This window comes from Bos mutus, chromosome 16 (assembly GCF_027580195.1).
Source record: "Bos mutus isolate GX-2022 chromosome 16, NWIPB_WYAK_1.1, whole genome shotgun sequence".
Lineage (NCBI taxonomy): Eukaryota > Metazoa > Chordata > Mammalia > Artiodactyla > Bovidae > Bos > Bos mutus.
The window spans coordinates 41,639,887-41,708,041 of NC_091632.1; the positions used below are offsets into that span (position 1 = coordinate 41,639,887).

At 47.4% G+C, this 68,155-nt stretch overlaps 1 protein-coding gene across 1 annotated transcript; it reads right to left on the bottom strand.

The window, feature by feature from the left end:
• Positions 1–32,887: 32,887 nt before the first annotated feature.
• Positions 32,888–60,238, bottom strand: LOC102266649 (solute carrier family 2, facilitated glucose transporter member 5). Its single transcript, XM_005892702.3, has 12 exons — positions 60,038–60,238; positions 51,648–51,746; positions 50,850–51,010; positions 43,741–43,865; positions 39,182–39,334; positions 35,934–36,059; positions 35,634–35,821; positions 35,407–35,517; positions 34,676–34,777; positions 34,314–34,389; positions 33,721–33,848; positions 32,888–33,629 (listed from the first exon to the last, which is right to left on the bottom strand). The coding sequence occupies exons 1-12, from the start codon at positions 60,068–60,070 to the stop codon at positions 33,426–33,428; spliced, it is 1,506 nt and encodes a 501-aa protein (XP_005892764.1). The 5' UTR covers positions 60,071–60,238; the 3' UTR covers positions 32,888–33,425.
• Between the last annotated feature and the right edge of the window lie 7,917 nt (positions 60,239–68,155).

The following is a 68,155-nucleotide window of genomic DNA, read 5'->3' on the forward strand; positions in this document are numbered from 1 at the left end:
CATTTCCTTCTCCAGTGGTAAAGTGCAAAGTGAGTGAAGTGAAGTCGCTCAGTCGTGTCTGACTCTTTGCGACCCCATGGACTGTAGCCTACCAGGCTCCTCTGTCCATGGGATTTTCTAGGCAAGAGTACTGGAGTGGTTTGCCATTTCCTTCTCCAGGATTTGGCTGAGTTAAGCTTAAAAAACCTGACTTCCCTGGTGTATCAGACCAGGGAAGAATTCACCTGCTACACAGGAGAACCGGGTTCAATCCCCGGTTGGGAAGATCCCCTGGAGAAGGGCATGGCAACCCACTCCAGTGTTCTTGAAACTAAAAAAATAAACCCAACAACAACAAAAGCCAAAAACACCCAAGGAAAAAAGTAAAATGGTTTCAGGTGATATTAATTTGGGCTAATGTTATTTCTCTAGATTGTCATTGCGAACATTTTAAAAACTATCTGCATTGGCATGGAGCCTTTACCACTACACCACCTGGGAAGCCTTTTTAAACTAAGTTGCTGTCTATTTTGTGATCCAAAAGTTTTGTCCTGGGAGGGAGCTGGGAGGACAGAGGGCACATTGCATCCTAGTGACAGCAGAAAGTGTGGTTCTTTAAAAAGCCACAAAAACAACCTCCTGCTGTCAGTGAGAAGAAAGCCACCTGGCCAACCACCCCCTTCAGGGGCAAGCCTGGGTCCCCCAGGAGCGGAAGCTGGGAGGACCCCCTTTGCAGGCTCTGCAATTTCAGAATTCCAAAACTGGTTTCCATGAGTTCGTGGTTCTCGAGAGAAGTTTTGAAAAACAAAATATCCCTTAGAAACAGCCCCTTAGTTGTTCCATGGTGCTCTCAGTGGACGTTTCTCTTCAAGAGTGCCGGAAATTTCCCCAAAGGCCTTCTGCTCTGGTGCCATTTTGTGAAGGACTAACTAAAGCAAAGGTTTTTGTGAAGGACAGATTAGAGAGGTGCGTGGACTGGCTGTGTTTGAAGGGAAGCTGCTGCCCTCCAGTGGCCACTGTGAGATTGGCGGGGCCTGTGCCCAGGGGACCTTGGCAAGCCCCTCCACACCTCCCATCTTTTCTGTTGGTAACCTGGGGCCCAAAGACCTCTAAGGATTCTTCTGTAAGTTACAGGCATATCAGGGACGAACATTACAGTGCAAGTCCCTGGACTTCATCCTTTTTCACACAATGAAAGACGTGGAGTTGCACTCACTGGGCTCTCGTCCCTCTTATTTCCATGTCCTGCTTTTAGAATTTCAAAGCATCATTACTCTTGGATGATAGATACCCAGCCCTTCCCAACTACCCTCTTGTCACCTGGGGGCCGCCTCCCCGACCCCTGCTGAATGGACGGCTGACAACTCAGATGCCCCTTCTCAGGCCTGAGCTGGCAACTTGAACCCAGCTGACATGAGGCCCGGCTGACGTCCAACCGAAGCCATGCAGAGGGGCCCAGGACAGCACCTGGCAACACTGAACCTCACACAGGGGGAGCAGATGCCATGCCCTCCCAGGGACAGCTGCTGTCCAGAGAGAAGTTGCTGGAGAGAAGCACAGAAGGATCTCCGGTCTCAGAGAGGTAGTTCAGTGTGGCTGAGAGTGGCAGGTGGTGAATGCTGGACTGGGCTGTACTTCCTGCCATTGGAAGTCCCCTGGCCACAGGCCTCGACTGAGCAAGTTATGATTGCATTTTTGCTCTCCACAAACACACAATCTCCAACTAAGACATAATACATCTCTTATTTTGTTGGAGCCTCAGAAGCAAACAGCTGGAGGACCTGGTTTGATTATCTCCAGTTGAGATAATCAATTAACTGGGACCAGATAGTGTGCTCTGACACACAGCATCTTAGTGGGGAAGCAGGAACTCAATGGATGTGAGAGTTGGATCACAAAGAAGGATGAGCCCCAAAGAATTGATGCTTTCCAATTGTGGTGTTGGAGAAGACTCTTGAGAGTCCCTTGGACAACAAGGAGATCAAACCAGTCCATCCTAAAGGAAATCAACCCTGAATATTCATTGGAAGGACTGATGCTGAAGCCTCAATGCTTTGACCACCTGATGCAAAGAGCCAACTCATTGGAAAAGACCCTGATGCTGGGAAAAATCAAAGGCAAAAGGAGAAGGGGTTGGCAGAGGATGAAGAGGATGGTAGATAGCAGCACAGACTCAATGGACATGAATCTGAGTAAACTCTGGGAGAGTTGGACGGGACTTAGCAACTGAACAACATCAAGGAACACAACTGCAAGTCCTGTGCTATAACCACGTTCTTGGTGACCCTTTGGAACACTGGAATTGGCCTAGGGAACAAGTCAGGAAGAGGCAGGGGGTTATTTTCAGGATTTCAATTCAGTGGCCTCAGCTCCACCAAGGAAGATCCCTGGGGTGAGTTTTAGGGTGTCAGTACCCCAGAATCTTCCAGATGCATGGTAAATGCCTCATTGGCCCCTGCTCCAGAGCTCCCCACCCCACCCCTGACAGCATAACAGGCTGCTGGGGGTGGAAGCTGAGAGAGAGAGGCCCCCGATGGCTCCACGGTGGAAGTTCAAACACTGGTCCCTCTGTGGGGAGTCACAGGAAAGCCTGCTGATGTACATCTTGCTTAGAGGTAGATGGTGGGCAAACAGAGCCATCACTAGGCCCAGGGTCAAAATGCCACCACGTGGGACAACTAGCCTTTGCCAAGAATGAGAGGATCCAAGGAGGGCGTTAGAGGCACTGCTCGCTCTGTCACCCCCTCCCCACCTGGTGAGCTCGTGTCATCTTTCAGGGTCAGTATTCTTGCCTACAAGATTGCCCACCGATATGATGCTGGGACCCTGATGCTGGGAGAGGTTGAGGACAAGAGGAGAAAGGGGTGACAGAGGAGGAGATGGGTGGATGGCATCACTGACTCAATGGACATGAGTCTGAGCAAACTCAGGGAAATAGTGAAGGACAGGGAAGCCTGGCGTGTTCAGTTCATGGAGTCGCAAAGAGTTGGACACGACTGAGCGACTAAACTACAACAACGATACACATTTAAGAGGAAAGACCAGAGATGAGGAGGTTAAGCAACTTGCTCCAGGTGCTTCAGGTACCAAATGGGAGAGCAAGATATAGAACCAGGTCTCCGGTTTCTTAGGTTAGTTATCTTTCTACTAATTTCTCGTTTAAGGACTTCCCTGGTGGCTCAGAAGGTAAAAGCGTCTGCCTACAGCGACTTCACTTTCACTTTTCACTTTCATGCATTGGAGAAGGAAATGGCAACCCACTCCAGTGTTCTTGCCTGGAGAATCCCAGGGACGGGGGAGCCTGGTGCGCTGCCGTCTATGGGGTCGCACAGAGTCGGACACGACTGAAGCGACTTAGCAGCAGCAGCAGCAGCACAGTGCAGGAGACCCGGGTTCAATCCCTGGGTGGGGAAGATCCCCTGGAGAAGGAAATGGCAACCCACTCCAGTAGTCTTGCTTGGAGAATCCCATGGATGGAAGAGCCTGGTAGGCTACAATCCATGGGGTCGCAAAGAGTCGGACGCTACTGAGCGACTTAATTTTCACTTTCTCGTTTGAGGAGAACCATAGGGCTCCTGTCAGAAGTTTATATCATCAGAGATTTAAAATCCTTTATGGTCAACAAGCTTCTATTTGAAAATGAAAACACTATGGGGAGAATTCATAGATTAGGCTGTTACCAGTTATTTCAGTCTCAGTATGAATTAAATGCATAGTTCAAGCCCAGTAAATATTTTTAGGATGAAGGACTGTGATACATTTCCTTTGGGTTTAGAATGGTGCTTTTGATGAGGAAGACTTAGGAGTAATCTGGTTTACCACAGGTTGCTCCAGGGGGGCTAGGATTGATGGATGAGAGCCTGAGGTTGTTGACTTGAGGGTTCATGGATATGGTGATGAAAGAAGGTCTAGAAGGTGAGAAAGTGCTGTAAACGGTTTCCTCTGTGGTGGCCATGGTCTATCAGCTGAGCCAAGAGTTCAGAGGACTTCAGAACAGAGCTGGAGGGACTGCCACATGCAGCTAGTGGGCTCTGAGGCCAACATACTAAGTCTCACCTCCTCACCAGGCTCTGGATCTGACTCCAGGAGCCTCTGGGACACAGGAGAAGGTTTGCTAGGGCTGTTCCTGGAAGTGGGGGGCAGGTAGGGGAGGCACAAAGTGAAATGAGTGTGAGGACACAGCTGAGGTCAGGAAGCTCAGAGATCAGGCTCCGGGCCAAGGCAGGGCTGTCTGAGGCTGAGGGGGCCTGGCCTGGGGCCTCTGTGTGCCCTGAGTGCATGGATCAACCTGTGGGTCCCACCCTCTGTCACAGGGAGAAGGAACCACACCTGAGAGTGGTTTTGAGCAGCTGCCTGGGCCTCAGGGGCTCTGTGGGCACTGTTAGTAAAATAAAAATAGTATGTAAGGCTTCAAATTGTGGATGTAAAAATGAAGCACAGTAGGGACTTCCTTGGCCGTCTAGTGGTTATGACTCCGAGCTTCCATTTCGAGGTGTGAAGTTTCCATCCTTGGTCAGGGAACTAAGATCCCGAATGCCCTGTGGTGTGGCCAAAAAAAAGGAGGAGGAGATATTTGTATACATATTGTTGTTCAGACACTCAGTCACGTCCGACTCTGTGATCCCATGGACTGCAGTGTGCCAGGCTTTCCGGTCCTTCACTGTCTCTCAGAGTTTGATCATTCATGTCTATTGGGTCAGTGATACCATCCAACCATTTCATCCTCTGTCATCTCCTTCTTCTCCTGCCTTCAATCTTTCCCAGCATCAGGGTCTTTTCCAATGAGTCAGCTCTTTGCATCAGGTGGCCAAAGTATTGGAGCTTCAAGTGCATATCAGTCCTTCCAATGAATATTCAGGGTTGATTTCCCTTAGGAGTGACTGGTTTGATCTCCTTGCTGTCCAAGGGACTCATATAGCTGATTCAACTTTTTGTACAGTAGAAACTAATACAACATTGTAAAGCAACTATATTCTAATAAAAAATAAAATAGTAAAAGAAAAAAGAAAAAGGAATTAAGAAATTAAGCAAAGTTAATTAGCATAGGGAGAGATTGGAAACTGAAAAAAAAAAATAGCAAGAACGTATAAGAAGCAAACCATAAAATAAGATGCCAAAGATTGCAACAAGTATAAATGGATTAACCTCTGATATTTGAGGGCTGACTCTCAGATTAGATCAAAGGAAAAAAAAATCCTGAGCATGTCTAAAACATAAGACACAGAGAGGTTAAAAATATAGGGGTGAGTAGATACATACTGGAGAAGGCAATGGCACCCCACTGCAGTACTCTTGCCTGGAAAATCCCATGGACGGAGGGGCCTGGTGGGCTGCAGTCCATGGGGTCGCTAGGAGTCGGACACAAGTGAGCTTTTGACTTCACTTTCACTTTTCACTTTCATGCATTGGAGAAGGAAATGGCAACCCACTCCAGTGTTCTTGCCTGGAGAATCCCAGGGATGGGGGAGCCTGGTGTGCTGCCGTCTATGGGGTTGCACAGAGTCAGAAGCGACTTAGCAGTAGCAGCAGCAGATACATACTAAGCAAATACAAAAAAAAAAAAAACAAGTTTTGATGGCAATATCAATATTCATGTAGAATTCAAGACTAAAAGTATTAAATCTATTAATAAGTTGAAACAGTAGCTGTATATATATTTGAGATGCTGAGGTGTGATCAAGTTGGTACTTCAATAGCACTGGCTGAGGGCACCAGGAATCCTGAGCCAGACACCCTTTCCTTAGAGGTCTTGTGAGAATAGAGCAGTTAACTCTATTCTTCCTCCCCAATACTCAGTCCATGGGGTGGTCAGTCAGCATGCTCCATCCATCCTTCTGGCCATAAGAATTGCTTCCAAGTAGCCCATTCAGAGCCAATCCCAGAATCTGGGGGAACTCAAGCCCAACACAGACAAAACTAAATTCATGATTTTCCTCCATAAAACCCAGTATTCTCTTTGTGACCCCAAACTCTAAATGGTACCACCAGCCATCCAATGAAGGATGTAAAAAAAAGAAACAGTAAACATTTTAATGTCTCCATTTTCTTTGCCCACCATCCCTTTGATCTTATCTCCTAAATATCTCTTAACTCTCTCTGATTACCTCTCAAGTCCATGGTCTCTTTCCTGCTGCTGCTGCTAAGTCACTTCAGTCATGTCTGACTCTTTGCGACCCCATGGACTGCAGCCCACCAGGCTCCTCTGTCCATGGGATTTTCCAGGCAAGAGGTCTGGAGTGGGTTGCCATTCCCTTTTCCGGTCTCTTCCCTAGCCTCCTCTTTAGTCTCCTTACTTCCACACTTGATAGCTTGATTCCAATCCAGCTGCAGAACAACCTTTCTAAGATGGAACTCTGACTGAGTCCTAGGGTGAGATTTGAGTGAAGTCCTGGGGTTAGGTTAGCCTTGTTGAAACACAGATTCCTGGGCTCTGCTCCAGAGTTTCTGATTCAGCCAGTCTGGGAGTAGAGGGGATAGAATCTGTATTTCCAACAAGCTCCCAGGTCATGCTGACCGACACTGCAGTCGAGAATCGCTGGCACTGCTTACGTAGTTTACCAGAAGTCTGCACTGGGGTGTGGGTCTAAACCTCCAGCCAACTGTGAAGAGTTTCTCTGACTTTCTTTGTTCCTTAAGAACAAAAGAACCTATTTCACTCAAGACTTGTTTTCAGAGGCAGAAAACCCAAATCAAGCAGGTTTCAGCAACAAAGGAAATCCATTGGCTCACTGAACTGAAAAATTCAGGTGAAGCACAAAAAAAGACATTCAGGTGAAGCACAAAAGAAATTCAGGCTCAGTGAGATCCCAGCTCACATGGTATCATCAGAACTGAGTTCATCCTCCCTTTGGCCTTGATCTCACAGCCAAAGTGGTCCCTCATGGTGGGTTGCAGAAGCTCCAGGATTCGGTCCTCTGGGCTTAGCAACCAAGGCAGAGAACTGGAATGGGGACCCCGTATCTACAGTGGGACCCTGGGGAAAATACCTTCAGCAAAAGGGAGAGAGGGATGAAGTCCACCCAATAAAGGGAAATGGTGTCCAGGTCTCAGATAGAGGTGGAGGGTGAGAAGGTGGGCCTTGAGCAAATATTCATAAGCACCAGCTGGCCCTTCCCTGACTTTAGTGTTCATATTCACATTATCTATATGTTAAAAGGAGACATAAATGAAGACAATAGGGAAAAAAACCCACAGCTAAACCAAAAAAGAAACTAAAAACTCAATGATGACTCCTGCTGCCTGATGGGAGCAAACCCAGAAGTATTTTGGGGGCCACTGCAGATGTTTGAAAATGGCAAAAATATTAGATGATATGAAGGAATTATTTAAAATTTTTGTATTTAAAATAGAAGAATTTAATAAAGGGACTCCCTAGCAGCCCAGTGATTACGACCCTGCTCTTCCAATGCAGAGGATGCAGGTTCAATCCCTGGTTGGGGAACTAAGATCCCACATTTTATGAGGCATGGTCAGAGATGAAAAAAAGATAAGAAAGTATTTAATAAAAATACAGCTTTTCTAAAAAGCCTTAAAAATATTTAGGGATGAAATGGCATGATGTCTGTAATTTAAAATATTTCCACAAAGAAAATGGAGGAGAGGAAATACGGCAAGTTTATTTTAAAAATATCATTACTGGAATGTGTCTTAGAGTTTGAGGAGACTGGAGACTTTCAGGACCTAAGAATGAGGTGTAGGGACTGTAACAGGCTGCGAGGGGAATAAAGACTAAAGCCTGGGGCTCTCTTTGTTGTTGTTCAATCACTAAGTCATGTCTGACTCTTTGTGACCCCATGGACTTCAGCATGTCAGGCCTCCCTGACCCTGCCGGAGTTTGCCCAAGTTCATGTCCATTGAGTTAGTGACCATCAAACCATCTCATCCTTTGTCGCCCCCTTCTCCTCCTACCCTCAATCTTTCCCAGCATCAGAGTCTTTTCCAGTGTATCAGCTCTTCGCATCATGTGGCCCAAGTAAGTGGGTTTTCCAGTTTTCCAGTGGTCACCTGGCCACTGAGTTTCTCTCCCTGGTTTTCAGCAGAGCTCAAACCTTGCTAGCGGTGCAATCTGCCAGCAGTTTCTGATGACCAGGAGCCGTGTTTGCCCCAGGTAAGCTCTGATCCCACTGGAATGAGGTTCACTCCATCCTGTTCCTTCTGGGCTTGGGATTCTCACCTGAGAATGATGGAGGAGATGGGACCAATCTGTTTCCTCCACCGACAACGATCTATGACTCTGGGTTCAGACAAGGAAGAGAAGGGCAAGCTTCCAAAACAGTTCAGTCAATCCTGGTTTAGTTGAGAACGGCATAGTCTGAATTACAAAAAAAAAAAAACAACCCTGGATTATGGCATAATCGCATAATTGTATTATGGCACCACCAACTCAGTGGACACGAGTTTGAGCAAACTCCAGGAAATAGTGAAGGACAGGGAAGCTTGGCATGCTGCAGGCCATGGGGTCACAGAGTCAGACACAACTGGGCGATGGAACAACAACAGTGGCATAACTGCAATATGGTGAATGTTTCCTTCATTCAGGCATACGGCAAATGGCGAATTAGTTGTTAATCAAGCATGAACAAGAAGAGGTTCTGGGAATTCCCTGGTGGTCCAGTGACTTCCACCACGTTGGGGGTGCAGGTTAGACCCTTGGTTGGTGAACTAAGATCCTGCATGCTGCACGCTGCAACAACAAAAGACAGTCCTATGAGTCCTGCTTTAATAAAGAGTTTTCAATTACCAATGTGTTTTCTTTTATGCATGAAAACTGAACTAGAATGGTTCTTTAAAGTGGAAGCAGTGGCAGATTGTGGTTTCCTGGGCTCCAGAATCACTATGGATGGTGACTATAGCCATGAAATTAAAAGACACTTGCTCCCTGGGAGGAAAGTTGCGACAAAACTAGACAGTGTATAAAAAGCAGAGATGTCACTTTGCTGACAAAGGTCCATAAAGTCAAATCTATGGTTTTCCAGTAGTCATGCACGGGTGTGAGAGTTGGACCATAAAGAAGGCTGAGCTCCGAATAACTGATGCTTTCAAACTGTGGTGCTAGAGAAGGCAGATTCTCGAGAGTCCCTGGGACAGCAAGGAAATCAAACCAGTCAGTCCTAAAGGAAATCAGTACTGAATATTCAGTGAGCCAACTCACTGGAAAAGACCCTGATGCTGGAAAAGATTGAAGGCAGGAGGAGAAGGGGCCAGAGGATGTGATGGTTGGATGGCATCACCAACTCAACGGACATGAGTTTGAGCAAACTCAAGGAGAAGGTGGAGGACAGGGAAGCCTGGCATGCTGCAGTCCATGGGGTCACAAACAGTTGGACATGAGTCAACAACTAAACAACAATGGTTCTTTAAGACCTAGTTTTCTTTAGAGGACTTTCCATTCTTCCCTAAAAACTGACAACCATGGCACATCAAGTCCAAGTGTAAATGTGAACTCCAAGGAGAGACCCAGCCAAATGGAATTCCTCGGGGCCTCACCAAGACCTTGGCTCACTCCCTTCCTGGGACCTTGACCTAGGCATCCCTCCTTATCTGCAGAGTCACGTCTTTGCAGCAACTGGGCTTAGGAGTAAAGATCAGTGAGTCCCTGTAAACTAAGCAAAGTACAAGTATTATGCTTAATTCTCAAATAAGACATGAGTCAAGGGCATGAAGAGTTACCTAGTGTGAGCCCCACTCCTCAGAGCAACATGATTGAGGCTGCAAAGGGAGAGGCTGCAGCTGTTATAACTTGGAGCCATGGGTCACCTGACCTTGAATTAAACCACCTATAAAATAATTGGAAGTGTTATTTGCTCAGTCATGTCCAACTCCTTGTGACCCCATGGACTGTAGCCTGCCAGGCTCCTCTGTGCATGGAATTCTCCAGGCCAGAATACTGGAGTGGTTTGCCATTCCCTTCTCCAGGGGATCTTCCCAACCCAGGGACTGAACCCAGGTCTCCTGCATTGCAGAATGATTGTTTACCATCTGAGCCATATATATCAGGATGTATTATTATTATAACACATTATTGTATTCTATTTTTGAAAATTTAAAAATGATTTTTGTATCTGTTTATGAGGGTATCAGTCTGTAGTTTTCTGTCTCTAGTTTGGTTTTGGTATCAGAGAAATGATGGTTTCTAAAATGAGTAATGTATTCCTTTCTCTTAATTTTCTGGAAAAATTAATGTCAAATTGGTATTATTTCTTCCTAAAATATTTAGTAGAATTCACCAGTAAGTCCATTTGGACCTTGAGTTTCCTTTGTGAGAAGGTGTTTTTTTGTTTTTAATTTTATTTATTTATTTTTTGCTGTGCTGGGTCTTCACTACTTCATGCGGGCTATTCTCTAGTTGCAGCAAGCGGGAGCTACTCTCCATTGTGAAGCTTGGGCTTCACATTGCAATGGCTTCTCTTGTTGTGGAGCACAGGCTCTAGGATGCTCAGGCATCAGTAGTTGCAACACGCAGGCTCAGTAACTGTGGCTCACAGGCTCTAGAGTGAGGGCTCAGCAGTTGTGGTGCAGAGATTTAGTTGTCCATAGCATGTTGAATCTTCGGGGACCAAGAATCGAACCCATGTCCCTGGAACAGGGATCGAATCTACATGCATTGGCAAGTGGATTCTTATCCACTACACCACCAGAAATGTCCTGAGGGAAGGATTTTAACTACAAGTTCAATTTCTTTAGTTGATGGAGATACAGATAATCTATTTCAGATTGAGAAACCTTTAGTACTTAGTATCTTTTAAGGTGCCTATTTCATCTAGTTCAGTTCCATTCAGTCACTCAGTTGTGTCTGACTCTTTGCGAACCCATGGACTGCAACACATCAGGCCTCCCTCTCCATCACCAACTCCCAGAGCTTGCTTAAAGTCTTGTCCATCGAGTCAGTGATGCCATCCAACCATCTCATCCTCTGTTGTCCCCTTCTCCTGCCTTCAATTTTTCCCAGCATCAGGGTCTTTTCCAATGAGTCAGTTCCTCGCATCAAGTGGCCAAAGTATTGGAGTTTCAGCTTCAGCATTAGTCCTTCCAATGAATATTCAAGACTGATTTCCTTTAGGATTGACTAGTTTTATCTCCTTGCAGTCCAAAGGACTCTCAAGAGTCTTCTCCAACATCACAGTTCTTCTCAGTTACCAAATTACTACCACAGAACTGTTCATAATATTCCCTTCTTATCCTGTCTCCTTGCTGTATTCTATTGGCTAGCAGTGAGTCAGCTTTGTTTAGGCTCAGACTATATTCGCACTCCAATGACAACTGTATCAGACTGTCTTCCGTTTTACTCCAGAGGCAGCTACAGTGTTGGACAACCCTGGGATCGTTCACCAACATTGTGATAGGTGTCTCTTTTATGGTTTTGTTCTTGCACCACTAACTGGGCCCAACACCATAAAACCTGGGCTTCCCTTTCAGGACGGGCTTATCTGTGGGTTGTGGGAAAGGCTGGTGGAGAAGACCTCTAGATGTGGGTATGTGATCTAGGAGGGAGGGATCATCATTTGGGGTGTGGAGGAGTCCTGGTGAGCTCCTGGAATTCCTGCATGGAGTACTTGGGCTGGATGAGACATAGCACCAGCTGGGGCCACATTTTGAACATCCTGAACATTCCATCACTGCCACAGGGCATTGAACACATCCTTGTAAAGAGAATGAGGCCTGGGGAGGTAGAGGGGGAGGTGTTCTATGATGATCATGCTGGGGGACTCAGCTAGCAGATAGGCTATAATAGTAACCATAAATATAACCTCTGGGCTTCCCTGGTGGTCCAGTGGTTGAGAGTCTGCCTTCCATTTCAGGGCACACTGGTTTGATCCCTGGTCTGGGAAGATCCCACATGCCTCAGAGCACCTAGGCACGTGCGCCATGGCTGCTGAGCTTGCTCACCCAGAGCCAGTGCTCTGCAACAAGAGAAGCCACCGCAGTGAGAAGCCTGCACACCTCAACTGGAGAGTAGCCCCTGCTCTTAGCAACTAGAGAAAGCCCTTGAGCAGCCACGAAGACCCAGCACAGCCAATAAATAAATAAATAAAAGTTTTAAAAATTACTTATGCTTTAAAAAAAAATAGCCCCTGACATTGGGAAAATGCTTCTTAACTTACCTATCATTTCCACCTGCTTTATATGAGGCAAGAATGATCAGAGATGCACAGACTGAAGCCAAACAAGATTAACGTACCTGATTAAGGACCAGAATAGGTAAAAATGTTGGCCCCCCTGCTAAAAGGTCCTAAGGTGATTTTAAATGATTTCAGCACATTTTTTGGCATGCCTCTGTTCAAAAGTTGCAGTCTGAGTCCACCCACCCTCAGGTGGGCTGGAATTAGTGATGAGTTTCTAAAGAACAGAATGTGGCAGAACTGATGCTATCTACATCGGAACCCAAGGGTGTGAGTGTGCCTGCAATTTTGTTTCTCCCCTTCTCCCACCCACAGGAATCCAGTTACCAAATATGAGGAACCCGAGATCATGCATCAGTTTGAGCCAGCATCAACCATCAGGAATGCAAGTGAATGAATCTTGCAGCTTGTAATGCTGACCCGGGTTAGCTGCATGACCCACAGCCACCCAGAGAGAGGAAGACACCCAAGAAAGGCAATGGAATCCAGGGCCTTGCATCTGGTTCCTCGATTCTCTAACTGACTGAATTCGGAGGAATTCCCTAAATTCTGACTGAATTCTCTAAATTCTCAAAATTTTTAAGACTTTGATCAGGATTTAGGCCTCCATATCAAACACTGAACTTGAAAAGTTATACTTTCAAAAGGTGCGTCCAGAACTTCCCTTCTTGGCTCAGTGGATGGGAATCTGCCTGCCAGTGAGGACAGGAGTTCAATCCCTGGTCCAGCAGGATTCCACATGTTGCAGGAATGACTAAAACCATGCACCACAATTACGGAGCCTGAGCTCTAGAGCCTGTGCTCTGAAACAAGAGAAGCCACCACAACAAGAAGCCCACTCACAGTAACGAAGAGTAGCCCCCACCCACCACCACCACTACCACCACCACCACAAAAAAAAAACTGCACAAAGTGATAAAGACCCAGTGCAGCCAAAAAGAAAAAAAAAAATTCATCCATCACTTGTTTTTTTTTTTTATTTCTTTGTTAATATTTATTTATTTGGCTGCACTGGATCTTAGTTTCAACATTCGGGATCTTTAGGTGAGGCATGCGAACTCTTAGCTGTGGTATGTGGGATCTAGTTCCCTGTTCAGGGTTTGAACCCAGGCCTCCATCATTTGAGTTTTGATGCTGATGTAGAATCCTTGAGTCTGTTCTTGCTAATTAACATTCACATACCTGCCTGTCCTTCCAGGTCATTCCTCCCCAGGTGAGCATTGGAAGCTAAGTGCTTCTCAACTAAATCAGGGACCAAATTTTCCAAAATCTTCTAGCCACCACTAGGGGCTCAGAAATTCCTCAGTGGTTCCCCTCCCTCGAGGCCTGGGGCAGGGAGTCCCTTCCTCAAAGAAGGAAGTCTTGAACTTAGCACCTGGGGATGTGCACAGCCACAAAAGGAAGTCTCTGTGGCCAACAGGGATAGTACATGAGGCTCAGCATCTGCGATTTCTTCTTTCTCATCTGGAACCTCCGCTCTGTTTCTCTTGGCAAAAATTCTGTTTATCTCCACAAATGTTCGGCCCTTGGTCTCAGGAATGACCACGTAGATGTAAACAGCAGTGAGGAGGCAGATTTCGGCGGAGATAATGAGACTGTAGGCACCAGTGACTTCCTGGGCCAAGAGACAAGAAAACAGGAGGGGCTGGAGGAAGACATTCCAGGGCCAGCGCCAGGTGAGGCCTATGTGAGTCACACAGGAGTTCTCGGTGGCTGGTTTAACTTTACTCCCCAGGAGTGAAATAGCTAGAAAATTAGATCCTGCCTCATGTCAGAAGGGACTCAGCCTTGTGACAACGGGGACAGTATGAACAGTATGACCTCTAGATCTGACCGCACACCCTCAGAATCGGGGGTGGGGGTGGGGAGGTGGGGGATCTCCCCTGGTTCTAGCTTGCTTGAACTTGGCAGACCAGAGCCCCTACATATTTAACCCTTCACGGTCTGAGTGCCCGAGCTCCCTTCAGTAGGTGGGAAACTGGAGTAGGTTTAGACTAAGATGGGACCACCTTTGTTTTATGGACCTTGGAAAGCCACCCCCTCTCTTGTCAAATTAACAGATGTTCTTAGTAGAAGGGGGACCCCTGCCTATTTCCTGGAGTCCCATCTGCCTAGAGGCGGGGGCCAGGTGGAGCAGGAAGTCAGGGCAAGGGGCCGTGCCCCCCACCCCTGTGCTCCCCGCAGGATGCCTCCACTTACCTGGACGGACTGGAACATAAAGGTGCTGAGCCCGTGCACCCCCCTGTCCACCATGAAGGTAGGTGGCTGGCAAGGGCTACAGGAAGAGCTCAGAGAGGGCAGGACCTCAGGGCAGAGAGCTGGACCAGTGGAGCAGAGGGGTGCGGAGGGCCCTCGAGGGGTGCACAATGTTCTGGATGGCCAAGGGAGGGAGTTCCTGTCTCTCAGCCCCCTGCTTCTATCCGCTCTCCCCTCCCCGCCCCACTGCCCCCAGCTTCTGAGTACACTCACCACTGAGCTCCAAACTGAGCCTCTGAGGGCATCAAGGTCACACCAATGCTATTCTCTCCCATGTTGGAATCATTTTGAAATTCGCCAACATGGAAGCAGGAATGTGAAAGTCAAAGTCTCACAGTCGTGTCCGACTCTGCAACCCCATGGACTTATACAGTCCATGAAATTCTCCAGGCCAGAACACTGTAGTGAGTTGCCATTCCCTTCTCCAGGGGACCTTCCCAACCCAGTGATTGAACCCAGATCTCCTGTATCACAGGCAGATTCTTTACCTTCTGAGCCACTAGGGAAACTCAGAATCCCACTTAAATATCCTTGAACTCGACTCTGTCAGTCTGGGTCACAGCTGCCTGGCGCTGTGCAGACTAAGCAGGTGTTCCATCTGAGCGTTCTGTGGATCAGTACCTTGATTTTGGTTTATGGACAGCTCTTTCGAAACCAAGATTCTGCAGGGAATATTTTAGTCTTAGGAATCAGAGGGGTCTTTCCCCAGGCAGCGAGAACTGTATCTGATTCTCAGCAGGACACACAGAGAGGAGCAGGGTTCTAGAGTCTGCCCACAAGGTAGGTGGAGGTGAAGGCCCAAGGCTGCCAGCATATGGACCCAGGGCTGAATCACGAGGAACTGTAACTGGAGGCCAGGGGGCCAAAGACAACTGAGCCTTGTGTGGGCAGAGGCTAATATGAACGTGTAGAGTGTTTGGATGTGAACCGAGGGTCCCCAAGTGGCATCTGGCTGGCACAAGCTCCCTCTTTGCAGAGGTTCATCTCCTTTTTGGGCACCGGACTTGAAGCTGGGCACCTCTGGGAGTCACAGGAGATGGGGCAGCCCCAGCCTGGTCATGGTACTGGCTGACACTTAGGAAATGTTTGTTGAATGAGTGAATGTGAGCTGGAATGTCCTTTCAAGAAAAAGGTAAATGGAACTGAGAATTCCTGTGAGGGTGGGGCTCGTATAGGAACAGGGGTGAAGGTGGAGAGGATATGACAGTATCGCCAGTCATGAGCATTCTTTCACTCAGCAAATACCAGACACCTCTTCTGTGTGGGGCCCTGGAGGGCTGCGGGGCAGCAGGTCCTCACTGGACCCAATGCCCGATGCAATGCCCAGGTGTAGGCGAAGATGCAGCTGACACCGAGATAAGACAGCCCTGTGGGGAGAGGAAGGGCTGTCTGTGCCTGAGAGGCACAGGCCTGGGACCTCTGAGAGCTTGAGGCTAAGAGCCCTATGTTCAGAAGAGCCCACTTGCGGGCCCCACCTTCCTGCTTCAGGAAGGAGCCACACCTGGATTTCTGAGCACCTGCGTGGGCCTCCAGGACTCTGAAGGCAACAGTGTGAGTGATACCTAGCATTCTAGTCAACAGGGACCTCCATGAGCCATATCTGTTTGAGAGAACAGGAGGAATGCCAACCACTTATCTATTCTCTGCCCTTCACAAACATCAGGGCTGCCTAGGTGGCACTCGTAGTAAAGAATCTGCCTGCAAATGAAGGAGATGCAAGAGACGTGGGTTCGATCCCTGGGGAAGATCCCAGGGGAAGATCCCCTGGAGCAGGAAGTAGCACCTGCTCCAGTATTCTTGCCTGGGGAATCCCATGGACAGAAGACCTGAGGGGCTACCGTCCAGGCCTACCTCCTTACACGGTCGCAAAGAATCAGACATGACTGTGTGACTAAGCACACAAACATCAACATATTCTCGACCCCCTCTGAGTGAGGGTATTATTGTTTCAATTCTGCAGTCGTAGAATTAGAGCACAGAGAGCCCAAACACAGACCAAGAGGGCACTGGGTCCCACAGGGGGTCAAGCAATGGCTCAAGTCAGACGATCAGCAGGCATGGAGCTGGGACCGGGACTCGGCCCTATCTGACAGGATCCTTCTAGAAGCCATTGGACCAGGAGAGAGACCCCCATCTCTTCCAGCTCCCCACTACTAGGGCAACAGATGGCCCTAACTCAGGGTGAATAGACTGCAACCCAACTAACCAAGTAGGTAACTCTTTCACTACAATTATGAAAAAGACTGCAAGGGTGGGGTTGGCACAGAGCTGGCAGTGGAGGTGGCCTGGGAACAGCTCCTTCCATGAAGCTGTCTTTGAGCTGCAAGATGGGGGATGAGCTGAGGGAGGGGCAGCCTCCTGGAATGGATGACCTGGGGATGAAGAGCCAGCAGGGCTGCTGAGCAGAGGCTCTGATTCAACAGACACAACTCTTGGGCGGAAGAGGGAGAAAGCAGGCGGGCAGGATGTGGTCCATTTCAAGACTTGAAGCAAAAGAGGAGTTGGCTGAGACTGGAGGGACCATCCTGGGTCTGGTGCCATCTGGGCAGCTGCTGGATATGTTTTCAGGCAGAGCCAACAGGACTGGACGATGAGTTGGAGAGAGTGAGAGAAAAGAAGACTCAGGGGACACCACCGAGGGTTCCAAAAGCAGCTGGCAGTTATCTCTGTAGATAATGTCCCGTTTTATTTACTTCTTTTCCCTTGTCTAAAGTCCCTTAATGTTTTACTAGGAACTTAGATTGGCTTTAAAATGAGAAAATAAAGTCTTTAAAAAGGATGCTTTGGGACTTCCCTGCTGGTCCAGTGGTGAGGACTCCTAACTTCCAGTGCAGGGGTCACAGGTTCGGTCCCTGGGGGGGGAATGTCCCACATGCTGCATGATGTCTCCACCCCCCACAAGAGGGAAACATTGATTAAACCGAAGCAGGACTGTAACTGGCATTTTCTTTGCCAGCTTCATCATCACCTTCCACTTCACCTGTTCCTCCACAGGCCTTGCTGTTTGGTGAACACAACCAGGCTTCGTCCACCTGAAGGTCTTTGCACGCACCCAGGAATCAAGGAGGATCATGATGGAAGGATGGCTTGGCAAAAAAGGCAAAACGTGAAGACATTGTCTCTGAAATACAAGAATAATCTCTTGACACATTCTCATCCTCACACGTTGATAGTTTATGGTGAATGGTGTCAGATTCATGATCGCCGAAGAGAAAGATTTAGCTTCGGGACCAGAGACCAGGCTTGATCACTCAAGAGCTTTTGCCTAGCAGAGTTTTATTAAAGTATAAAAAGGATCTGACACATGTGGTCACTAGTACAGCTGCTATGGAGAACAGTGTGGAGATTCCTTAGAAAACTGGAAATAGAACTGCCATATGACCCAGCAATCCCACTGCTGGGCATACACACTGAGGAAACCAGAACTGAAAGAGACACGTGTACCCCAGTGTTCATCTCAGCACTGTTTATAATAGCCAGGACATGGAAGCAACATAGATGTCCATCAGCAGATGAATAGATAAGAAAGCTGTGGTACATATACACAATGGAATATTACTGAGGTATTAAAAAGAATGCATTTGAATCAGTTCTAATGAGGTGTATGAAACTGGAGCCTATTTTACAGAGTGAAGTAAGTCAGAAAGAAAAACACCAATGTAGTATATTAATGCATATATATGGAATTTAGAAAGATGGTAATGATGACCCTATACACGAGACAGCAAAAGAGACACAGATGTATAGAACAGACTTTTGGACTCTGTGGGAGAGGGAGAGGGTGGGATGATTTTAGAGAATAGCATTGAAACATGTATATTATTATATGTGAAACAGATCACCAGTCCAGGTTTGATGCATGAGACAGGGTGCTCAGGGCTGGTGCACTGGGATGACCCTGAGGGATGGGATAGGGAGGGAGAGGGGAGAGGGGTTCAGGATGGGGAACACATGTACACCCATGATTCATGGGCTGATTCATGTCAATGTATGGCAAAAACCACTACAATACTGTAAAGTAATTAGCCTCCAATTAAAATTTAAAAAAAAAAGAATAAAATATGGTGGAAAGGCAAAAAAAATAAAGTATAAAAAGGGACAGAGACAGCTTCTGACACAGACATCAGAAGGGGGACAGAGAATGCTCCCACTCACTAGTCTTAGCAAGGTAATTGACTATTACAGTCAATCAAAAGAATGTCTCAAGGTTGTAAAAGTCTTACCAGACCCACTCCCACAACATACACTTTAAGATGACCAGATTAGTCAGAAGATTCTTAAGGAGAAACATGTCCTCAGGCAGGATATGTTGTTGTTATATGGTCATTGATACAGAGCTTTAGGAAAAACATATCCTTGAGCAAGATGACTTGTTTAGCTCAGGGCTTAAAGAAAAAAAAAACATTTTATGTGACTAAAATGAAGGAATGTAGAAAAAAAGTTTGTCCTTTTCTCCTCCTGAAGAGCTCCATACCCCTTTCTCTTCCTGGGGGACCCCAGACTTATCAACCTACCTAAGAATTGACTCTCTCAATATGATTGTGTTTTCAAATACAGTCCCCTGACTTGAGCAGGTTCGACTTACAATTTTTCAACTTTACAATGGTGTGAAATGATACACATTCACTAGAAACTACTTTGAATCTTGATCTTTTCCCTGGTCTATCGACTAGCAGTACGATCCTCTCTTGTGATACTAGGCAGCTCCTGGCAGCCACGTGCTCACCAGGGTCACTCTATTTTTCACTTGACAGACAACATGCAACACCTTACATGGGACAGTCAACACTTCAGTATAAAATAGGCTTTATGTTAAGTGATTTTGCCCAACTGTAGATGAATGTGTTTTCTGACCACATTAAAAGTAGGTTGGACTAAGCAATGATGTTTAGTAGGTCAGGGTGTTAAATGTACTTTTGACTTACAGTATTATCAACTTATGATGGGTTTCTCCAATACTTTGGCCACCTGATGTGAAGAGCCAGCTCATTAGAAAAGACCCTGATGCTGGGAAAGATTGAGGGCAGGAGAAGGGGGCGACAGAGGATGAGATGGTTGGATGGCATCACCGACTCAGTGGACATGAATTTGAGCAGACTCTAGGAGATAGTGAAGGACAGGGGAGCCTGGTACGCTGCAGTCCATGGGATCCCAACTTAGCAACTGGACAACAACAAATGATGGGTTTATAGGGATGGAACCCTAATGTAAGTCAAGGAGTTACTATATATAGTTTTAAAAAACAAAAAACAAACTCACTCCATCTGTGCACAGTTTTTAAGAAGGTTTTTAAGTTTTTATTTTTTTATTTATTTATTTTTTTTATTTTTGGCAGTGCTGGGTCTTCATTGCTTTGCTTGGGCTTTTCTCTAGTGGTGAGCAGGGGCTACTCTCTATTTGCTGTGGGTGGGTTTCTTGTGATGGTTTCTCTTGTTTTGGAGCATGGGCTCTAGGGTGTGGGCTTCAGTGGTTGTGGCATGTGGGCTCAATAGCTGTGGCTCCCAAGCTCTAGAGTCAGGACCCTGACTGACACAGGTGCATCACCCAGGGTGGTGGGGCTCTGATGCCAGGAGTAGGGGAGCAGACATCTCTAAACAGAGCCCCAGACACCCCTTCTGGGGTGGTGGTGGGGTTAGTCCTAAGAGTTCTACCAAAGTCCCCCACCAGGCAACACTGATGACTCATCAGATACACAGACTGGTTTTCTCAGGCCACTTTTCTCATCTTGGGGTGGCTGTACCCCTGAGACAGCTGCCACTAGAGCTCTAATTCAAGGCAGAGGATCAGCTGGCCCAGAGACCTGAGGCCCAGAGAGAAAAAAAGAGCCCACTTGAGCCCCTTCCTGATGACAGGAAGGCTTAGCTTAGCTCGGGGCTTGTCCACACCCTGCTAGGACAAGGCCAGCTCCATCACACCAGCTGGTTTCAGGGTTGTCATTTGCAAAACGAGGGCAATGATAAAGCCATCTCTGAAGTCCCAAGTTCTGTGACACTGGGTTCAGACAAGGAGGAGGGGGCCAAGCTTCTAGAACAATCCAGTCACTCCTGGTATAGCTGAGAACAGCACATTCTGAATTCCAAAAAGTCTGGATTATGGCATAATTGCAATATAGTGAATGTTTCCTGCATTCAAGTATACAACAAATGGCAAATTGGTCAGGTTTTGTTTTGGTTTTTTGCCGTTTTGTTTGTTGTTTTGGCTGTATCACGTGGCATGTGGGATCTTCATTCCCCTTCCAGGGATTGAACCCATGCCCCCTGCAATGGATGTGAGGAGTCTTAACCACTGGACCATTAGGGAAGTCCCGAAAATTAATTGTTAATCAAGTAACTATAAGAAGAGGTGATATGAGTCCTGTTTCAATAAATGACTTTCAATTGCTAGTAATTTATCTTTTTTGTTTTTTGCCATGCCTTGTCACTTGTGGGGTCTTAGTTCTCCAACCAGGGATTGAACCCTGGTCACCCAGCAGTGAGAGGAAGGAGTCCTAACCACTGGACTGCGAGGGAATTGCCCAATATTTTCTTTCATGCATGAAAACTGAATTGGTATGGTTCTTTAAAATCTAGTTTTCTTTAGAGGACTTCCCACCCTTCCCTTCAAAATGCCAACATGTCAACTCCAAGTGTAACTGTGAATTCCAAAGAGTGAGACCTGGTCAAATGGAATTCCATGAGACCTAACCCTGAAACCTTGGCTCACTTCCTTCCTGGGAACCTTGACCCAGATAAGGGAACCTTATCTATAGAGTCACATCTTTGCAGCAACTGGGCTTAGGCATAAAGATCTGTGAGTCCCTGTAAACCAAGCCAAGTATAAGAACTAGGCTTCATCCTCAAACAAGACATGAGTCAGGGGTATGCAGAGTGACCTAATCTGAATCCCACACCTCAGAGAACAACATGATTGAGGCTGCACAGGGAGAGCTGCAGCTATTACAACTTGGAGCCATGGGTCAGCTGACCTCGAATTAAACCCAATCAACAAGCATTTATTGAACACCCGCTAGAAGCGCTGATGACGCCCCTCTGCTGAGTACCATCCAGACTTTGCTCTCAAAGGCTGAACCACCTCCACGAGGTGGATGACAGAGGGGCTGCTGTTCCTGTGCCGCTGACAAGGGGGAGAAATCCCAAGAAATTCAAGGACTTCCTTTAAGGTTATGGTATCTATGGCAAAGTTGGGGGTGCACTTCAGGCCTCCTGATTTTTAAGGTCACACAGCTCCCCACCACATGTGCGATCACCAGAACATCATGGTTTACGGATGTGAATTTTGAGTGAGAGCAGCCCCCCCTCAACCTACCACATTTGTCAACCAGCAGGCCAAAAACTAGTGCTGACCCCACCAAGCCTCCCAGAGGAAACAGACACGGTGCAGAACCCCTCCAGTGGCATGACTTTCCTGTCCATGGAGGGTCCATGTTGCTTGAACCAGGTTTCATTATAAAAGGACTTGAGGACCTGGAAGACATGGCCCCATCCACAGCCAAGAATACTGGGCACCTCATGAGAGACCAAGAGGTAATATTCTTAATTGCCTCCAGTCATTGTACTAAAGAATGTTTCTGCCAGTGCTTTTAGGACACAGTTGATTCTCTGTTGTTTGCTGGAGATTAAAAAACCCTACTGTACAATGGGGTGAGACGAGGACCCAGATGCGCAAAATGCAGTTAAAGAGTCACTATTGCAACTTCCCTGGTGGTCCAGTGGTGAGGACCCCACCCTTCCACTGCAGGGGACCTGGATTCAATCCCTGCTTGGGGAACTAAGATCCTGCAAGCTGTACAGTATTGTCAAAAAAATAAAAATAAAATACAATGATATGTCTTGGTGTAGAGTTTTTTTTTAAAACAAATTTACTGTTAAACTTCATTTCATAGAGCCTTACTGTACAAGGGGCAACATATGAAGTATTGTTACTAATAATATGACTGTGTGAGCTCTATCTTTATAAGCCTTAGTTTCCTCATCAATTATAGAAATAATATGTATTTAATAGAGAATTTGTGAGCAATCACTGTGATATATATAGTGATGGTACGTTGCTTGACTGAGAAAAAGTGTTCCTTCAATGGTAATAATTATATTAATATAAAATATATAATCCATGACCAACTATTGCAGTAGCTCCTATAAAGCAGAATAAAGTGTAGCTAAAAATGAATAACAGTAATTTTTTTTTTTTTTGCCATATGAGTGGCTTATGAGATCCTAGTTCCTCAACAAGGGATAGAACTCATGCCCCCTGCAGTGGAAGGATAGGGTCCTAACCACTGGACCACCAAGGAATTCCTGTAATGACAGTGATGTTTAAAGCTTCCCTGGTGGCTCAGAGGTTAAAGCGTCTGCCTGGAATGCGGGAGACCTGGGTTCGATCCCTGGGTCAGGAAGATCCCCTGGAGAAATGGCAACCCACTCCAGTACTCTTGCCTGGAGAATCCCATGGAGGGAGGAGCCTGGTGGGCTACAGTCCATGGGGTTGCAAAGGATCAGACACAACTGAGCGACTTCACTTTCTTTCAGGACTCATATACCCAAATGAATGGGAACAGACGCTGGTTCCTGTTCTTGCCCTTTCAGGGACATGTTCCCTATCTGTCCTGCATCACTGGTCCGTCTTTACTGCATCCTCCTCATCACAATGAGGGCGTCCCAGGTAGCTCAGTGGTAAAGAATCTGCCTGCCAACGCAACACACTCAGGAAATGTGGATTTGATCCCTGGATTGGGAAGCTCCCCTGGAGGAGGAAATGGCAACCCAATCCAGGATTCTGGCCTGGAAAATTCCAAGGACAGAGGAGCCTGGTGGTCTACAGTCCAAAGAGTTGGCCATGACTTAGCAACTGAGCGTGCACGCACACACACACCCACACACACACACCACAATACATACATGATTCTTGCCCTATAAAAAGCCAATATAACCCACTCGTCTCTTTACTAAGCTTCATTTTTTGCTCCCCTGTACAGCAAAACACTTTCAAAAAGCTGTGTATCCTTCACCCTGCTCATTCTTCCCGAATCCACTCCAGTCAAGCTTTTGTCTCCAGGTCTCCCCTTAGCTGCTCTTGTCAAAGTCAGCCATGCCCTCCATGAGGTCAAAGCTAGTGGTCAACTTTTGGTGCTTATCTTGACTCCTCTTCAGGCCCTGTCCCTCTCTCCTGACTCACATGCTTTACCAGGCCTTGGAGACACTTTTCTCTGCTTCTTCTCACCACAATCCCAAACCCTAAGGGTTTAGTCTTTTACTCCATTCTCTTTGTCATCTGCAAGTGGCCTTCCCAGGAGGAAGAGCAGGGGGACTAAAGTCCAAAGCGACTGGGTGGGGAATCCATGCCCATCCCCTTCCACCCCCTTCCTAATGTGTCTGTAAAGGATGACATTCCTGTGATGGGGGGTCGGAGGGAAAAGTGGAGGTGGGTTGAGGGGGACAACTCTAGTCATCCCCTGGTCTTCAGAGGCCAGCCTCCAGGGAGTATCAGAGGGAGACAGCAGCTTCTGGAAAGAAGAGGGTGACTTCTGGAAGGAAGATGGCAGCTTCCACAGAGCAAGATGGCCGTTTCCTCCTGCCCACCTTGTGTGGCCTGTTGACCACTCAATGTTGTAGCTGTACTGCAAGGCGGAACCAAAGCCTGCTTCCAGTGTGTCCAGCACCAGCATGGGTTGCAGCGCTGCCAGAGAGGAGGTTTATGGTCGGGGACTCTGGGGTTAGTCCTGGGAACTTCTGGAAGTGGAGAGGGGGAAGCTTCAGGAAAAAGGTCCACCCTGCTCTGCCTGTGTGGAGCTTACATTCTAGAGGGGGGCCTGGGGAGGGGGGGCAAAAAAAAACACAAAAGACTAACCTTCACCCCAACCCCCCTCCCCCCGGCCCTCAAACCACAAACAAATAGGAGACTTCCAAATAACCATAATGCTGTGAAGACAATAAAACAGGGGACAGGGCTGAGGGGAGAGAGACAGCTCTCTGAGGAGGTGCCATTGAACTGAGATCTGAATGAATGATACGGGCCTGTGAGCATCTGGGGAAAGGGTATTCAGCAAACAGAGCCCCTGAACGAGGTACATGGCTTGTCGGGAAAGCCAAGGCAGTCATATTTCCATGGCTTCCCCAACACCCAGGGCAGCTCCCGGGACCTGGCCCCAGGGCCAAAGTTTCAGCAGGTGGCAGAGACGGGGGCAGGGTCTGTGGCTGCCTGAATCCACGCGGCCCAGCACTCCGAGAAGCATCCCCAGACCATCTCCCCATGCCGCTGCTTGCCTGCTGCCTCTGACCCCCCCCACCATCAGCTGCCTGACTGCGACAGTCCTCAACCCTGGCAGCCCACAAACAGAATTCGGGCAACTTCAGAAGCTGGGGGGACAGGATCAGGACACACTTCCCAACAGCTGGACTCACCCTCCACCCCATGTCATCTTGTTTCTGAGTCAGGAAGCTGCATCTCCCCACTGCTCCCCCTGGGCTGATGGCTCCCCAGGAAAGACACGGCCAGTGCTGTCCTCATCTTCCCTCCACAGTCCCCTCACCTGGTGGCAAAGGGACAGTGAGTGATGGTTTCCTAGACTTGGCACTAACCCCTTCCCTGGGTGGGGTGGGCAGAGGAGTCCCTGCCTCTTTTTTTCTCCATGCTTGTTCAGCAGAAAAACAGGTGCACTCAGCCTCCTTAGCGACACCCAGGTCCTGCTCTGTGCTGACCGCCTGGGGCCTGTGGGGTTTTATTACTCCTTTGGTCTCTGAACTCTGCTGACTTTCCCCAGGAGAACATTTTCCTTGGACTTGTTGATAAGATAAAGGGTCACAGTGTGAATTTTGTCTTTGCCTCCACCAAGCCTCAAATTAGAAACTCTCCCTTGCACCAAGAAGAAAAACACCACCTGCCCTGGGTCCCTTGAAACGAGATGAGGCATCTTGGAAACCAAGTCAGGCCTGATTGTCTGGATCTTTTATGTGTCTCTTGCGTTATCTCTCCATATGTGCTTTCTCTTAGGAATTTGGACAATTGTTCATTTTGGAGAAGGAGGACGCTAAATATTTTTAAAGAGATACAATTTAATTATTTCTACTTAAACTTATTAGGGCTTCCCAGATGGGGCTTCCCAGGTGGCACCAGTGGTAAAGAACCTGCCTACCAATGCAGGAGATGTAAGAGACTCAAGTTCAATCCCTGGGTCAGGAAGATCCCCTGGAGGAGGGCATGGCAACCCACTCTAGTATTCTTGCCCTGGAGAATCCCATGGACAGAAGAGCCTGGAGGACTATAGTCCCTACGGTTGCAAAGAGCTGGACAGGACAAAAGTGACTTAGCATGCATACTTATTAGTACTAAATAAGTCACTAAAATATTGAACAAAGTTGCTCAATTCAGAAATATCTCTATTAGCAAAATAATTAGGGAATAACTGAATAACTTATGACAAATAGGCTGATTGGAATGCCAGGCTGCCGTTTCAAGGGATAATTTGAAAATTACGTGGGGACATGGAGACATGTTATGAAAGTCATGTTAGGTGACTAAAGCAAAATACACTCGTATGCCTGGGTGAAAACATGTTGGCACATGGACAGTAGCGTGATGGCCATAGGAGAGGGGAATGTGGGGTCCTTATTTCTCTTAAATGTCTCCTCATGACAGTTTAGGTGTTCTCCCAAGTGCTATTAAATCTAAATGTTTGTCTGCTGTGCCCTTCATCCGTTCTCAGGCCTCCCTAGCAGAGTGTTAACTCTTGGGACAAGCCTAGTACCATCTTTCCAGAATCCATGCGTGTGTGCTAAGTTGCTTCAGTCATATCTGACTTTGTGTGAGCCCATATACTGTGCGTAGCTCACCAGGCTCTTTTGTTCATGGGATTCTCCAGGCAAGAATACTGGAGTGGGTTGCCATGCCCTCCTCCAGGGGATCTTCCCAACTTGGGGACTGGGTCTGCATCTCTTACATCTCCTGCATTGGCAGGCATGTTCTTTACTACTAGCACCACCTGGGCAGCCCTCTAGATTCCATATATGTGTGTTAGTATACGATATTTGTCTTTCTCTTTCTGACTTACTTCACTCTAATAGACTCTAGATTTATCCACCTCATTAGAACTGAGTCAAATGTGCTCCTTCTTATAGCTGAGTGATATTCCAATGTGTATATGTACTACAATTTCTTTCTTCATTCATCTGTTGATGGACATCTAGGTTGCCTCCATGTCCTAGCTATTGTAAATAGTGCTGTGATGAACATTGGGACACATGTATCTTTTTCCATTTTGGTTTCTTCAGGGTATATACCCAGTAGTGGGATTATTGGGTCATATGGTAGCTTTATTCCTAGTTTTTAAAGGAATCTCCATACCATTCTCAATAACGGCTGTATCAATCAAGCATTTTTTTTTTTATTATTTCCAATTGGAGGATAGTTGCTTTATAGCTTTGTGCTGGTTTCTGCCATACAGCAATGTGAATCAGCCATAACTATATGTATATCCCTTCCCTCTTGAGCCTCCCTCCCACCACCACCCCCCATTCCACCCCTCTAGATCATCACAGAGAACCAGGCTGAGCTCCCCTGTGTTATGCAGCAGCTTCCCACTAGTATCTATTTCACACATGGTGGTGTATATAAGTCAATGCTGCTCTCTCAATTTGCCCCACCCTTTCTCCCCCCATGGTACATTTATACAATGCAGTATTACTCAGCAATAAAAAGGAATGAATTCGAGTCAGGTTGAACTGAGGTGAGTGAAACCAGAACCTGTTATACAGAGAAAAAGAAGTCAGAAAGAGAAAAAAAATATATTTTTTATATTAACACATACATGTGGAATCTAGGAAAAATCTCACCCATTCTTGGAGGCTCAGCTTAGGGCAGGAGATAGATGGGTTCCAGATTAGGCATTCACAACTGGCCTCCTGTTGCATTTCATGGTGTAGGAAGAAGTGGGCTTCAGGGTGGTTACTTAACAGTTAGTCTCCTGTTTGCATTACCTGAGACAGGAGATGGGTGGGCTCCAGGTAAGGCATTTACAATCAGCCTCCTGTTTGCCTTCTGAAATAGACAGAAACAGGGTAAGCAGCCAGGCTTTATCTCTTGTAAACACCTTAAGATAACAGCCATGGCAGGAACAAAGAGGGGGAAAATCCTGTTTGGGTAAAGGATTAAGTGATCTTCACTCCCTCGCTCCCACTCCCCCACCCCCTACTTTCTGGGGACACTACACATGTGCAGAAAGGCTCCTTAGGGGTCAAAAAGTCAGCTGATAATGCCAGGCCATGATGAGTCTTGCTCCTCCCAGAAGCCTTCAGTTTAAGATACGTCTTGGCTGAGGAATGCCTGTACACCTCACACCTTGGGTGGGGATGTGTGTGCACATCTGGGGAGGTAGAAGGCCTCCTTGATTGATGGAGGTGGCCAGCCATGAGAGAGTCTGCACAAGCACCAGCCTGATGCAAACATCCTGAAGTGAGAGAGGGCTGGCCATGGTTTGGGGAGTGACGAGAGGTTGGTGGAGTTGGAGCAGAAAGGGAGAGGAAGGAGGTAGCAGGCACACAGATACTGAGCAGGCTGAGAGGACTGGGGGTTTTATTCTGAACCTAACTGGAAGTCATTGGCTGACGTGAGTCAGACTGTCCAGGACTAATTTGCAATTTAAAGAGTCATTACATTGAAAATATCAGGAGAAGGGAGGTCTTCCTTCTAGGCATCTTTCGTGTGAAATGAGCTCCCCGTCTCAACAGGTCCAAGAATGTTAACTGTCTTCTCCCCAAGGCTGCCACTCACTTCCTCAAGCCACTCCCTATCATCCCCAGTTAGAAACCTGGCAAGGACATCAGACCTACGTGGCGAATCCCACCAAGTCCGCTGAGTTCTTACTCACATCTGCCCCACTGCCACCCCCCTGCTCTGCTGGCTTTGCAAAGCCCTCATTATTTTTCTCCAGTAAGCCTCCCTCCCCAAGTCTCACCCAGTCTTGTTACTGCCGTGGACCTCCCTGAAACTCAGCGGTCACCTAAAGCCAGATTTATCTTGAGGACAAGGTTCAGACTCAGTGTGGCTCACAGGGACCCACAGAATCTCGTTCAGGCTCTCTACCTTCACCTTCACACTAAGTGATCCAGCCTTCCCCTCAACCCCTCCACATCTCTTTGTGCCTTTCCTCACCTGGCACAACCATCCTCTCTCCTATGGCATCTTCTCCACCTGGAGAAATCCTTTTTGTCTTTCTTAAGTCCCCGTCTTCCTTCTGTGCAGCCATAGCATCAGGCCCATACCTTTCTTCTGTAGTATTTTACTAACCCATAGAAATCCACGGATCTCTAAATATTCCTGTGTGTAGCCATCTGTGTCTATATTCAGCTAAACCACATCTCCAACTCTAGTCTATTACCATGTGGATCATCCTAAACCCTCTCTCTTGGCTTATCTGTCATTTCCCACTGCAACAGTGAGATAGTTCCCAGCACCTGCCATCCACTTACTTGTTAAATCCATTTATGTGTATAGTGATCTCTCACTGTATTTTGTCTATGGATTTATTTGTCTTCTGGATCAATGCTTATTCCCAAGCACTGAAAAATAACTAAATGCTGAGGCACAAGTCAGGCACTGGCTTCCCTAGTGGCTCAGCAGTAAAGAATATGTCTGCAAGGTAGGAGACATGTATTCAATCCCTGAGTTGGGAAGATCCCCTGGAAAAGGAAAGGGCAATACACTCCAGTACTCTTGCCTGGAAAATCCCATGGAAGAGGAACCTGGTGGGCTATGATCCAGGAGGTTGCAAAAGAGTTGGACATGATTTAGTGACTAAACTACAACTGATTTAAACACTACAAGCATATTATTTACTTCTCACAACCAACCATATGAGACATTTATGATTAGCTCAACAGAAGAAAGTGTTAGTTGCTCAGTCGTGTCTCACTCTTTGAGACCCCATGGATTGTAGCTCACCAGGCTCCTCTGTCCATGGGATTCTCCAGAAAGAATACTGGAATAGGTAACCATTTCCTTCTCCAGTGGATCTTCCAGACCCAGGTATCAAACCCAGGTCTCCTGCATTAGACAGATTCCTTACCGTCTGAGCCACCAGGATTTCCCAGGTGGCACTACTGGTAATGAACCCGCCTGCCAGTGCAGGAGACACAAGAGACTCCGGTTCAATCCCTGGGTTGGGAAGCTCCCTGGAGAAGGAAATGGCAACCCACTCCAGTATTCTTGCCTAGAGCATCTCATGGACAGAGGAGACTGGCAGGCTACAGTCCATAGGGTCACAGGGTGTTGGACATGACTGAAGTGACTTAGCATGCAAGAGAAGAGAAAATCGAGGTACAGAAAATCCAAGGTGGTCACCCAAGGTGCACGATTACTAGATGGCAGAACCAAAGATTGATCATAACAAACACCCTCTTCCAACAACACCAGAGAAGACTCCACACATGGACATCACCAGATGGTCAACACCGAAATCAGATTGATTATATTCTTTGCAGCCAAAGATGGAGAAGCTCTATACAGTCAGCAAAAACAAGACCAGGAGCTGACTGTGGCTCAGATCATGAATTCCTTATTGCCAAATTCACACTTAAATCGAAGAAAGTAGGGAAAACCACTAGACCATACAGGTATGACCTAAATCAAATCCCTTATGATTATACAGTGGAAGTGAGAAATAGATTTAAGGGCCTAGATCTGACAGATAGAGTGCCTGATGAACTATGGAATGAGGTTCGTGACACTGTATAGGAGACAGGGATCAAGACCATCCCCATGGAACAGAAATGCAAAAAAGCAAAATGGCTCTCTGGGGAGGGCTTACAAATAGCTGTGAAAAGAAGAGAAGTGAAAAGCAAAGGAGAAAAGGAATGCAGAGTTCCAAAGAATAGCAAGAAGAGATAAGAAAGCCTTCTTCAGTGATAAATGCAAAGAATAGAGGAAAACAACAGAATGGGAAAGACTAGAGATCTCTTCAAGAAAATTAGAGATACCAAGGGAACATTTCATGCAAAGATGGGCACAATAAAGGACAGAAATGGTATGGACCTAACAGAAGCAGAAGATATTAAGAAGAGATGGCAAGAATACACAGAAGAACTGTACAAAAAAGATCTTCATGACCCAGATAATCACGATGGTGTGATCACTAACTTAGAGCCAGACATCCTGGAGCATGAAGTCAAGTGGGCCTTAGGAAGCATCGCTATGAAAAAAGCTAGTGGAGGTGATGGAATTCCAGTTGAGCTATTTCAAATCCTGAAAGATGATGCTGTGAAAGTGCTGCACTCAATATGCCAGCAAATTTGGAAAACTCAGCAGTGGCCACAGGACTGGAAAAGGTCAGTTTTCATTCCAATCCCAAAGAAAGGCAATGCCAAAGAATGCTCAAACTACCACACAATTGCACTCATCTCACACGCTAGTAAAGTAATGCTCAAAATTCTCCAAGCCAGGCTTCAGCAATATGTGAACCGTGAACTTCCTGATGTTCAAGCTGGTTTTAGAAAAGGCAGAGGAACCAGAGATCAAATTGCCAACATCCGCTGGATCATGGAAAAAGCAAGAGAGTTCCAGAAAAACATCTATTTCTGCTTTATTGACTATGCCAAAGCCTTTGACTGTGTGGATCACAATAAACTGTGGAAAATTCTGAAAGAGATGGGAATACCAGATCACCTGATCTGCCTCTTGAGAAATTTGTATGCAGGTCAGGAAGCAACAGTTAGAACTGGACATGGAACAACAGACTGGTTCCAAATAGGAAAAGGAGTTCATCAAGACTGTATATTGTCACCCTGTTTATTTAACTTATATGCAGAGTACATCATGAGAAACGCTGGACTGGAAGAAACACAAGCTGGAATCAAGATTGCCGGGAGAAATATCAATAACCTCAGATATGCAGATGACACCACCCTTATGGCAGAAAGTGAAGAGGAACTCAAAAGCCTCTTGATGAAAGTGAAAGTGGAGAGTGAAAAAGTTGGCTTAAAGCTCAACATTCAGAGAACGAAGATCATGGCATCTGGTCCCATCACTTCATGGGAAATAGATGGGGAAACAGTGGAAACAGTGTCAGACTTTATTTTTGGGGGCTCCAAAATCATTGCAGATGGTGACTGAAGCCATGAAATTAAAAGACCCTTACTACTTGGACAGAAAGTTATGACCAACCTAGATAGCATATTCAAAAGCAGAGACATTACTTTGCCAACAAAGGTCCGTCTAGTCAAGGCTATGGTTTTCCCTGTGGTCATGTATGGATGTGAGAGTTGGACTGTGAAGAAGGCTGAGTGCCGAAGAATTGATGCCTTTGAGCTGTGGTGTTGGAGAAGACTCTTGAGAGTCCCTTGGACTGCAAGGAGATCCAACCAGTCCATTCTGAAGGAGATGAGCCCTGGGATTTCTTTGGAAGGAATGATGCTAAAGCTGAAACTCCAGTACTTTGGCCACCTCATGTGAAGAGTTGACTCATTGGAAAAGACTCTGATGCTGGGAGGGATTGGGGCAGGAAGGAAAAGGGGACGACAGAGGATGAGATGGCTGGATGGCATCACTGACTCGATGGACGTGAGTCTGGGTGAACTCCGGGAGTTGGTGATGGACAGGGAGACCTGGCGTGCTGTGATTCATGGGGTCGTAAAGAGTTGGACACTACTGAGCGACTGAACTGAAGGTTGACTCCAGAGAATAGATCCACAGAATCATGAACTCTAGAGCCTCTCCTGCGTTAGGGGTCCTCCAGGTAGCATGAGCTGAGTTAATGATATCATAGCTCCTTAGCTTCTGACATTCCAGCCTTACTGCTCCTCAGTGTTGATAGCCGCTATCTGCCATTGTTTTCTGTCCCCCCTCACACTGTAGGTCCCTGCAGCAGAAGGGAAGGATGGTTCAATCACAGCATTGTGCTTTTTAATTCATTTGGGCCCTCACTACTTTTGTAAGTCATGGAATGCACCACCTGGGGAATCCCCATTTCACCCCCAAGAAAGGTGCTCCCAACTCCACCTCTGTCCCACCCTGCCCCTGGTCTCTACCTCCCAACTCCCGGGAGATTTCACATCCTGACAGAGGCCTTTCAGTAGGTGGTCCCTCCACTTTCCTTTCCCATGCCTTGGATTTATCCACCTTTTTGTATACACCCTCTTCACACATGCACACCTCTAAGAAAAGCCTTCAGCTCTGCTGTGTGTTTGGGGGCACTCCCTCCTTCTCCCTTCACTCTTCTCATCTCATCTTCAGGACCCCTCAGTGCTCGCTATGCACCTGAAGACATGCAGAGGTTTCCTCAATCTTAAATTTTAAAAATCACAACTTTGTAACCACCTCATCTCTCACTTCTCCCTTTCTTTCAGCAAGTATTGTTCAAGGGCCTTTTCCATGCCAGGCTCTTCAAGACGGTGGGGATTCCAGGATAAACAAAACTGGTCAAACCCCTGCCCTCAAGGGCTGACATTCCAGTGCAACCAAGCTACATGGAGGAGCATGGAATGCCCCCACCTTCTACCTGCTCACAGAAACACAGAACATCTTGGTGAAAAGTGATTATATTTGTTTTATTGAGTATACAGAAGCAATGCCATGGTCCTGTAATAATATAATTTGGGATCAGTAATCTCTGACTTGGTTAAAGTCTCCATGGGGACCTGCTTCCCAGATTCCTAGACATTATTTATGACATCACACTTTCCAAGAGTAGTGTTTCTGGAGATGGATCTGACGAGAGGAGGGATTCCACTCTGAACACATGCCTGTGGCTACCAGAAGACAATGGGATTGGAGGAGAGATAGCTTCTTTGGCCACATTTGATTCCTTCTGTCTTGACATCATGGTAATGATTTTTGTGATAGGCGCTGGTCTTACCAGGAGCCACACAATGGCTGAACCAGCACGGTTGAGGGACAGCTGCCCACCATGCTTCAGGGTTGGTGGTAGGTCAATCCGGGAAGAGACAGCCTGGCTTTAAGAACTGCACAGAAGCCCTTTGGACAGTCCCAGCAGTGCCTGCATTCCACACCGAACTTGTCCTTATTCTGGATTCATAGCGTAGGAGAGAAGTTCTACACAGATCCTATTGATGGGCTCCTCCTCTCAAGTTACTGCCTTGCAGTCGACGGTGGAAACTCCTTTAGCTCCTCCTTTTCTGGGTGCACCCCTGGCACTTTGTTCATCTTGATGAAGATCCGATTGATTTCTATGAAGGTCTTGGACTTGGTTTCAGGGATGATCAGGAAGATGTAGACGGTGGTGAGAAGACATATCACAGCAAAAATGACGAAGCTGTAAGCTCCGAGGCCCACCTGTGGGAGGGGAGAGGGTCCACATTTTTGAAAAGGTTCTCAATTTACTGCTTGAGTATCTTGTGCCTCTGGGGCCCTGGGTCACACTTACTTGGATGAATGGGAAGACCAAGCCCACAGTGAAGTTGGAGAGCCAGTGAACAGTACCCGCCACCATGTAGGCAGCTGGCCGGGAGGACTGCAGGAAGATCTCGGTGACGAGCAGTGCGGGGATGGGACCTGGGGAGGAACAGGGATAGCTGACTTCTCCGTTGGCCAAGCAAGCCCACCACAGGTCCTGGAGCCCTGCCCATGTAAGGTTCCAGAGGCATTGGGCTCAAGGCGGAGCAAGTATGTCTCCAGGACCTCCTGATTGTGTGGAGAAGCAGCGTGAGAAGGCATCTACCAAAAGTCAGGCACAACAGGTGACATCCTGTGATGTCCCCAAAAGGGGTCCATGACCATCTATAAAGATCTCTGCCCACCACATGGGCACTGTGTCCAGCCTACACAGGCTGCTTTACCGTCCTCCTTCTTGTCATGCTCTGCCCAAACACCTCAGCCACAAGAGCGTAGCACAGAAGCCATTCAGGGCCAAATCTAGCCCTCCCTGGAGCCTCTCTAAGAAGCTCAGACCAGAAGTTTCTAGGCTGGTGGTACAGAAGAGGGGCAGTGAAACCATTGAATCAGCTCTGGGGTACATACTGGGCCCAAGGGCATGCCCTATGACGTAGGAGATGACACAGGCGATGCTGACGTAGGGCATCCAGGATATCACGTCCTGTGGAAAGGAAACAGAGTTGAATCACACCCAAAGCAGAGACAATCTGGGTTGGGACCATCAGGACTCTTGTCTCCCAGAGGGCTAGTTGCTCTGCCTGAGTTGGGAAGGAGGGCCTTTTTCAACAGGCAGCACCACCTGCATACCCCTGGAATATCCACTGTAAATGAACAGTGGGTTGCTGGGGCAGGTGGAGGGCTGACCCAAGCAGCTGACTCATCATGATGATAAGCATGCACAGGAGGGCCCAGGTGGATGGCTGCACCCCAGGCTCCGCCTTCCTCACCTGCAGAGCCAAGGCACCCGTCAGCACACAGCAGGCGGTGAAACAGACAGAGAAGCCCAGGAGGAGCAGGAATCTCCTCCCCATTAGTTCCACCACGAAAATCTGGAGGGAAAGGGCGAGGAAAAGTGAGAGGCTCAGCAGGCTGTGCCCCACCCCCCGCCACATCCCTGCCCGGACCCGCCTTCCTGGGCAGCCCCACTTCCATGTTCCACACAACACCTTTCTAAAGGGGCAGCCACACTCCAGTATTCTTGCCTGGAGAATCCCATGGACAGAAGAGCCTGGTGGGCTACAGTCCATGGGGTCACGAAGAGCCAGACATGACTGAGTGAGTGAGCACAGCACAATGAGAGCTGGGTGGGTTGTGCACCCACCTTCTTGTGTATGTATGTGTGTGTGTGTGTCCTTGAATGGCCAGTCCAGGGGCCCTGTTTATCACACAGTGGCCCTGGCACAGGTAGTGACCCCCAATGTATAAGATTGAAGAAGAGCCATCTCTCATGGTGGTAGCTTCCAGAGTAGTGGGTGGGGTCTCCATCTTTGGGAGTCATAGGCTGCCCATCAGGAGAGACAGGCTGTCATCTGAGGATAGCCCAGAAGTTAGAGATGAAGGGACCAAAGGGCACATTGCCACCTAGATCTCGGCTCCTTCCTGGGCTGAGACCACCTGCCCCTCCAACGTGCCCTCCATCCCTGCTGTCAGACGGGGACTTGGCTCCCGGGATACTCACGGCGCAGACAGTTATCAGCACGTTGACAGCACCTGTGCCCGCCGTCACATATTGGACATCGTCCTCATTCACTCCAGCGCTCAGGTAAATCTGGTCTGCGTAGTAGTAGATCTAGAAGGAAACCAAGGTGAGGCCTGCCAGGCCACCACCTGGACCTCTCGGGGTGTCCCTGCACCCGCCGTTGTCCAGGCCGAGCTCCACGCCCACCCCCAACACCTGCTCCCTACCGCATTCACTCCGGAGAGCTGCTGGCCCGCCATGAGGACGATGATGGAGATGACCTGCCACCGCAGGGACCTCATCTTGAACAGCTTCAGCACGGAGATGAAGCCCACAGCCTTCTCAGCCCTGTCCTCCTCCAGGATCTCCTCTATCTCCGCATCCACGTCATGCCAGCCACGCAGCCTCCTCAGAGCTGGGGGAGCGAGCAGAGGGCGAGTTGCAGGCTGGACCACGGTGCACCCCCCCACTCCTGAAAAGATGCCAGAATCTCAGTCCCTTCTCCTCGTCTCAAGGGAAAGCCTCACCGCTTTTGGCAGCTGCTTCATCTTTCTTCTGAATCAGCAGGTACCTGGGACTCTCAGGGAAGAAGGGCAGGAAGAGGAGCTGCAGCACAGCGGGGATCCCAGTCAATCCGAGGAGGATGGGCCAGCCTGCAAGGAAACCAGTGTGACCGGAAAGCTGATCCCAGTGCCCCAGACTCAGCCTTGGCTCCAGCTTGCCTCTGCCTCCAGCCAGGTGGAGCCCTATTGGCCGCTCTGGCCTTTTATCCTGATTGGTTATCTTTGGGTCTGGAACACAGGGGGCAGTGGGGGTGGGGATGGGGACAAGATCTTTGTCTTTTTCATCCCTGTGTCTGCCAACCCTTGGTACCTAATGACGAGTGGGCACTCTAAACACTTAGAGAATGGATAATGATGAATAACTACTGCCCACCTACCCTGGGGCTGCAAAGAGTCAGACACGACCTGAGCAAATGAGCACAGAGCTCACCTACCAGCTGAACAAAGTGAAAAATTCAGATGATACCAAGTGCTGGTGAGAATGTGGGCAGATGGGAAGTCTCCACATGCTGTGTGGACATGTGGCATCTTTAGGAGATGGTCTAAAAGGAGCTAGTGATGCTGGACACCACACAGGCTCTAACCCAGCAGTCGTGCTCAGGAGTGTGCCTGGGGTGGAAGGAGAATGGGCCAAGCAGCACTGATTATAGAAGGGAAACCCAGAAACAAGGCAAACTGTCATCCATAAACGGTGGTTCACTCATCAGGTGGAATTTTATACGGTGCTGAAAATGAAGCAGGTCAGGACAGGAGCCTGTCACACCAACATGGTGTTTGGTGCAGCGTGGTTCCACACCATGTGGTTCCACTGTAGTTCTGGATCCACGTATATGTTATCATATCTCACAATAAAAATGGTTAAATAGGGCATCCCTGGTAGCTCAAGATGGTAAAGCGTCTGCCTGCAACGCGGGAGACACGGGTTCGATCCCTGGGTCGGGAAGATCCCCTGGAGAAGGAAACGGCAACCCACTCCAGTATTCTTGCCTGGAAAATTCCATGGACTGAGGAGCCTGGTGGGCTACAGTCCATGGGGTCGCAAAGAGTCAGACATGACTGAGCAACTTCACTTTCAGGGCTTCCCTGGTGGCTTAGTGGTGGAGAGTCTGCCTGACAATGCAGAAGACACGGGTTTCCTCCCTGGGTGGGAGGATTCCACATGCTGTGCAGCAGCTAAGCCCGTGGGTCACAACTGCTGAGCCTGTGCTCTAGAGCCCAGGAGCTGCAACTACCGAAGCCCACGCACCCTATAGCCCGTGCTCTGCAACAAGAGAAGCCACCGCAATGAGAAGCCAGCACATCGCAACAAGAGGAATCTCTGCTCACTGCAACTAGAGAAAAGCCCGGGCTGCAATGAAGACCCAGCACAGCCAAAAATATATAAATAAAACTATTTCAAGTAAGTGAATGAGTGGTTCAGGCTCCTTCTAGGAGCTGTGAATGCCCGACTCACTCCCTCTTCTCCTAGGATTTGCAGAAGGTGTAACCTTGGACATCTGTGTGCCAGGCACTATTCTGATGGCTTTTCACCTGTAGCCCACTCCCTGTCACAGCGACGTCAGGAGGCAGGTACCAGAGTCAACCCCATTTTACACCTGCCGACACTGAGGCATGGAAGGTGCAGCTCCCTCACCCCGAGGTCAGTTATTTGGGAGAAAAGCTGAGATAGGAACTCAGGCACGTTGAAACCTGAATCACCATCCTCCCAAGCTCCTCCCACCTCTTGGCTCCGAATCCAGGGCCTAGCTGATCTGAGTTCCGCTTCCATCACCCTTGCATAGACTACAGCAAGCGTGGAAGCGCCTGCCATTCGGGCTGCTGCTGTCTGCCCTCTGGCCCCCCTCCCACCCACTATGTGAAAGTCTTCTCACAAGGTCTCAGTGTCCCTGCCACATCCAGACACCTGGTTCTTGACCTGCCCCGGACTTCTTTGCAGCCTTTGTGCTATGGCTGCTCACCTCCTATGCCCCTCGCTTCCATAAACTCTGACACTCTTCTCTTCTGGCCTTCCCTCCTTCCTTCCTTCTTCACTGAGCACCTATTATGTGCCATGAATTGTGCTGGAGATTCTAAGATGAGTCAGGCCAGGCTCTGCCCTCCACCTCTGCCTAGGGGAGGTGCCAGTGGCTGAACAGTCACCGTGAAGGATGGAGGGACAAAGTGCTAGGTCAGCAGGATGTCTGCAGCTCCCTGGTCACACAAAGAGCTTCACACTCCTGGCCTCTCTGCTCACACTGGAATGCTGGTCTTGCTTCTCCCAGCCAGGCCCTCTCTGAGCCCCTCTCCCTGGGTGGACCTACGGCTCTTTCCCCACATACCACAGAGTACTTGAAAGGTGCCAGGGGTTTTCTGAGTCCTGCTGGCTGGTTATATGCCATCACCGGGAGACAGGAACCTAGCTGCTTCACTCCTGGTCCCAGATCCTTACAAGGGTGATTGTAAGGTGGGAGAGAGGGTACTTAAAACTCCGGCCCAGGCCTGCACTGCCTGCATTTGTGTCCTAACGACCTCTCCCGGCCTCAGGGTCTACAGCTGTAAAATGGGTACAGTAACAGTACATGCTCATAGGTTGTCTGGAAGATTAAATGAATTAATATAAAAGGCTTTGTGTCTGGCCCATGACGAGTACTTTATATGTTTTGACTGGTGCTTTATTAGTGGTGATTTCCCTTCAGAGTTTTGAGACCTAAGACAAAGAAAGGGGAAGCCATGCAAACACAGTGACAGTCATGAGCTACTGTGCACCTACTACGTGCCAGGCGCCAGGCTCGTGGGGCGGGGGGTGTGGCTCTGGAGTCCAGGTCTGGGGTGGATGCTGGCCCTGAGACTCACCACCACCTCCACGGGGGCTGGGTCTTGTGACCCTCTTTCCTGGTCTGCAGTGGGATGACCACAAGTCCCTGGGCAGCTGAGCTGCTGGGAGGCCCCAGTGCAGGGGTGCTGGAAGCCTTAAACATAGAGTCTGGCCCCCTGGCTGCCTTCATTACCTAGCCCCGGGTCTAGCAGCCACTCAGACAGCAGTTTATCCTGCTCCCTCGAAGCCCCCTCCTACGTGTCCAAAGAGGGACCAGAGAACACCGGTCTGTGTGTCCCCACCAACTTGTTCAGGCCTGCTCAGCACAACCACCACCTCCACACTGTGGGGTCAGGGCTCTGCAGAAAAGACCAGCTCATAGGAGCGGGCTAATGGTCTGGAGGCATCCCGAACTCACCTTCTTCGTTTGCCAGGAGACTCCGAAGACCAAAGATCTGGGCCACAAGGATTCCGATGGTGATGAAGAGCTGGGGCACCACCCCCAGGGCCCCCCTCCAGTTCTTAGGGGCCAGCTCCCCTAAGTACATGGGGACGACATTGGAAGACAGACCTGGGAGACGGGGTGGAAGTAAAGACACAATCTGGAAACAGTAGTCTGGCAGGGACAAGCTGTGTCTTCAAATACATTTATTTTCCTTAGCAATCACATCGTTGTTGTGCTCAGTCACTAAGTCACGTCCGACTCTTTGCAACCCCATGGACTGTAGCCGGCCAAGCATCTCTGTCCGTGGGATTTTCAAGAATACTGGAGTGGGTTGCCATTTCCTCCTCCAGGGGACCTTCCCCACCCAGGGATCAAACCCACGTCTCTTACATTGCAGGTGGATTCTTTACCGCTGTGCCACTGGGAAGCCCTTAGCAATCATATTAGCTGGGCTGAAACTTTCTCAAAACTACAAAAGTAAGCAAACATCACCTTTTGCAATTCTTAGTCCTTTAGACATTAAGAAAAAATGGCCTGATAGAAAAAGTTCAGTGTTGTTGCTTCCAGACTGGTGTCACCTGGGGATACAGGCCAGCAGGACCTCAGGAATTCCCTCCCTACTGCTGTGGTTTCAGAGAGGAAAAGCCCACGTGTGTTCTGGACACTCCTCTCTTGCTCCTTGCGGGGGAAAACCTGTTAATAAAAGGCCTGCCCGCCAGCTTTGCTTTCTTATTTATACAATAAGCTGATGCATAGACACTGAAGCACAAGCTTTATTTTTCAATAAGGGGTGATGGTGGTAAAGAATCTTCCTGTCAATGCAGGAGACCTAGGTTTGATCCCTGGGTTGGGAAGATCCCCTGGAGAAGGGAATAGCAAACCACTCCATGGGGTCGCAAAGAGTCAGACATGACTTGAGCATAAAACTCCATCAAGCATTAAAAAAAAAAAAAACTTCAATATTTATTTTGGCTTTCTTGGTGGTTCAACGTAAAGAATCTGCCTGCAATGCAGAAGACCCGAGTTTGATCCCTGGGTGGGGAAGATCCCCTGGAGAAGGCAATGGCAACTCACTCCAGTATTCTTGCCTGGAATATCCCATGGACGGAGGAACCTGGTGGGCTACACAGTCCATGAGGGTGCAAAGAGTTGGACCCGAGAGTGACTAATACCCAATACCAACTGTATTCTGGGATTTGTGTAAGGTCTGAACTGTTTTTGAACCCTCAGTATTTGAACTTGTCAGTTTTCCTGTCTTACTACAGTCTGATCCCCTTATGAATAGGTGGAATTTAATTCTATAGACTCCAGAGTATTTTCACATGTATTATCTCATTTAATTCTCAGAGAAGCCCAGTGAGAGGTTGAGGATCTGGGAAGACCAGATGGGTTGTTGTTGTTCAGTCACTAATTCATGTCTGACTCCTGCAGCACTCCAGGCTTCCTGGTCCTTCACTATCTCCCAGAGTCTACTCAAGCTCATGTCCATTGAGTTGGTGATGCCATCCAACCATCTCATCCTCTGTTGCCCTCTTCTCCTCCTGCCCTCAATCTTTCCCAGCACCTGGGTCTTTTCCAAAGAGTCAGCTCTTCACATCAGGTGGCCAAAGTATTGGAGCTTCAGCTTGAGCATCAGTCCTTCCAATGATAATTCAAGGTTGATTTCCTTTAGGATTGACTGGTTTGATCTCCTTGATGGGTTGTCACTGTTCCAAGTACCGCACACAGAGCCAGAGGCAAGCTGATGCTCAGCAAGACCTGGGGTCTGGGAGGGAGGCTCTGACCACAGGGAGACCAAGGGAAACCATGTGGGGTGAGGGGAGGCTGGAGCTGCTGGTGACAAGAGGGTGTCTGATAGCCCTGAGATAGGACACTGATGGCCAAGTTTTCAAGCTTTGCATTCTGCCCAAGGATATCTCTGCTCAGTATTTTAAAAGGACATCATCTTTCATTAATTAATACCAATTCTTTCTGATTTTCAGAGCAAAGAGGGACAGTCTTTAGAGCAGCTCTTAGATGTCTTGTGGGTGGGTGGGGAGGGACTCTGCAGGCCCAGTGCCCAAAGGGCTGTGGAGGAAGTGAGGCCCTGGAAATGCCCACTCATCATTCAGGCCCTAGTGACTGCATCTCAAGGCCAAGTGCTTCGGAACTTAATTAAGAGCAACACTGGAGAGACAAACACTGGAGGCTGTGAAGAGATCGGGTTCCCCGAATGTTGATAGAGAAGTGACTTTTAAAGTTTAAATTCCACTAGTGAAAGTCTGCAGTGTTTTTACCAAAGACCTTGACTAACAGCAAACCAGCTAACTGAGCATCTGGGATTCTGAGCTGCACTAACCCTGTACCCCTTGGTCAGAGTGGCCACTTACTTCATTTTTAGGGGTGTCAAAGTACCACAGAGTTTGATGACACCCTTTCTGGACTTTTCAGGAAAAACGTGAAGAAATGAATGGCAAATGGATTAGGCTTCCACTAGAGTTCTCCAAGTATGACCTAAGGACACAGGGAGTTCCTGACACCTGGGGTTCTGTGAGATCAAAACTATCTTCAGAACCATCCTAAGATATTATATGTCCTTTTCACTCTCCTTCTCTGATAAGTTTTTCAGCAATCACACACCTGCTGACATCACACCAAGAGAACACAGAAGTAGGTTTGAGAGACTGGCTATCTTCTATTTAGCCAGACATTGAAGAGATTTGTAAAAATGTAAAGCAATACCACTAAATTTTTTTGGCCTTAGAAAATAGAATTATTTTCATAAAGACATGTAATGGCCTTAATTATTGCTATTTTAAAATGAATTAATTTAAATTCTTAGTTGCAATTTCTAATGTGGTAAATATTGATCAAAATAACACATGTGAGAAAAAACTCCTTAGAACCCTCAATAATTTTATGAGTGTAGAGAGATGCTGAGGCCAAAAAGTTTCAGAACTGCCAACTTGAAGTCATACTCATTTAAAAGCAAAGGTTGGTTGGGAATTCCCTGGAGGTCCAGTGGCTAGGACTCTGGGCTTTCACCACCAAGGGCCAGGGTTCAATCGCTGGTTTGGGAAACTAGCTCTCATATGTCATGCAGTGGCAGCCAAAAATAAAAGCAAAGGTTGAAATATCAAACTGTGATTTGTAGAGCCTAATTTTTTTTTTTTTTAATCAACTCTGAATTGTTGGCTGTCAATAGTAATGTTAACAGCACCTACCCACTGCCAAAGACTTCTAGGAATCGTCTGTGTTTCATAAAGCTGAGCCCGGCTGCAGGAAAAACCCACAGGAGCGGGGCTGGGTGTCTTGCTGCTCCTGCCCAGATGGCAGATAAATGTCCAGGCACTCTCAGGCATAGCCAGAATGAGGGCAGTTTGCCAGGGGACCCATTATCCCCTCTTTGAAGTGACTTGTTCTCTTTTTGGGAACCTTGTTTTCCTCTTTATTCTCCCAGGTCTGCAATCCCTTGCCACTTTCTTCAATACTAGGCTCTTCCTCATCTCCTCTACTGTCAGTAAACTCCAGGGAAGGGGTTTGCTAATGTCCGGGCAATTTATCCCTTCATCCCAATCCCCGTGTTTGGAAGGAGAATGAGTCACTTGATGATGCCAGAACCTGGGGTTGTGGGGAGAGGGCAGCGGTGAGTGCCCAGAGTGCAGCATTTCCAGGGGTGCCCACCTGTTGAGAGTCCTTTGGACAGCAAGGAGATGAGAAAAGGAAATCAACCCTGAATATTCATTGGAAGGACTGAAACTGAAGCTCCAATACTTGGGCCACCTGATGTGAAGAGCCAACTCACTGGAAAAGACCATGATGCTGGGAAAGATTGAGGGCAGGAGAAGGTGGGGGATACAGGATGAGATGATTGGATGGTATCACTGACTCAATGGACATGAGTTTGAGCAAGCTCCCAGAGTTGGTGATGGACAGGGAAGCCTGGAGTGCTGCAGTCCATGGGGTCGCAAAGAGTTGGACATGACTTAGCGACTGAACAACCACCACCACCCTTGGGTTCCCACTCTGCAATGTATGGCTCTGAGAGTGGGCACCTCTCTCTCTTTGATGACCCTGCCCCTTCTGCCTACAGAAGATGCCAATGTGAAGGGAGGCCATGGCACAGCCTACACCATGTGTCTTCAGTCTGAGGCATCATGGATGAGGGACTTTCCTATAACCAGGGCAGCCTGGCCTGGGCAGAATGACTTTGAAGCATTTACAGTCATCAACTCTTTTCTGATAGAGGGATTCTACATTAGATTGTTTCTCAAGTTTTTTGACCATAACCCATAGTGCACAATATAGAAATACATGTTACGTCCAACTTGGTTCTCACATATATGTAAAGAATTGAAACAAAGTTTCAAAAGACAGTCCTTACCTTTCCTGCGTGTAACACACATCCCAATAACACAGGGGCTTATGTGTCTAGCCACAGCAGAGGTGTAGCAATAGCTTGAACCTACATGCTTTGGAGACCCCAGATAGGTTCAGGTCCCAGAGATCTGTTCTCCCTCCCCTTGACTATCCCAAGTCACAGAAAGGTTTACCTGCACATATTCCCACCAAAACCCTGGCCACAATTATCATCTCAAATGACTTGGCGAGCTCACTGAATCCCATTAAGAGTGCAGGCACGATGGAGAAGATGTTGTTGAACAGCAAGGTTCCTTTTCTGCAGAGGACAAAATACCAGTTAGTTTGGTTTAAGTTTTCGCTCACTCCTTTGACAAGTGTTTGCTGGGCCTCTACTCCATTACAGCAGTTGCTGTTGTGTTACACGCTTTGTTGTTGACCTAAGACAGATGCAGGTCAAGTGGATGGCCTGATTCTCAGTGGGAGGAAATGTAAATGACTCCCAGGGGGAGGACATCAGTGGGGCACACAGGCAAAGACTTGAATATTACAATACAGTAAAGGGGAAAAGGTGGAAGTACTGACAAGTTTCCTCTTCCTGGGCTCTAAAATCACTGCAGATGGTGACTGCAGTCATGAAGTCAGAAGACGATTGCTTCTCGGCAGGAAAGCTATGACAAACCTAGACAGTGTGTTGAAAAACAGACGTTACTCTGCTGACAAAGGTCCATATAGTCAAGGCTATGGTGTTCTCAGCAGTCATGTTTGGTTGTGAGAGCTGGACCATAAAGAAGGCAGAACACCAAAGAATTGATGCCTTCAAACTGTTGTGCTGGAGAAGATTCCTGAAAGCCCCTTGGACAGCAAGGAGAGCAAACCAGTCAATCTTAAGAGAAATCAACCCCAAATACTTGTTGGAAGGACTGATGCTGAAGGTCCAGTATCTTTGTCATCTGATGCAAATAGCTGACTCATTGGAAAAGTCGCTGATGCTGCTAAAGATTGAGGGCAGAAGGAAAAGAGGGCCTCAGAGGATGAGATGGTTGGACAGCATCACTGATGCAATGAACATGAACTTGGGCAAACTCTGGGAGATGGTAAGGGACAGGGAGGCCTGGTGTGCTGCAGTCCATGGGGTCACAAAGAGTCGGACACGACTGGGTGACTGAACAACAACAAAGGGTTTTGAAACCATAAACTACTGTGCTTTTAGTGTAATCTTGAAATCCAAACCGGATAAGGACCTTAGAGGAAAAGTTTAGGCCAACCTCACTTATCAACATAGATGTGAAAATCCTAAGTGAATTATTAGCTGATCGAATTCAACAGTACAGTTAAGAATCTTTCAGGACTTCCTTGGCGCAATGGATAAGAGCCTGCCTGCCAGTGCAGGGGACTTGATCCTTGGTCCAGACACACTCCAATGCTAAGGCGCAACTAAGCCCATGTGCCACAACTGCTGAGCCTGCATGCTGCAGCTACCGAAGCCCAAGTGCCCAGAGCCCATGCTCTGCAACAGAGAAACCACCACAATGAGAAACCCTCGCACCACAATGAAGAACAGTGCCTGCTCACTGCAACTAGAGAAAGCCTAGGCAAACCAACAAAGACCCAGTGTGACCAAAAATAAGTAAATAAAAGGAGTATTTTCCCTTGTGGCTCAGCTGGTAAAGAATCTGCCTGCAATGCAGGAGGCCTGGGTTCGATCCCTGGGTTGGGAAGATGCCCTGGAGAAGGGAATGGCTACCCACTCCAGTATTCTGGCCTGGAGAATTCCATGGACTGTATAGTCCATGGGGTCGCAAAGAGTCAGACACGACAGAGCGACTTTCATTTTCCCTTTTCAAGGTTAAAAACACCATATTAAACAGTATACTAGGGAAAATATAGGATTATCAAGTGAAGTAGTAAAAGAAGTCAACAAAATTTGATACCCATTATGATTTTTTTAAAAGCCTTGCATAAAAATAAGGGCTGGGGTTCCCTGATGGTTCAGACGGTAAAGAATCTGCCTGTAATGCAGGAGACCTGGATTCGATCCCTGGCGGGGGAAGACAATGGCACCCCACTCCAGTATTCTTGCCTGGAGAATTCCAGGGACAGAAAAGCCTGGTAGGCTACAGTCCATGGGATCTTAAAGAGTTGGACACAACTGAGTGATTAACACTTTCACCTACATAAAAATGAAGGAACTTATGTGCGCTAATAAAGGGTATCCCTTAAAAGAGTGAGTGAGTGAGTGAAAGTTGCTCTCTTGTGTCTGACTCTTTTCGGCCCCATGGACTTTACAGTCCATGGAATCTCCAGGCCAGAATTTTGGAGTGGGTAGCCTATCCCTTCTCCAGCGGATCTTCCCAACCCCGAATCGAACTGGGGTCTCCTGCATTGCAGGCTGATTCTTTACCAAATGAGCTATGAGGGAAGCCCATCCCTTAAAAACCTATAAGAAAAAAACAAACCCAACTTAGTGAAACTTACAAAGCATTCCCATTTAAATCAAGACTGGACATGGACTTGGGCCCTGGAGAGCCAACGGCAAAGTGAAAGCTTGTCTTGGGTGTCCCCTCACATCAGGCTCCCGGGACTCCCCTAGCCACCACTCCCATTACCCCCCAGGAAGGAGCAGTACAGTTACCGGATACACAAAACGATCCACCACATCACACACAGACAGTACAGCTTCAGACAACAGGATTAGATAGAAAGTTACAAAATATGTATTAAATAAGTTGTGTCATAGGGCATACATATACACCTATGGCTGATTCATGCTGAGGTTTGACAAAAAACAAGATTCTGTAAAGCAATTATCCTTCCATTAAACATAAATTAATTAAAAAAAATAAGGAGTCAAAGCATAGTATACAAAGAACAAGAAAGTATTTAAAACAAAACTATCCAAAATAATAGCAAAAAAGAGATAGATTTTAAAAACAAATGAATAAAAATTATAGAAATGAAAAATATAGTCATTGAAACAAAAACGCAGAAGACAACTTCAGCAGAGGAGAGAATTAATGAATAGAAAGGCAAATCTGGGGAAGTTACATAGAAAGCAAGAAAGAGAGAAAGAAGAAGGAGCAGGAGGAAGAGGAGGGAAGTACGACAGATTAAGGTAGGGCGGATTATAATATCATTGGGCTTCCCTGGTGGCTCAAACAGTAAAGAATTCAACTGCAATGCAGGAGACCCATGCTTCGATCCATGGGTTGGGAAGATACCCTGCAGAAGGGAATGGCTATCCACTCCAGTATTCTTGTCTGGAGAATTCCACAGACAGAGGAGTCTGGCAGGCTACAGTCCATGGGGTCACAAAGGGTTGGACATGACTGAGCGACTAACACTTTCGCTTTCATAATATCATTAGTCACAGCAGCCAGAGAGGGGAAGCAACCCAGACATCCATCAATGAATGAAAGAATAAACTGAATGTGGTATGTTCATACATCAGAGTATTATTCAGCCTTAAAATGAAAGAAATCCCAACATGTGCTACAATAATATTGTACTTTGAGGGCATTAAGCTAAAGTGAGATGACCCAGTCACACAAAGACAAATCTTACATGATTCCATTCATATGAGGTCCCTAGAGTAGTCAAATGCACAGAGATACAAAGTCCATTGGTGACTCAGGGGAAGAGGAGAAAGGGGAGTTATTGTTTAATGGGTACACAGTGTCCATTTTTGCAAGATGAGAAGTTATAGCGATGGACGGTGGTCATGGTTACATAACAATGTGAATGCACTTAATGCTGATACCTACACAATTAAAATTTGATTAAAATGTTATACATACATTTTACCACTTTTTTTTTTTCCTGCAAGATCTTAGTTTCCTGACCAAGGATCAAACCCAGACCCCAGCAGTGAAAACACCCAGTCCTAACCACTGAACCACCGAGAATTCCCACCATAACTTTTTTTAAATAATTTTTTAAAGAAGTCAAAAAGGCAACAACAACAACAAAGACACTGAGGAGTTTCCCAAAGAAAGAATATAGAAAATGGAGGAGAAAAAATATTCACAGAAATGATGGCTGAAAACTTTCCAGAACAGAAGACATGAAACCTCAGACAAGCAACTGGAGTAACTTCTGGGGTAAATAAATGAGCCATAGACTGCTTGTGAAAGAGAAGATTCAGTAGTGTAAGGATGTCAGTTTTCCTCCAATTAAATAAATCCAAAGTAATTCCAAGTAGAATCCTTTTTCAGGGATTTCGATTTATTTTTTTACATGAAAAAAATAAAACTGGCTTTCCCTCACCACTCACCCATCAAATACAAATCAAAATTCCAGATCTATATGGGGAAGACAAAGTTGTAAAATTATTTTTTAAATTATAGAAGACCATCCGAATGACATCTGGTGTGTGCATGGGTGCTAAGTTGCTTCAGTGTGTCCAACCCTTTCCAACCCAATGGACCGGTAGCCCACCAGGCTCCTCTGTCCATGGGAGTTGCCATGCCCTCCTAGACATCTGGTAAGAAAGACTATTTAAGACACAAAAAGCAAAAATCATGAATTAGTTAAATGTGACCACTTGAACATTTAAAGATTTTGAATTTTTTCTATATGGGGACTTCCCTGGTGGTCCAGTGGCTAAGGCTCCAAGCTCCCAATTTAGGGGCCCAGGTTCGATCCCTAGTCAGGGAACTAGATCCCATATGCTGCAACTAAAGATCCTGCATTATGGCGGAACCAATACAATATTGTAAAGTTTAAAAATAAAAAAAATAAAAAAAATAAAGATCCTGCATGCCACAACGGAGTCTGAAGATCCCCCAAGCTGCAACTAAGACCCAGAACAGGCAAAATGAATACATTAATTCATTAAACACATAACAAAAGTAAGCTTTAAAAATACTATATATACAATTAAAAATAAAGCAACAGATTGAGAAGATATCTGTGGCTGAAATAACAGAGTCCAGTGTGGACATTACTTGCACATGCTTAGAGATGCAATTTCCTCCCAGCTGTGTAATTCTGGCTAAGTTACAGCACCCCTCTTTGCCTGTTTTTCCCAAGTGTGAAAAGAGGAAGGGGCTTTTGTAAGAATTGGTGGAATTAATATCCCCTAAGCCAAAGAACTGATAGTCTTGAACTGTGGTGTTTGGAGAAGACTCTTTGAGAGTCCCTTGGACTAGCAAGGAGATCAAACCAGTCAATCCTAAAGGAAATCAGTCCTGAATATTTATTGGAAGGACTGATGCTGAAGCTGAAGCTCCAATACTTTGACCAACTGATGTGAAGAACTGACTCACTGGAAAAGACCTTGTTGCTGGGAAGGCAGGAGAAGGGGAAGACAGAAGATGAGATGATTGGACGGCATCATCGACTCTATGGACATGAGTTTGAGTAAAGTCTCGGGGTTGGTTATGGACAGGGAAGCCTGGCATGCAGCAGCCCATGGGATTGCAGAGTCGGATACGACTGAGCGACTGAACTGAAGTGAACTGAATATCCCCTAAAAGCACTTGGGATAGAGCCTGGCACAGACGAACAAATCAATAAATTGTTAGCTTGCTACTGACATTTAAGGAATGCTGACAAATCTTTAAGAAAACCACAAACAACTGAACAGTATTTATCACTTCTTCAGTTGGACTTGTAACTGTCAGCTCCATCTGCAGACCAGACGGCTAGTCCTTCACTCGAGAAGCACCCTGCAGACCTGTGACCTGATTGATGTCCTGCCCCCTGGTGGTCCACAAGGAGAACTGTGCATCCAACACCAGACTGTCCGAAAGACTTCAGGATCTTAGATTCCGATTCACAGCTTGTATGTGTCTATTCTCAGATTCTATTTTTGTGTGTGTGTGTTTTACATATATATATATATATATATATATATAAATAATTTGACTTATTTGTTTATTTTTGGCTGTGCTGAGTCTTCATTGCTGCAAGCCTTTTTCTCTAGTTGCAGCGAGGGGACTACTCCCCGCTTGTGGCTTCTCATTGCAGAGGCTTCTTTTGTTGGGGAGCACAGGCTCAATAGCTGTGTCACATGGGCTTAGTTGTTCCTCAGCCTATGGGATCTTCTCAGATCAGGGGTTGAGCCTGTGTCTCCTGAGTTGGCAGGCAGAGTCTTTACCTCTGAGCCACCAGGGAAGTCCTTAGATTCTTTTTGAAAAAGACTAGGGAAGGAATCAAGTTGTAAAGTCGGGCCTTGAGTCTTGAGCTCACTAGATCTGTGGCTGAGAACGGAGCCCTGACCTCAACCTGCCTCTGTGTGCCCATCCTCAGAGGGAGGAGGTTGGAGGGGAGGAACTCTTAAATGTTGCTCATAACAAGGCTGCTATCTCATGCCTGTGGATTTTTACCCGGGGAGTGGGAGAATCAAATACAGAACCTCTCATGTGTCTAGAGTTAGAGGCAAGATTTAAGCTCTGCTCTTGGCGTTCATGACCCTCACAATGAAGGTCGCCCTGGGATCATGGTTTCACCCGGAAGGGCTCGACACTGATCTTAGCCATTTCAGAGTTTTGCAGGAATTTAACTTGGGCTACATTTTGCATATTACTGGGCCCCAGTATAAAAGAACAGAGCAGGTTAGCTTACCTTCACTTAGGAGGCAGAGTTTAGGAGCATTAGGCTACAGTCTACACTGTGCCCCATGTCTTGGCCATGCTGTCCTACCCTTGACTCTTCCAAAGGTCAGAAAGAAGTTGTGGTAAGATTTTAAGACAAGAGAGGGCAAGAGTGGGAGTGAATCCTGATCTCTGAAGCACTCTGTGTTCTGTCCAAGCCCACCCCAGAGCCTGAGAACCGTCACCCCCACCCACCTCCACCCTTGAGACCTTCATTGCCTAAGTCCCCAGACACTTGGTCAAGGTCTGGTCTTCTTCTTAACTCCATTAAGAAACAAAAATCATCACAGTGGTCATTACCTAGTTTTACAATAATGATTTCTGCTTTAAGCTTGGCTTTAAAAATTTTTTTTTTCTTTTTCTGAAACTTTTTCTTTTATATTGGAGTATAGCCGATTAACAATGTCATGACAGTTTCAGGTGGACAGCAAAGAGACTGAGCCATACATATCCATGTATCCATTCTCTACCAAAGTCCCCGCCTATCCAGGCTGCCATGCTATGCGGCAGAGCAAAGCTCGCTGTGCTACACCGTGCGTCCCTTTTAAATACAGCAGTGTGTACATATCCATCCCAGACTCCCTAACTATCCCTTGCCCGGATCCTTCCCTACTGGAAACCATAAGTTTATTTGTCTGTGAGACTTTTTTTTTTTTTGGTCTGGATTTTAAACTCTGATGGAGTCTATGAGTTTCACTGTCTCTTACCTGCCTAAGTTATTTACCAAGGGGCCAACCATGAGAGAGCCGAGGAAGCCTCCGAAGGGAAACATGGACACGGTAACCGACCACAGCAAGGTCAAGTAGAACTCGTTCATGTATTCACCGACTCTGTCATAGTAGGTATAGTTGTAGAAGTCTTTCATGAACTGGAGAGCAGAGCAAAGCAGAACACCAGAGTCATTCGAGCTGGTTTGCAGAAAGAAGGATGGAAGCTGTTGGGCCACCCGATGGGATGAGCTGGGCATGTGGACATCAACATGATGAAGTGCAGGAGAGGGACTGAGGATTAAAAGCAATTAGCAGGGGGCACCCACAGGCCGGGGGCGGGATGTAGGGGGCTGCAAGGCCTCTGATAGGCAAACCACTCAGGATGTTTCTAACCCCAGAAAGGAATGACTCCACCCTTCCAATCACAGAATCAATGTCAGATGATCCCTTCCCCATCCAGACCCTGCCGTGGATTACCTGTCTGTAGAAGATTAGAGCCCTCTCAAACCTCCCCCGCGACCACCCCTGAGGCCAGCCCGCCTTGTGTCCAGCCAGGCCTGGCTCTCCACAAGAATCTGAGGCCTGGGGACCTGGTGCACCCCACGGCCCTGTGCCTGCAGGTTCCTTGAGTCTGTGCTGTTGTCTCCTGGGTGTGACCCCTCCCTTCACTCGAGGCCCCACCGTGTGCCCCCAACACGTATGTGGTCCACCCTAGCAGCCACCCAGACACCAGCTGCTCCAAACCCACCTCCCTGTTCCCTAGGGGGCTGTGCCTTGCCCACCACAGCGACCTACCTCTGAAGGGGAGTTAATAGCAGCCACGTTGTACCCATACTGGAAGGACGACCCAAAGGCAGCTATCAGTGTCGCCAGAACAATCACGGGTGTCAGCCTCTGCGGGAGACGAGATCACAGCTTCAGGTCAGGAAGCATCCCCGGGCTTCCATGGAACTCAGGATTTACTCAGAGTCTTGTAGAAAGACGGATGTAATGGGACCTGAAGACCCACGGTCTTTCAACCACTCCGTGTCTGGAAACCTACCCTCCACTCACCTGTGTGGCACAGGTTTCTTTAACAGTAGCGCTTAGGCTTGGACAATCCTGTGTTGTCCTGGGCTGTCCTATGTGCACGGTAGGGACAGCCCTCCCCCCATGTGTGGCAACCTAAATGTCTCCAGACATAGCTAGATGTCCCCAGAGTGGGTGGGGACTTGCCCCTGGTTGAGAATCACTGGGTCAGAACAGAACTAAAGGGTCACCTGTTCCAGCACTCCATCCAATGTCTGAGTGCTTCTATGACATTTCTGCTGTGGAGCTGCCTTGGCCTACTGCAGCAAATGCACTCAAGCACTGCCTCCAACAGCACTTGTGTGTTTAGTCGCTCAGTCGTGTGTTTGTGTGTTTAGTCGCTCAGTCGTGTCCAACTCTTTGCCATCCCAAGGACTGTAGCCTGTCAGGCTCCTCTGTCCATGAGATTCTCCAAGCAAAAATACTGGAAGGGGTTGCCATTTCCTCTTCTAGGAGATCTTCCTGACTCCGGGACTGAACCCACATCTCTTATGTCTCCTGGATTGGCAGGTGGTTTCTTTACCACTATGCCACCGGGGCTTCCCTGATGGCTCAGCAAGTTAAGAATTCGCTGCAATGCAGGAGATGCAAGAGATGTGGTTTTGATCCTTGGCTCAGGAAGATCCCCTGGAGGAGGAAATGACAACCCACTCCAGTATTCTTGTCTGAAAAATCCCAAGGACAGAGGCGCCTGGTGGGCTGTAGTCCAAAGGGTTGCCTCCGACACAAACTCCCTTAAAAATCAAAGAGAAGAAATGTGAAAATTTTTAATTATTTAGGGTCACTGATTCATTTCCTTTAACCTCTAGACTTTGCTGTAAGAAGCAGAAGGCACAGTGAAAAAAATTTAAATATAGATTTCGGGGGACTCTTTAAACACACACATTCCGTGATATCCCCTTTGACCCTTGGGAAACTTTGAACACTCATTAAGTGGAAGGAGCTTTGCTGTTAGACCCTATGGATCTCAGTTTGAATTTGTTCATTGCCACTTTCTGGCTTAATTTCTTTGATCTTCAATTTCCTCACCTTTAGCATTAGGATAATGACAACCCTTGGAGTTATTGCGAGGATTAATTTTATGGAAGCGTCTAGTCCTGAAGGTGAATCCACTGACTGGGGGTGAGTCTGGGTATGGCTCTCAGAACCCACTGTTGAGGCACTTCATCCTGTGTTCCTACTGAGGTCCCTGGCACATGGGACCCAGTACCTCCTGTGCCAAGCTGTGGTCCTCACATCTCCTTGAACAACATCCCTGCTGATCTAAGGAGGACGTTTTGAGAGAGGCAAGTAGGAATAGGACAGGCTGAGAAACAAGGCCTTGCCTTGTGCCCGGAAGGGGACGTGCGAGCTAGTGACACCCCTCCCCTACCCCACAGAGCAAGTGTAGGACCCGCAAAGGCCCTGGTTAAGAGCCGAACCCTCCCTCCACCAAATGAATTAACAAACACTTTGTTCACAGGAAGTTTCTGGTGAGGATGAGAAGAGCCACCGAAAAGGAGCAGTAGGCTCAGGCCCCACCACTCCCTGGGGCCAGTAGAGGCAGTGGGTGATGGAAGTCGGGGAGCAGGCAATGGGGCCCAGGAGGGAAGAAGGGTTCCAGGGCAGTTGCTGCGTGGTGTTTTCTAAAGACGGGGGTACACAGGTAGGCACACCCACCACCCCCCCCAAAACCTCACCCAGTAGGTAGCATAGGGCCAACTGAGCTCATCTCCTGAAGTGCTCCGGGTAATCATTCACTCATTCATTCATTCAACAGATTGAGCACCCACTGTGCGTCAGGCATTCTGGTCCTATGTAATAGGGAGCTCATCTCCTGAAGTGCTCCGGGTAATCATTCACTCATTCATTCATTCATTCAACAGATTGAGCACCCACTGTGCGTCAGGCATTCTGGTCCTATGTAATAGGGAGATAGTAGAGAACAAAGCAAAGATCCCTCCCCTGTAGCTGGAGAAGGGATAGGCTACCCACTCCAGTATTCTTGGGCTTCCCTGGTGGCTCAGCTGGTAAAGAATCCACCTGCAATGTGGGAGACCTGGGTTCGATCCCTAGGTTGGGAAGATCCCCTGGAGAAGGGAAAGGCTACCCACTCCAGTATTCTGGCCTGGAGAATTCCACGGACTGTATAGTCCATGGGGTCACAAAGAGTTGGACACAACTGAGTGAATTTCACTTCACTTCATAGCTGTCCTATTGCTTGATTTGATGGAAGGGAGGAAGGAAGGAAGAAATGAAGGAAGAAAAAATGTTAATTAAAATGTCTCCTCTTCCAATTCTCTTCTCAGTAAGTGATAAACTATAAATGCACCCAGTTTCATTCATTCTGCAGGGGCAACTCCGGCATTCTGCTTTGATGAGTCCTAGGATTTAAAGTCCTTAGCAAAGCTCAGCCAGGGAGCTGAGTGATGCCCTGAGCTCATACCCTAAACTGGGAGGATCTTGCCAGGCACATGACTAGACAGCTCCTTGACTGCTTTTACAGGATCCTAGCAAAACTCATCAGAAGGATCTCAGGCTGTCAATTCTTTAAGCCCAGAGCACATGATTCAACTTCTAGTCCCTGGCTTCTTCCTTGAATTCAAGCCACAGGCACATTCTAGGGACCCTTGGGAATCAGAGTTCACCCTTTGTGGAAAATGCAAGGACATTTTGGTAAGTCTTCACTAACCTTGCTGGTCCAAACTCCTTCCTTTGGATGAAACAGAATTATTCTTAAGGCAGGAAAAGAAAAATTTAAGGTAAAATCTTCTTCGCTGCTTGGATCATTATCTCCTCCCCTTTAGGGTGCATTGTGCATCTGTGTTACACATTAACTAGGTCCCCTTAGAAAACACAGGAATGCCTACTCCTAAATAGATAAATAAATAATAAAAAAAAGCAATTTCCTCCCGGCCCCAGCAAGATAAAACCTTAGGAGACAACATTCCTTCTTCAATCCTACAAGAGGTCACAATAGCTCTTTACTTGCTTTTCTAGACTATGTAAACCATCAATACGTTACTTTGATGTATATAACCCTCTGTCTCAGAAATTACATAACTGTGCTTTGACTTCTAACAGGAAGAAGAGTCCCCAGAGCTCTCTGAAAGGCTGTTTCCCAGGTTATAATCCTCAAGCTGGCATGAATAAAAATTTCCATGTCTTTCTTAGATTGACTGTTGGTTAATTTTTCATGGACAATGCATTAAACAAATATTTACTGACAGCCACCTATGAGCCAGATACCACCCTACAGTCTGTTGAGCAAAATGCCTGCCCCCAAGAAGACTGTGGTCCAATGGGGAAGACTTTTTTTTAAAGTACTTAATAATTAAACTAGAACTGTAGCAAGTTTTATGAAGAAAATCCACAAAAGTGGTTAAAAAGGGAAGTCAGGAAAGTGACTGAGAGAGGGTGGGGGCTTGGGTAGCGGAGTGACTAAGGCAGGGGCAAGAGGTGCCAGCTTTGAGGATTATTTTAGGGAGCAAAATTAAAGGAACTGGTATTCTGTCAGAAAAATGAAAATCAAACCCACAGTTTGATGCTACTGCTCACTCATTAGGATGATTAAAGCCAAAAAAACATAATACGTGTTGATAAGGACGTTGTGAACCCTCTCACATTGCTGGGGGAATGCAAAATGGTGCAGCCACTTTGGAAAACAGTCCAACAGTTCTTCAAAAAGTTAAATGTAGAGTAAGTATATGACCCAGCAAATCCACTCCTAGGTTTATACCCAAGAGAATGAAAACATAAACTTGAGTTTACACAAACTTGATCACAAATGTTCATAGCAGCATTTTTACCATACTCAAAAGTGGAAACAACCCAAATGTTCATGAACTGATGAACTGATAAGCAAAACGTGGAATAGTCATTCAGTGAAATATTACATGGCCGTGAAAAAGAATGGAGCCCTGTTACGGCCTACAAAGTGAACAGACCTTGAAAACGGGCTACGTGAAAGAAGCCAGTCACAGATCACCTGGTTCCATCTGTGTGAAATGTCCGGAATAGACAGATCCATGGAGACAGAGATCAATCGGTGACTGCCCAGGGTTGGGGGAGAAGAGGAGGAGATGGGGGAAATGCAGAGTGACTGTCCATAGGTACAGAGTTTCTTTTAAAGGTGATGAAAATCTTGTAAAATTGATTGTGGTGGACTTCCCTGGTTGTCCAGTGGTTAAGAGTCTGCCTGTCAATGCAGGGGACACAGGTTCGATCCCTGGTCCGGGAAGATTTCACATGCTGCAGGGCAACTGAACCCATGTGCCACAGCTGCTGAAGCCTGCGTGCCCTAGAGCTCATGCTCTGCAACAAGAAAAACCACCACAGTGAGAAGCCCTGTGTCTCGCAACTAGAGCAGTTCTGGCTCACTACACCTAGAGAAAGCCTATGCACAGCAACAGAAACCCAGTGCAGCCAAAAATAAATTTAAAAAAATATATTTAAAAAAGTTTTAATTGATTATGGTGATAGTTATTCAATTCTGTGAATGTATATTGAATTGTATAAGTTTAAAGGGGTGAAATGGTCTGGGAGTTATATTCCCAATAAAGTTATTACACTATATAAAAGAGGGGTGTGAAAGAAATTCAGATTTAAGCTTTCCTTTTTGTCTCTCTTCTCTTCTTCTTTTTTTTAATACTTGTGAGGAGGACAAAAGGAAGAATTTGGTACAGGGTTGGATTAGGGCATGAGAAAGAGAGGAAGGGGCCAGACAGGATGTGCAGGTCTCCCACAAGCTTGTTAAAAATGACAAGAGGGGCTTCCTTGGTGGCTCAGAGGTAAAGAATCTGCCTGCCAGTACAGGAGACACGGGTTCGATCCTTGGTCAGGAATATCCCACGTGCTACGGAGCAACTACGCCCATGCACCGCAACTATTGAGCCTGTGCTCTAGAGCCTGGGAGCTGCTACTGAAGCCCGTGTGCCCTAGAGACTGTGCTCGGCAACGAGAAGCCCCTACAAAGAGAAGCCTGTGCATTGCAGCAAAGAACAGCCTCACTCGCTGCAACTAGAGAAAAGCTCCACACAGCCATGAAGACCCAGCACAGCCAAAAAAAAAATGACAAGTGGCTCCGCGGCCTCGAGACGCGAGACGGGGCTGTTGTCCGAGACCAGGGAGAGCTGTGATTTGTGGTTTGGAGAAAAGCTAGGGGTCACTTCCCTCGTGCCCACAGTAAGCTGGCTTCCTGTTTTTCAAGACGGTGAGAACATTTCTGACAGGGTGTGATTCCAGGTCTCTGGGAAGAAGGCCCCACCCAAACCATCTCTCAGGAATTTGGCTCCAATTTCTTTTCTACCGTCAGAGAGACACTCTCAGCCTAAGACTTTTGCCTGTCATGCATCTCCAGTCAGAACAAAAATATCCTGGGAAAATAAGAGTTCCTATGAATTATTAACACAGTAAGTCACTTTATCACACTATGGAATGAATCCAAAGTCTCACAAACGTTCCTTGAGGTCTGAGTGCTGAGGAGAGGAAAGATAGACAAACTGGAAGTGCCCTGTCTCTGTGGGAGTCCGCAGCTGCCTTTCTTGCTGCTGGCTGTGTGGCCTTGGGCCAGCTCCTAAACTTCTCTGTCCTTCATCTGTAAAATGGGGATGATGATACTGCTTTCCTCACAGGATGGATGTGGGGAATAAATGAGTTCATACATGTGAAACGCTCAGACCCACAGCTGACTTGTGGTACACACTACAAGCGTTACACATTACATCAGAGGTTTGTTATCAATATTAATTATTAACGATGCAAATCAGAGGGAAGTTACTTGCTCAATGACACTCAACTAGTTGGTGGCGGCATGCCACAAAAAAACCTCTGCTTTCATCTTCCAAAGCATTCTGGCATTTTCTTTTTATAATCCATTTTATTTTGTCTTTCAGCCCAAGAATCTTTTTTTCCCCGTGGGAAGTCTTCGGGCACACCAAATTTGTGTCTTTTCTCTTTACAGATGAGGAACCCAAAGGCCGGTGAGGTTGCGGTCACACACACAGCCACGAGAGGGAAAGAGAGCTGGGCCCTTCCCACCAGCCTGAGCAGCGGCCCCACCCCCACCCCCGGTGGTCGCCCAGACTCTATGGCCTCACTCACTGTCCCCACTTCTCCTCAGCTCCTAAATGCCCCCTTCAGCTTTGCTGTGTGACTTGCAGGTTCTTTTTCACAGCCACCACTGGCTTAGTTCTGTTTTGATGTCCCCCAGCACGTATTTACCAAAGGACTAGGTCTGCCCTCAGGAGCCTGGAAGGGGGGCAGCATGCATTCCCTGGGATGGATCCCTGGAGGAGGCCTCCCTCCTGGGGGGGATCGCAGAAGCAAGTGACTATGATTATGTTTTGTATGTAACCGTTTAATCACGTCCTTTCAAAATGCATCGTTCATTTTCAGGGACCACCACGTGGGGCATTTCTGTTATTTTGCAGCCGCACTTGGGGACACAGTTGGGCGGCGCATTAGTCTCTGAAGAGGCGGCACAGAAAGGACCAGGGCTTCCCCTGATCCCCTAATCTCCAAGCTCTTGTTATCTCACAGTCTCTTCTCTGTAAAATAGAGGAGATAACATTTGACCTAGCACGGTCTTATTACCATGAGGTCCACAAGACAAGCCCTGTGGCGTGACACACTGATTCCAAAGCAGGAAATCTCATGGGCGAGGGTGAGACTGGCATCTGGTGAGCAGACACCAGAGATGATGCCAAACAACCTACAACAGCCAGGCCAGCCACCACCATCCCCCTCCCTGGCCCCACAGCTCCGAATGTCAGTAGCGCCCTGCTCTAAAGGATGATCAAAAAATAATAATATGGGGACCTCCCTGGTGGGACAGTGGGTGGGAAACGGCCTGTCAATGCAGAGGACACAGATTCGATCCCTGATCCGGGAAGATCCCCCATGCTGAGGAGCAGCTAAGCCTATGTGATGCAACTACTAAGCCCACGCACCACAGTTCCTGAAGCCTGTGTGCCTAGAACCCGTGCTTCACAAGAGAAGCCGCTTCAAGGAGAAGCCTGTGCACCTCAACGAAGAGTAGCCCCTGCTCACTGCAACTAGAGAGGGTCTGTGTGCAGCAACGAAGACCCAGTACAGCCAAAAATAAATTTAAAGAATAATATGTATGGCGGATCTACTCTGTGCTAGGTAATTTACATGCATTATCTCATTTAGTTGTTCCAGCAGCCCTCTGTGAATGGCAAGGCTATCATTCCCATTTTATAGATGAAAAAACGGAGGCACAGAGTAGTTAAATAACTTGCCCAAGTTCCCACAGCTAGAATAGGCTGGAGCAGAAATGAATCCCAGGCATTTCTGCCTTCCAAACCCACTTTAATCTATTAACTCCAGAACATGTGTCCAACTTGACCATGGCAAGGGTCTCATATCTATGAATAAATAGTAATTTGCACAGATATGTATCTACTCCCATCAATATAAGCAGATGCTGTTGCAGTGAATAAAATGCAAACTTCTTAAAAGTGTCAGTACTTTTATGTTACCTTTCTGTCCCTATGCATTTTCCTCAATCAAAAGATAATCAAAAGTACAGCAAGAGACAATCAAAAATAACAACAGCAATTATACAGCAGCACACTTCGAAAGAAGTCCAGAAAAATCTTTTGTCTCTAAAAAAAAAGGAGTCTCATTATCTAAAAGGTAGGAAATCTCTGCTACCGAGCTGAGTTACATTCAAATCCTGCAACATCCTTTCTATCTTCTTTGCATACTGGCTTAGCTGGATTTACCTGCTGAAAAGGTTAATGAAAATGTCCAGAAGCCAAAATCAAATAAAATCAAAAAAAATCTCTCAGGGGCCATGGGTAAGGATATTGTTGCTGATTTCAGAAGCCCTTCATCTAAAGTTCTTAAGGAAGTTGTGATAAATCAATCCCTTTGAGTCCCATCAATTCTGTTCTAACTACTTTGAAAAGCTGTTCCAGAAGAATGCGTCCCAAAGAACCTTTAAACCTAAAAGTCTCTAAATCTCTCCTCTCTCTAGTCCCTGTAAAGTCCAGCTGCGGGTGAACTCTGAGGGGGCGGCCCCCCGTGCACACGACTTTGAAGAGCATCCCCCAGCAATGCTGAACAGGTCCTGACGGGGCTGCTCCTCACTGCCTCCCTGACAGTACACTTACCCCTTCCCTCTTGACTGGATCCTGCGGCTCCATCTTTGCTCTGGAAGTGCAGAGTTCTGCTTGTTTCCTTTCAGCCAAAATACCAAATGCACTGAATGGCGAGAGAAGACATTCTGGATGTACTTTGGCCGAGCCAGGTAACAGCCAATAGCATTTTTATGGGCAGTCTAAGGCAGAATAACCCTTTCGGGAACCCAGACGTTTGCCTTGTTTTCACTTCTTCTTTTGAAAGGAGCTGTCTGGGGTCTAGCTCAGCAAGTGGGCACCCCCCAGGGACTGTAGGCACCGTGCCTTCCTGATTGGGACAGTCTGCGGTATTTTCTTACTGCGAAAGTCAGCCTCATGATGGGTGACTGGAAGGGTTATTTCTGTCACAAAACGTGGAAAGCAACAGGTGCCACTGACCCTGCAATACTCCAGGTAACAGAGGGGCAAGAGACGGGCTCATTAGTGGCTTCTCAGAAGAGAACCCTGCCAGAAATCCTGCAGCCAAGTCCCTCTGCAGGAGACTCGGCTTTTGCCCAAATTACCATGCAACACTTTTCTCGGAAAGTTTCTTATTTTTCTTTTTAAGGAACTCAGAGTGGCCAAGGGATGCGATTTTCTGTGTAATCATCACTATTGCAAAAGCAGTAAATATTTCAAATCCCTTTATCTGCAGGGCAGGGAAAGTGAGTCACAGCTGCTCGTCTGGGTCCTCACTCACGGCCAGGCCATTGTTGGCCCCCTGCGCTCAGCACGTGTTCAGCCGTCATGGGGGCACACCAGGTCAAGCAGCCAAAATCCAGAGCAAAGCCTCACAAGGTTTTCACCCTTACAGGGCATAGTCCCTGTTTTATTTGCTGTGGCACAAACCCCACAGTTAATATAGGCACATGACCTGGTTTACTTTCAAGTAACAGTTAATTGGGGGCCCACTGTGTGTCAGGCACCGTTCTTGGCATCAGTGGCAAGCTGGGGAATTGGTGCCTCTGTGTAGGAGGCTGCAGACGAAGGTGACCGTGTGTGTGTGTGTGTGTGTGTGTGTGGTCCCTGCTTCCCCATTAACATGTGTCTGGGGTGTACTGGGGGGCAGTGGGGAGGTGGGCATTGACCATTTTCTCTCTCTAACCTCACTTATTGTTTTTTCCCTTCTGGGTCACAGCCCTAATACAATGATTTCCAACTAAGGTTTGGCAAGACCAGAGGTTTCCAATTATTTCAAAAGAGTTTTGAAAAATTCTCCAAAGAAAATGCACTTTAGTTGGGGGGGGGGAGGGGAGAGTGAAGAAAGGGGACAGGTTGGGGAAAACAAAAGCAGTGTCAGAAGTTTGCCATCATGGGTCATTGCCAGGCCCAGAGGAAATCAAGAGAACTACTTCTTGGCCCAAAGCTTCCACTTGGCCCCCTGCGGGCCCGCGGGGAGCTGACAACTGAGAGAGGGGGACACAGACCTCTCCTCTTCCTGCAGCCTTCACCTCCCACCTGCAGTGGGGGTGGGGGAGGAGACGGCGGTACAGGCCCAGGATGCGGTGGGGTTGGGGGTGCGGTAGTACCTGCTCCGTAGGCCTCAGGCAGGCACCGCCGCGGCGTCACCAACGCCTCAGCGGCGGGAGCGCAGCGCGAGCGGGAGAACGCGCTGGGAGGCCGCCGAGGGGAGGCCGCCGAGGGGAGGCCGCCGAGGGGAGGCCGCCGAGGGGAGGCCGCCGAGGGGAGGCCGCCGAGGGGAGGCCGCCGAGGGGAGGCCGCCGAGGGGAGGCCGCCGAGGGGAGGCCGCCGAGGGGAGGCCGCCGAGGGGAGGCCGCGGGTATGCTGCGCGCAGAACGCCTCCTTACCCTTGCCCAGGGATTCCCCCACCCGTCTGAAGCCTCTTCAGCCCAGGACCCTCGAGGGCACCTGAGGACCCCGGAGGGCCTGGAACAGACTTGTCCCCGCTCAGGTCGTCTGTGTCTGTCCCCTGTCAGGTCCTTCCCACCCCCCGCCCCGGGCCCAGCAGCCTGGGGTCCTCAGGACCCTTTAGGCCCGTGGGAGGAGGGCGGGCCTTGGGGCGTCCACGGATAATGGGGAATCAGAACGCGGACTGGCCCCCTGGTCCGAAGCGGGGACTGTCCCTGCTGTGTGGCCTGGGATGGCCCTCTACAAGTGTCTGTGGTTTACTGAACTTTCCATGTTTATTTATTACCCTCGAGAGCTGAAAACGGGGATTGGGAGGAGGAGATGGAGGCGCAGGGTGGGGGGTGGGGGAGGGTGTGGGTGTCGGGGAGCTGGGAGGAGGGGAGTGTCTTCTTTACATCTCTGGCCCTTGCTCTCCCGCCCTGCTCTCCTCTCCTTCTGAACTAGGGAGGGAAACTACAGATTGAAATCCGATTTTGTCTTGGGGTTTAAAATGACAATAATAAACACCACTGATTAACCTAAGGACATTTTGCCCAATAGCACATAGCAGACCAAGGCGTGTCCTGGGAACTAATGTTTCCAAGAAACTGACCTGTGCTTGAAACTACCTCTGATGAGAGCCAAAGAATCATTTTTAAAGCAAAGAGGAGATAACTAAAAGAACCTATCGTATAGCACAGGAAACTTGCAGCACTCTGTAATGACCTATATGGGAAAAGAATCTAAAAAAGATGGATATATGTATAAGTGATTCACTTTGCTTTTCAGCAGAAACTAAGACAACATTGTAAATCAATCACACTCCAATAAAAATTAATTTAAAAAATAAATAAAAGGGAAAAGTGGCCAGACTCAGGTTCTGCCAGGACTTTCCTGATTTTCTCTTCTCCACCTTCCATACAGTTTGATTCATTACAGGGAAATTATATTAGGATTTTATCCAGAAAAGGACCCCAAAACTAATTTTGGGGTCCTTTCCCCTAGATTAGGTACTCTCTAATCTCTCACAATGGAGAAAGTGTTTGCTAAGAATACTTGTTTGCCAAGATCTGACAAGAGAATTTGGGTCCCAGATCTCATTCCCAAATCATTACCATATATTATTATTATTAAGCATCATTTAATATAAAGTGTAACTATATCATGTGGCTAAGAATCTAGCGGGGAAGGCAGAATTTCATCTGGTAAAACACTTGATGAATTTGTAACTATAAAAGAGCTCTAAAGAAGGGTTGGGGAGCTGGTCAGGGAAGTCTTCCCTAAAAAAGTGACCTTGAGCTGAAATGGGAAAGAAAGATGAATAGACCAGTGCTGAAGCTGAAGCACCAATATTTGGCCACCTGATGTGAAGAGCTGACACATTGGAAAAGACCCTGATGCTGGGAAAGATTGAGAGCAGGAAAAGAAGGGGTGACAGAAGATGAGATGGTTGGATGGCATCACCGACTCAATGGATGTGAGTTTGAGCAGACTCTGGGAAATAATGGAGGACAGGAAAGCCTGGTGTGCTGCAGTCCATGGGGTCACAAAGAGTCGGACACAACTTAACGGCTGAACGACAGCAAAGCAAAAGGGGATGAGATGGCGATGGGGTGGTGGAGACATCCTTCCAGATAAGGAACAGTAAATGCCAAGGCCTGTGGCAGAAGAGAAATTGCAAGGTCAGTATAGCTGAAGAGCACCAGACAGGAAGAGTAAATGAAGAAGGAGCCTGGGGAAGTGGGTAGGGCCAGACTTATAGCCCGGGTGAAAGAGCTTGATTTTTGTTCTAGGAGAAGAGACAAGGCATTAGAGGATGGAGGGTGATCAGAGCTGTGTTTTTAAAAGTTCACTGTGGCCGCCTAGAAGAGAAGTGATGTGGAGACAAGAGACCAGTGGATTTGGGGAAGAGAAGATTCATTTTTTGCTGTTGAACAGGCAAAAGATGGGCTTCCTGGGTGGCACCAGTGATCAAGAATCCACCTGCCAATGCAGGAGACACAAGCGACTCAGCTTCAATCCCTAGGTCAGGAAGATCCCCTGGAGGAGGAAATGACAACCCACTCTGGTGTTCTTGCCTGGAGAATTCCATGGACAGAGAAGTCTGGCAGGCTACAGTCCATAGATCTGCAAAGAGTCAGACATGAATGAAGTGACTGAGCACAGACACAGGCAAAGATACCAGTTGCCTGAACTGTATGGTGGCAGAGGTTAGAGAAATACATGCATTTGAGAGATATTTAGGATGGAAATTGACAAAACTTGATGATTGACACCAAAGGGAATTAAGAGGATCTTTGTATTACTGTTGTAATACAAACAAAAAATAAAAATGGTCTTTCTGAAAATTAAGATTTTCAGAAATTGAAAAGAAAAAGTTTATATGGGAAAATGTAACCAAGATGTGAGATGTTGAATTAGCATCACGCAGCAGAGTGGCAAATCCCTGGGCTGTTCTTGAAACTGAACAGGACCCTGTGCAGCTCCTAGGCACAGAAGCCTTTCTGTGTACCCCATTTCTTGTTTGTAGGGAACAGACTCCAACCTCCATGACTTTCCCTGAGTCCCAAAGGGTAGAATTGGGCTGTTACTAATCTGGGAAGGGAGGGAAAGTAGAGACAAGAGAAAGTTAGTTAGTGAAAGTTAAGTCGCTCAGTCGTGTCTGACTCTTTGCAACCCCATGGACTGTAGTCCACTAGGCTCCTCCATCCATGGGATTCTCCAGGCAAGAATACTGGAGTGGGTTGCCATTTTCTTCTCAGGGGATCTTCCTGACCCAAGGATCGAACCCAGGTCTCCCACATTGCAGGCTTTAACCTCTGAGCCACAAGGGATTTAAAGAAAGTCCTTAAGAAGTCCAAATGCATATGCACCAAACAACAGAACTATAAAACATACGAGACAAAAACTGACGGAATTGAAAGGAGAATTAATAACTTCAATATAAAAAAAAAAAAAAGAAAGTCCTTAAGAAACAGCCAACAAATAACAATGCAGCCTTGGGGTAGGGTCCTCGTTCTGCCTCAAGGGATACACATAATAATATCTTTAAACTCTTTGTAGAACCAAAACTCCACAACAAATGGAAGATGTCAGCATTCTTCATTCCAGAGAAGCTCTCTAGATTAAAGGAACCGCAGTAACCCATCAGATTACCAGAGACTAGTTTAAAGGAGTTTAGGCACACACTCTAATCTTATCAGCAATCCCCTCCTTGAACTATTGCTGTAAAACTCATCATCTAATGCTCCTGGGTTGGAACACAGTTTGTGAAGGGCATGAGTCCTCTCTGTCCCTCTTTGCCTGGCAAAGCAATAAAGCTATTGTTTTCTACTTGACTCAAAACTCTGTCTCTGAGATTCAGCACTAGTGCAGAGGCCGAGTTTTAGGCATCATTCTGAGATCAGACAATGATACCAGGGCTTCAGAACAGTGCTGATGTCATCTCTACTAGGAATGTTCTGGAGTGTTTAAAGTTTTGTTGTGGGCCTTTATTGCAGAGACTGCTGTAGGTGCTCTAGTGAAAAGAGAACACTCAGTCGTGTCTGACTCTTTGCGAGGTATCGACTGTAGCCTGCCAGGCTCCTCTGTCCATAGGATTCTTCAGGCAAGAATATTTGAGTAGGTTGCAACACCTTCCTCCAAGGGATCTTCCCGATCCAGAAATCGAGCCTGTGTCTCTTAGGTTTCCTGCATTGGCAAGTGGATTCTTTACTACTAGTGCCACCTGGGAAGCCTATATATATGTGTGTGGGTATGTGTCAATCGCTCAGTCGTGACTGACTGCAACCCTATGGACTGTAGCCCACCAGGCTCCTCTGCCCAAGGGATTCTCCAGGCAAGAGTACTGGAGTGGGTTGCCACATATATAAGCTTATATATATATATATATCTGTGTGTGTGTATATATATATATGCCTATGTATACATACATATATATATATATATATATAAGCCTATGTATATATATCAGAGAAGGCAATGGCACCCCACTCCAGTACTCTTGCCTAGAAAATCCCATGGACAGAGGAGCCTGGTAGGCTCCAGTCCATGGGGTCGCTAAGAGTCGGGCACGACTGAGCAACTTCACTTTCACTCTTCACTTTCATGTATTGGAGAAGGAAATGGCAACCTACTCCAGTATTCTTGCCTGGAGAATCCCAGGGACAGAGGAGCCTTGTGGGCTGCTGTCTATGGGGTCGCACAGAGTCGGACACGACTGAAGCGACTTAGCAGCAGCAGCATGTATATATATGTGTGTGTGTGTATAAACAAATGGGGTTTTGCTTTCAAGATGGCAAAGTAGAAGGACATGCGCTTGTCTTCTCCTGTGAGAACTCCAAAACTGCAACTTGCTACTGAACAATCATCAACAGGAGAATGTTGGATCCCACCAAAAAAAGATACCCCATGTCCAAGGGCAAAGAAGAAGCCCCAGCAAGACAGTAGGAGGGGTGAAATCACATTTAGAATCAAATTCCATACCCCCCAGAGATACTCTGAAAGTGAAAGTTGCTCAGTCGTGTCTGACTCTTTGCAACCCCATGGTCTATATGGTCCATGGAATGCTCCAGGTCAGAATACTGGAGTGGGTAGCCTTTCCCTTCTCCAGGGGATTCCAACTCTGGAATCGAACCCAGGTCTCCCACGTTGCAGGCAGATTCATTACCAGCTGAGCCACCAGGGAAGCTCAAGAATACTGGAGTGGGTAGCCTATCCCTTCTCCAGTGGATCTTCCCAACCCAGAAATCGAAACTATGTCTCCTGCATTGCAGGTGGATTCTTTACCAACTGAACTATGAGGGAAGCTCAGATGCTAGGAGGGCTCAAACAAAACCTTGTGCGCACCAGAACCCAGAGACCCCACCGAGACTGAGCCAGACCTGCCTTTGAGTGTTTGAGGGTCTCCTGTGGAAGTATGGGTCTGCAGTGGCCTGCCACAGGGGCAGGGGCTCTGGGTGCAGCAGAGCTCAGTGTGGCATAAGTCCTCTTGGAGGAGGTTGCCATTAACCCCACCATAGAGCCGCTGAGCAGACGAACTTTCACAGGGAGTCCTGTGTAAGTCCTGGAGAAGGAAATGGCAACCCACTCCAGTGTTCTTGCCTGGAGAATCCCAGGGACGGATGGAGGAGCCTGGTGGGCTGCCGTCTGTGGAGTCGCACAGAGTTGGACACGACTGACGTGACTTAGCAGCAGGAAAACAGACTCTTGTGTCTTGTGCGCACCAGGACCCAGGAGAAAGGAGCAGTGACCCCACAAAAGACCGACCCAGACTTGCCTGTGAGTGTCCAGGAGTCTTCGACGAAGCCATGGGTTGGCAGTGGCCTGCTGCAGGATCAGGGGCTCTGAGTGTAGCAGTGCGTGCATGGGACCTTTTGACTGAGGTCACCGTTATCTTCATCATCTCCACCATAGTTTGGTCTCAGATCAAACAACAGGGAGGGAACACAGCCCCACTCACCAACAGAAAGTTGAATTAAAGAGTTACTGAGCACAGCCTCGCCCATCAGAACAAGACCCAGTTTCCCCCACAGTCAAGTCTCTCCTATCAGGAAGTTTCCATAAGCCTCTTATCCTTATCTGTCAGAGGGCAGAGAGAATGTAAACCACAACAACAGAAAACTAATCAAACCGATCACATGGACCACAACCTTGTCTAACTCATTGAAACTATGAGCCATGCCTCGTAGGCCCACCCAAGACTGATGGGTCAAGGTGGAGAGTTCTGACAAAACTTGGTTGACTGGAGAAGGGAATGGAAAACCACTTTAGTTTCTTGCCTTGAGAACCCCCATGAACAGTATGAAAAGGCAAAAGATATGCACTGAAAGATAAACTTCTCAGGTCGATAGGTGCCCAATATGTTACTGGAGAAGAGTGAAGAAATAACTCCAGGAAGAATAAAGAAACAGAGCCAAAGCATAAACAACTCTCGGTTGTGTATGTGACTGGTGATGGAAATAAAGTCCGATGCTATAAAGAACAATATTGCATAGGAACCTGGAATGTTATGTTCATGAATCAAGGCAAATTGGAAGTGGTCAAACAGGAGATGGCAAGAGTAAACATCAACATTTTAGGAATCAGTGAACTAAAATGGACTGGAAAGGGTGAATTTGATTCAGATAACCATTATATCTGAATTATAATTATTCATTATATCTGAATATACTGTGGGCAAGAATCCCTTAGAAGAAATGGAGTAGCCCTCATAGTCAACAACAGAGTCTGAAGTGCAGTACTTGGGTGCAATCTCAAAAATGA

What these genes read in the sequence shown, in the direction of transcription:
- LOC102266649 (XM_005892702.3), bottom strand. Translation starts at nt 60,070, where the DNA reads ATGGAGCCGCAGGATCCAGTCAAGAGGGAAGGG. An exon ending in AGCTCTCCGGAGTGAATGCG is followed by an intron (nt 35,518 to 35,633) that starts GTAGGGAGCAGG and finishes GTTTCCTTCTAG; the next exon opens with ATCTACTACTACGCAGACCA. An exon ending in TGGTCTTCCCATTCATCCAA is followed by an intron (nt 33,630 to 33,720) that starts GTAAGTGTGACC and finishes CCCCTCCCACAG; the next exon opens with GTGGGCCTCGGAGCTTACAG.